This window comes from Cibotium barometz, chromosome 10 (assembly GCF_041138505.1).
Source record: "Cibotium barometz isolate CiBa-2024 chromosome 10, ASM4113850v1, whole genome shotgun sequence".
Taxonomy (NCBI): domain Eukaryota; kingdom Viridiplantae; phylum Streptophyta; class Polypodiopsida; order Cyatheales; family Cibotiaceae; genus Cibotium; species Cibotium barometz.
Window position 1 is genome coordinate 5,241,628 of NC_141055.1, and position 72,089 is coordinate 5,313,716.

The window sequence follows — 72,089 nt, forward strand, 5'->3', positions numbered from 1 at the left end:
TAGTACTATTTTCTTGAAGTGTACTTCAAGGCCACAATTTGTTATGGCAGCAAAACTGAGGGCAAGTTTCTCTTTATTTGAGGTACGTAGAGCACTTCACACATCTTCTTTTCTTCACCTATAAGCTACCACAAATGGGATGGTTCCATACCCTTCGACTAGACATTTAGCATTATTATCGACAATAACATTGATGGATTCCTGTAAAGGTTGCCAGGAACTATACCAGTCCTTTTTGCTAGTCATATGTTGGGATGCCCCACTATCCAAAATCCATGAATAGTTAGCAACTAGAGTAGGCCTAAGCAGAGATGAGCATACCTCTTCTATGGCTATCTAGAGTTCCAACTCAACTTGGGAGTTGTTGGTGGCTGACTCCTTTCCCTTCCATGAAGTCTTCATGGTGCCGTCCTTCTCATCATCCTCTTGCTTCTTTCTATAGTCTTTGAGATGGAAACCCTCCTTGTCATAGTGGTGGCACGCACTAGAAAACTTATTCTTCTTGGACTTCTTCTTCTTGTCTTTAGAAGTAGCCCCACATTTGCCCTTTTCATTGGCCACCATCATGGGTCTTGAACTGGATCTCCTTCTTAAATAGCATAGTACTAAATCCTTTAAAAGAAAGAGGCGGTACTCTAACCTTGGTGCCGTAAACCAAGCCATCATGCTTCGGCGGTAGAATTCGAATGCATCTCCAAGCCAACTCTTCATTGGTCTTCATCATGATTCCCACAATAGCCATCTGGTTTCATAGGTTTTTGATGTAAGAGATAAACTTTTGTAGCCTCTCCTTTAGCAAACTTTTTAGCTAGTTCTCTTGGTTTTGAATCCTGGTCTAATTCTAGGTCTCATATTGATTTCTCAGTATGGTCCAAGCCACAGATGCCTTGTGTTGAATGAGATTAAGAATAGAACCACTTACGCTGGTAACAATGGCACAAAGTGCATTTGCATTGCGCCACTTCTCTGCCCGAAGAAGAGTAGCATCTAGTCGAATCATTCTTGTGTTATCGCCAGGGTGATTCTTGGTTTGTTCTTAGAATGATCTCCAACAACAACAACTCATAGAAATCAAGGAAATCATTGATTTTGAACTTCCAAAGAGTGTAGTTTGTCCCATCTTGGTGAAGGCAGGTGGACAGATGAGCAGCATTGAAATAGCAGTAGCATAAAAAGTAGACATCACTCCAAGCTACTTCTATGCAAAAAGAAAGACTAGACTTTGTGTATTATTGTTGCTAGAGCACCTATAGGTCTAATACCATGTAAGAATATGGCACAATGAAAAAAGTTACAACAAGAGACAGTACACTAGACGATGCAATAGAGAGAATGGAGAGAATTTTAAAATTCTGATTATACTAAACAAGAGATAGGTACAATATGATGGTGTTGTTCACCTGTGTGCTCTAGTGTAGAGATTAGATAGTGATCTATATAAAATATAGATGGAGGGCATATTGAGAGTGTAGGGAATATATTCTCACAACATTGGATACCTTAGCTTGTGCCAACTATGTCCATTTATAGTGCAGGAGGTAGGGTAGTGGACACATCCAAGATGTGGGCGGCTACGCTGCATTGACACGGCACACTGCCTGCATATTCATAACGCATCCCAACCAACCATTGTGCTAATATGAAATTAGTATTCGAGGGAATATTTTAAGGAATATACGACTCACCGCCCACGTATTCATAACGTATCCCAACTGACCATTATCCACTATTGATGAAATTAGTATCCGAGGTAATATTTGAAGGAATATTTCCTATATCTTTTCGTAAACCCTAAACCCTGGACCACCTCAGCTAACGCTTGTATCCCTCATCATCTCCATCAACGGTCACAACAACAACTATGACTACTTCCAACATCTAAGTTGGGATTCCCACTAAAGATATGTGCACCAATGGCCTCTCATAATGGGGGGCCATAAAAATGTGCACCATACATCAATGAAAGATACATGCTAAGAGGCGGGCATTGAACATATACTAACACATCATGTATGCCCAGATGGGATAGTTGGTACCATCTAACTTATCATCAATGGTGGATAGCATGCCAAACAAGTCATTGGTGTTTCCAGACATTTTACATAACAAAAAATGAGCAAACCAAAGTATATCTGACACAAGCAGTAAGCAAGTGACTCATAGTACCTCAAATGTCTACTCAATGCATATGTAAACTCACCAAATCAACAATCTGTGTGCTAGAAGTTATAGACAAAATCGACAGATATGGGGAGGAATCGGTAGGTGTAGAAGGTTGGAAGCTGACGTGGTATTAGCAAGGCAGCAGGTTGGAAGCTGATATGGCGAGAAGTTTAGTAGGTCAGAAGCTAACGTGGCATTAGCAGGTTGGAAGCTAGCGTGAAATCAACAGGTTGGAAGATGAAGATGGGAATCATCAAAATCAACTGATGGATAGACGTTGAACCAGATCTGTCAACGACGAATAGAATCTAAATCGACTATCAGATGGGATCTAAAGTCGGCTGACTGAATCAACTCACGAAAGCTGAAGGTGAAAGACCAAAATCTAGATACCAAATATAGAGTGTTGAAGCTGAAAGCGATTACTGAATGCATAAACCCGGCCAAGAAAGTAAACCTGGCAAATGGAGTAAACCTGGTCAACTGCTGCTGATGCTAATAGCCTGAAGACTAAAAGTTGCCTGGCTAAATTTGAAGCCACCAATCAAATGTTGAATGCTAATGGGTAAAAGCTGAATGCCAAGTGTTGAAAGATGATTGCTGAATGCTCAAGCTGAATGGCTGAAATGTGGAAAGCCTAGAGCCAAATGGTTGAATACGAAAGCCAAAAAGCCAAATGTTAAAGTCAGCAAATGCTTTGATGCAGAATGCCTCAAGTTGAATTGCTGAATAAGGAAAGCCAAACATTAAAACGGTTGAGACTGGGCAAAGCTAACTGAAACAACTGATGTTGCACAAGAAAGGCCGATGCTAAAAGCTAAAAGTTGAAAGCTGAAGGTTCAATTGCAGACATGGCAAAACCGATGGAAGAAACTGAATGGTTGATCAATGATCAACAAGTACTACTAAAACTAAAGCTGAATGTTGAATGTGTAAGTGCTAAAGGCTGAACTATTGATTAGGCCAAGCTGATTGATGCAATTGAATGGCTGAACAAGTAGAATTGGCAGACACAAAAGTCCAATGCCAAATGGAAAGCTGAATGGTTGAATGGACTAAATTGACAGACACAGAAGTCCAATGTCAAAACTAACAACAAAACTCGATAGATACTGATGAAAGTTTCTGAAAGCTTGAGTTGAGTGTAGTGCTAGTGTGTGGGGTTGTCCATAATGTAGTAAGAGAAATAAAGCTAACCAATGTATAGTGGAGGCATAAACCCTAGATCCAAGAGCTATGCGATGGTGAAGATGAAAGGGTGTATGGCAGAAAAATTGAAGAAGGTCACTAATGTACACCTAATTCACTACTTCAGAGACTAATGGTGAGGAGCCATTGGCTCTACAACCAAGCTCAAAAACCAGCTTTGAAAAATGCAATATGAGCCAATGCCAATGAAAGGAAAGGCATCAAGGCTAATGGCACGAAGTCAAGGCAGGGAGTAGGCACAAACGACGATGGCAAGAGCTGACAATCGAATACAGATGCAGGCTACAGAACTAAGACCCTCAACTACCAACGTTGGATGAGGGAGAAGATGCTATGCACACTCACACAGACACACACGCACACACAGTTGAATCAAGCTTAAAGAATGAGAGAGAGAGAGAGAGAGAGAGAGAGAGAGAGAGAGAGAGAGAGAGAGAGAGACCAAAAGTGAAGCTGGAAAGTACTTGATGATAATGATAAAGAATGAATGGATTACAAGAGTACAAATAGCCCTAGCCCTAGGGTTGATGTGACTAACACACGAGTGTGTTCACATGGGAAAAAAACCCTTGCCATCACAAGGGAAAGAGTGCCTGCTGTGTGTAGGGGTGTTCACACTAGGGACTTCTAGGCTAACAACTACACCATGTTTTGTAACAAAAATAGTTTTAGCTTGATCCTCATGAGCAATGGAAATTTAATTATATCTCAAGTATCCATTAAGAAGTTATATGCTTTCTTGCCAGCTATGCATTCAAGAACATGTTCTAAATATGGTAGGGGGTAATGGTCTCTTTTCATAACCACATTTACCTTCTTAAGATCGACACATAGTCTCAATTTTCCATTCTTTTTGGGTACAACCACAATTGGTGAAACTGTTTGAGTGTTCAATCTCATAGATGAATCCACATTCAATAAGCTTGTCTATATCTTCATTAACAATTTTAGTATGCTTAGGATTTATATGATAGGGTCATTTGTTGGACTGGTTTATCATTTGGCACCATGGAGATTGTGTGCTACACAACCTCAGCATGGTAAGTCCATGCAAAGTAATCCCTATCTTCCTTGAGGAGAGTAATGAGTTTTACTTTCTAACTTTGGGTGAGGTCTTTTTCTCTAAAGACTAGTTTAAGTTCTTCCCAAGGTTTAACCAAGTCTACTTCTTTTACTTCAATTGGGCCATCATAGAATCCTCCTACCTCACTTGTTTGTTTTCGTGTGGCATTATTAAATACTAACTTATGGTCCCCAATTGTAAAGGATTTATAGTGCTTCGATGTAGGTCGCAAGTCAGGTGTCGGCTCATAATCTTCTTCAATTCTGCTTTAGTAGTAGTAGTAGCTTCTTCTTCCTTCTCCTTTTGGGCCAAATCTCTATTTTTCTTTCACCTAGCTAAATGACTAAGCTTCAATTCATTAGTGATATCTATTTTAGCTATTAACTCAGTGGGAGGAGGGTGAAAATACATAACCTTTTGTAATTCCCTCCCCCCAATTGTTAATAAACATGTGATGTGCATCAAATGCACCAATATACTACAACCATTAGGGGCAGTTGTCCTTTCTTGTATCCTTTTATGATGATTGGGCTGCATAACGCTTACGTCTCCACCATGTTTTGAGATATTCCTTAGTTTCTTTTTGAGAATGCTCATTCCTTCCTTCAGTGCCAGTTTCATACATTAGGCGAATTTTGGACTCAACTTTGGGCCTTTTTCCTCTAGAGAGAGAAAGGCTTTCGACCAATAGGAAGAGAGCCACCGTAACGAAACTTTTGATAATTAGACGTTTTTCATAAATTCTTTATATGAATATATTGTTATTAAAGAAATACGAAATACATTTGACCACACTTTATAATGTCATTTATTTAATATATATGAAAAATAGTGTTGTCACAGCTCGTTTAATAAATCTCAGCTCATTTAATGAATGGTTTTTAATCTAAAAATTTTCCTCATTCAGCTCATTTAATAAAAGTGTTTTTTCCTCTAAAAATTTGAAATGTTCTCTTCAAAGTTCCTACGTCATTTAATGAATGGATTTCCCTCTAAAAATTTCGCATGTTTTGGAGGTTATCTCTTCTGCCATCTCATCTTCTTCCATCTTCTTACATCTGCTTTTATTTTCTATTTACTTCCTAGGTGTCCCTGCTCCTCTACTAGAGCTATTATAGTATACAACAGTTTTGATATGGATAATCAAAGGTGGATTCCTACCACAAACTCTATTGGTAGTTGGATTATGTTGCAGACTAGGAAGCAAAAAAAAACAAAGAATGAGTTCATCGACACTTACAAAGGCAGAGTTCAAGACTTAAAACTCTCTGACATAAGTAGGAGCATTAAGGAAGTCCTTATACAACATGCCTACATGCACTTAGAATTGCATCTGCAACGTTTGCCTGATGGAATCCCACTCCATAGACCAAACTGTAAGTAAATGTTTTTACATTATGTTTATGTAACGTGTTTCATTTCTATACTTATGCTTCTCTTGTATTCATCTATATAGATATATATATCCTTCAAACTTGGTTAACTGGTAGCCTATAGATAGTATTGTGGGAATCTTTGATGTTTCTCATGCATCTATTGGTGAGAAGCTATACAAAGAAACATCCAGCAGGTCTTTAGCAGAGAAAGGAGTTTTCTTTTATAATGAATTTTACACGGCACCTCATAGTGTTACAGGTTATGGATCTTTGAAAGCATTACCACTGCCTTCATTCGATAGTCCAGAATGGCCCATACCAACAGTAGAAACAAGTGAGTGCTTTAGATTAAAGATACACCAAGACGTGTAGAGGTGTATAAGACCAAATGTAGCAAATCGTCAGGTGAAAATCGTTGTCTTTATGCCATTGCATGTTTTTGTTGACTTCTTTTATGACGAAGAGGTCAAAAAAACATTGTCAATGTTTATCTGTAAATCGAAGAAATGCTTGGATTTCTTAGGTCAAAATTGGGATGTGAAAGAATTAAATGGGGTTACCTACAAAATCCATAGGAAATCTATTATCTGTAAATATATGATTGGCTCCTAGAATTTTATTTTGGCCTTTCATTATATGAGATGGCATTATGTCAATGGAAAACTTGTAGCAATTGATCAGGACTTGGAGGATGACATTGAAAATACATTGATGTTATTAGAGGTATGGTTTGAACATGAGCTCTTAACAATACTCAATATAAGGTCAAAAATCTCACTGCGTTAAGTGAGAACAGACTTGGAAAATGGGATGACCTACAAGTGCCTCATGATTATGTATTCAAGTGCAATGACCATAAGGTATGTTATTCAATCTAACCTCGAAAAAGTATTCATTCCAAAACTACGCCATAATCATTATTACTTATATACATTACTTTGATTTTTGAAAATAGGTACCAAGGAGAAAAGAAAGGACCATCCAATGTAAAGACATTACAAGGGAGCAAGTTTTCGTGATGCAAACGACCATCACATAGAGATAAATGGAGATAAATGTATTTTTGACAGCATATAGTTACATCAATCATGACAACATTTTGTATTTCTTAGAGCAATAGAAACTAAGACAAATATTATACATTTTCTTATTGGATGTTTAAAACATTGATAGCAAGTTCTCATTTTTTCCTACGAAGCGTGCTATTGTGTGTGGGATGATTCTTGTTGTTGGGGCAGTGAGGCTTGTCATTGAGGGGGTTCTTGCTCTTCGGGACGCTCTTGGGTTGGTTGCTCTTCGGGACGCTCTTGGGTTGGTTGCTCTTCCAGATGCTCTTGGGGTAGTTGCTCTTCGGGACGCTCTTGGGGTGGCTGCTCTTAGGGTGGTTGCTCTTCTGTAACCGAAGCTTGTTGTCATTGTTGCAAGGTTGAAGCTTCCGAATTGACGTCTTCAGATTCATCAGATTTTAGAAGCTCGACAACAAACCTGTCGACTTGTATTCGAGGGTACTGCCGTGGCGGTGGTCCTAGTCTCACAGCCATGGTGGAGGGGGGGAAAACGCAACAGGGATATTAAGCGGCCTGCTATGAATGATGATAATAATATGCTCAATGGCCTCTTCCCTAAACAGTCCTAAATCCACATCGAAGTATTCTGATAATTGTGGATTCTACAAAAAGCCAAAAAAGTAGACATGTGCCGTCAAAGAATGAGGAAGGAAAGTAAGATATCATTCTTCAAAAAAAGGAGCATGCCTACATTTTCTGCGGGTAACAAGAAAACTAAGTGTAGCAGCAATTTTGCATTGTAGCACACCCTCCAACCGCAACTATGGCCATCCCGTTGGCTGTAGGACTCGGCATCTCATTGTGTGTTCTAGTAGTGTGTCCTGGATTATGGCCTCGAGAGCAGTTATTAGCTTTCTAACCGATCTACACGAAACAATACTGTTGTCAATACTGAAAGTTCTCTAACTACTTCTCTCTCTCTCTCTCTCTCTCTCTCTCTCTCTCTCTCTCTCTCTCCAACTCGTTACGATATATAAATACTAAATGTATGGACTTACTGTCTCACGGTGCCATGGAATTCTTCACCTGAATTGGCCAAGTAACAAGTCTTGGATTCCATATCGTAAAGGATCAAACTCCAGTGTGAACTACAACATGCAATTAGGAGTATCAAAAGTAACATAAAAAATATATAGTAAATATAGGTCGCAATACTAAGACTATAAATGAGATTGCATGTCACTTACTCTTCATTGTATGCCATTAGAATTATTTGAGCTACATCGAAATTTATCGAACTAAACCACGGACATACATCAACCAATGAAGAATGTTGTGCAGTAAGAACCGAGGAAAGAAGGGAATCTACAATATATACACGATTTTGAACATCGAATGGGAGATTTGATATAACCAAGCTGCATAAGAAAACTACATTATATTAGTTACTTTGGACAAGCAACCCACTTTACAATCACGATGATGAAAAGGACGTAGATGACTATTCCTTATTTCATCTCCAAAGCACACGCCATGCCATTCCGTAAGCAAACGTCCATTCCTTCTCTCCTTGAGAAGCGTACACCAGTTTCCTTTTCATTCCATAAGCGAATGACCATTCCATTCAGGACCCAACTTGGAATGCCCGTTCCCTTCTTCTCCTAAGCAAACATCATTCCTTTCTGAGATTTTGAAGCACACGCTCGTGCCCATCCTGAAGCAAACGTTTGTTCCCTTCTCATTGATAAGCGTACGCCCGTTCCCTTTCCATTTTGAAAGCACACACCCGTTCGTTCCAAAGCGTACGACTGTTCCATTCCCAAAAAAAAACTTCAGAATTCCCTATCTTTGAAACCCAAGAGCCCACCCTCACAAACCTTCAGTCATTACATTATGGAGGGAGATCAAATGTACCCGTGCACTTAGTAGCCCCAACATCACGGGCCAAGGACATGAATCGGATGACAAAGCGACCACCCATACGGTGCTATGATTGTGCGGGATCTCACCGGCTGATTGTCATAACAGGAAGTAAATGGCAAGTACCTCTGTAGGTGCTCCTGCCATGATCCCATTTTGTGTAGGGTGTGGTATTGATCACATGTATAAGGATTGTCCACAAGACTGCAAAACCGATAGAGAGCCGCAACACATGTTGCTGCAAAGGCATCAACTTCACAAAACTTGGGCCAAGCAAGAGCCCCTGAACAAGTACAAGTGACTAGGCACTCAAGGAAGAAGGCCACAAAGATTGGCAAGGGTGAGAGCCAGGTGGTTATCAAAAGTGGTTCAGAAGACAACACAACAACTCACCCATCAACTTCTTCATGTGAAGAGGAATATTCGCTACATGTTGACGCCCGATCTAGGGAACCTATTGACATGCACCAATTACCAAGAAAGCTCAGTGAATATCCTAACCCCATTCAGAAAAAGGAGAAACTTTTGGCAACCCAAGAACTGGTTTGGGAATGCTAAGTGCAAATAAAAGATGACCCTCCTACTACCTACCTTGAGCCGTTCCCATCGGTCTCAAACTTGAGACTGCTATGAAGCTCACGTATATCCTGGACAGCTTCCACAACCACCCCCACAAAGGCTAACAGAAGCAACAGCTTCCACTACAATAGCTACCCCCAATAGGAAAACAAGGTGGCCAAATATTTTAGAAACCTAGGGGATGACCATATCAGGGGAATGATCACAGAACTCCTTGTTCCCATCCCTTACACTCAAAAGATCTTAAGACAGCCAAACCAACCTTCCTTACAAAACAGCCCCCGTTCCAAGAGACATTGCATGTCTCTCTTCCTTCCTCTCTTCTTAGGTCCAAATCCCTATCAGCAATTTAATCCAAAGTAGCCTAAGTCTATGGAATGATATGAAGGATTGGATGGAAGGACACCTCAGGGCAAGCATGGACGAAACTATGGAGCCTGACAGCTCTAATAAATTTGAGGAAGAAGAATTTTGTATACCCCATAAGGTAACTGGGACCCTATAGTTTGAGTAAATAAGCTCGAACAGTACTTCGAAGGTGATGAACTCAATGCAATCTTGCCAATAACAATTGATGGCCTCCAAGTAGGAGCAGGTGTGAGCATTGTTACAAAACAATGCTAGGAAAATGGGGAGCACGTGCCTTGGATGACACCACCTTGTTTGTTAAACTTGTTGGATGGAGCCACAACTAGACCCATTGGTCTACGAAGGGATCTTAAGATTAAGATCCTCAGAACTACCTACTGCCACACCTTCGTGGGGTGGTGATGAATTTTGGATGTCATACACTCTCATACGATTACATCCTTGGCAGACCATTCATGAGAGAGTAAAAAATGATTCATGATTGGATACCGACCATATATACATTTTGCAAAAAGATCTAACATTCAAGATCAATCTACAAACGTGGAAGGTCCACCCCATGAGCGGCAGACCATTTGCAAAGGACTCTATCACAATGAGGCAATCCACTGCAGTCCACTTGTGCCAAACATGCCATAAGACACTTGAAGATGAAAGGGAGAGTGAGGGGTGTGCACCGCTTCCAGAGTCTGAAGACTTTGAGAACTGGATGCATATCCTTGCTACCCTGGACAATTTTTCATGCTCAGTTCACCGTACCTACCCAATTTTTCAACCAAGAACGTGAACAGGCTATTAGAGCAAAGCCATCAAGGGGTACTTGGGCCAGAACAATGTTTCCCAGACGATTCAGACACCCATTGATAGAAGTATGGGGCGGTGGTGGACGCGCATGACCACTTCAATGAGATGTGGCAAAAGGAGTTCCTCACAAAATCTCTCTTTTGATCCACTCTACCATTCCATAGCCACCAGCAAAATCCACCAAACTCAAACTAGACTTAGAAAGCTTTGCCGCTCAATGCACAAGGCACACAACAAGAAGCTAGAACAAGCTGAAAAGGAAGCCAAAAGGTTAGTCGATGAAGAAAGTGTTACAACTGAAGAGACAGACAAGTGCCTAAATATTTCAAGACCTTTGTTTGCCTACTATGAAAGTTGAATCTAGATCAGAGAAGCGATAAAGTCAAATTGGCTAGTGGGAAGATGCTTCTCACTGGCCATGAGATAGATAACATTTAGTTTTCTCATGATGGCCCAAAAACCAAATGTAAGTTCAAAGTCTTAACTCTAGGGTTATATGACGACATTTAGTTTTCTCTGGATGGAATCACAACCAAATGTAGATTCGAAGTCTTACCTCTAGGGTTGTATGACGACATTTTAGGAATGGATTGGTTCACTTAATTAGGCCAACATTCATTGCCACAAAGGGGCCATCACCTTTATGGATATTCATAAAGGGGCCATTGCCTTTATGAATATCCATTACCTTTAAAGATATCCACCAAAACAAGGTGCAACATGAAGGCATCTAGGAGGATGCTTAAGGGTTTGGGAAAGAAGCATGCAATTTACGTTATCAATCTTAATCTAATTGGCAAAAGGAGTCAAATTTTAAAGAGGCTAAGTGGTCAAGTGAATATGTTGATGTATTTCCAAAAGATTTGATAGAAATGCCCTTGGTTCATAAAGTGGATCATGAAATTAGGTTGATAATAGGTGCACAACCTACTGTAAAGAGGGCCTACGAGATGTCTATTCCTGAGGCCATTGAGCTTTAGGAGCAATTGAGGTAGCTCTTAGGCCAGAAGTTTGTCCAACCTAGTGTATCCTCTTGGGGTGCTCTCATGCATTTTTAGAAGAATAATAATGGCACCTTAAGGTTATGTATGGGATTAAATCAATTAACAATTAAAAATTAGTGTTTGATTCCCATGATAGACAAGCTTTTGGATTATCTCTATGGTGCCCAAATGTTCACAAAGATTGACTTAAAGTCTACTAGGTACTATCAGATTAGAGCAAGAAATTCCACCATTCAGCCTTATAAATACTCCTACGACTTTTAATAGGCTAATGCAAGAAATTTTCAGAGAACATTTGGATGATTTTTTTCTTGTGTTCTTTGATGACATATTGGTTTATTCAAAGAATGCTACATTGACCCTAGGAGAAGCGTGTTCGTAGAGTTTTAGAGATCTTGAGAAAGCATATATTCTTTGCTAAGGAGAGCAAGTGCACATTTTTTCACTGATTGTATTGAATATATTTGGGTTTCATTGTCTCAAAAGATGGAGTCTTAGCTAATCCAACCAAAGTGAAAGCTCTTGTGGATTAGCCAGAGATAAAAAAATGTGAAAGATATTTGAGGATTTCTTGGCTTGACAGGTTGGTACCATATATTTATTTAAAAAGATACACTAAGATTTCCTTTCCCCTGGCAACACTTCCAAGAACATTGTGCATTTCAAATAATGACTCCAATGTGTCAGAGTGCCTTTGACAAATTGAAAGTTTCCTTGGTAAATAACCATGTGCTAAAATTGCTAGAGTTTGGCAACCCCTTTAAGGTTATTACTGATGTAAGTGGATTTGCAATTGGAGGAATTATGAGTCCCAAAAATTAAAGCCTCAAGAGGAATTATGCAATCCATGACCTAGAAATTTTAGATGTTACTCATGCATTGAAATTGTGGAGGCACTACTTGCTTGGGTAGAGATTCACTTGAAATTGTGGAGGCACTACTTGCTTGGGTAGAGATTCACTTGAAATTGTGGAGGCACTACCTGCTTGGGTAGAGATTCACTTGGTGATAAACCATGGATATTTACTCAAAAGGATTTCAACATGTGTCAAAGGAGATGGATGCAAACTCTGCAAGAATTTCACTTTGAGATAATGTACATGTTTGGGGGGAAAAATGTGGGATGTCACCCCCTTAGTCAAAAAGCTTCTTTGTTAATGATAACTGGTGATCATGGACCCATTGCTCTATTGAGATAAAAGAGAAGATTGGGAAAGATGTGTTCTTTGCCCTAATTATCACTTTGTTAATGTGCAGGAGAGAAAGAATCCTCAGGAGTTAAGAAAAGTTCAAGGATTCAAGCTCAAGTATAGTTTTTCATATTTCAACAATTGCATGTGTGTCCCTCATGTGGGTGAGATCAGAAAGAGAATCTTGGTTGAGGCTCACAATTGCCTTATTTTGCAAGACATCTTGGTTATGTAAAATCTTTTATAGCAATAAAAAAGAGTTAGTTTTAGTCGAGATTGAAGAGGGATGTACTCAATCATGTTCGTCACACTGCCTTACTTATAAAAAAATCAAGGCTAAAAGAGAAAAAATGGTAGGAAATTTCACAAATGAAGTGGGAATACATCAATATAGATTTTATAATAGGTTTACCATTGGCAAGCTTAGGTTAGTTGACTAAAATTTCTCACCTCATCATCCAGTATGGAATGAACATAGCATTTTTCAATATCCCAAGTGCTTGAAGAATCACCTAGTACACATCACTAATGCATAAAACATCTATAATAGGTGTGCATAAGGAATCATCACATGAGAGTTGTCCCTACCAACATCATCATTGCTAGGGACTATAACCTCATGATCAACATAGACATCATCCCTATGTCCATGATCCACAAAGCTGTCCACTCCACATGGTGTCATCACCCATAACATCATCCTCAAGGTGATCTGTAGGTAGGTAGACCATCATGAACAATAGTGTCATGTATCACAACCAATGAAAATTTCTCATCATAATCATCAGCATCATGCACAATCATATCTACCATTTGAGTTGTCAATACGCCATATGAAATAGCCTCAAGGTCATAGTCATATATCTATTAATCCTTTATCAAAGATTGCTCAAACAATGGATTGCAATGGATCCTCCAATCTGAACTCAAGAATGGATCATACAATGCATTCTCACAAACTTTACAAATGCCACCCAATGCATGGTCATCCAATGCATCATCACATGTGTCACCCACACAAATGGGTTATCATCCGATGATCTTAACTCCTCAATGATCATAACCTCATGATCTCCTGGAATTATATCATGAGCTAAAAATACATCAATGGAAGAACCCATGGATGCTATCCCAACACATTCATTTGTCACTTTTGAATGCATTGACTTATGCCTCTCTAGTCTCTTGTTTTTCCTTGATATAACTGGTATAAAGTATTCACTATCTTTAAGCTTTTAAATCCTTCAAAATATTCCAAACCCTAGGAAGTACTTCCAACTTTCCACCTCCTAAGAGACAACAGGGTCCTAATCAAAACCCGGAGATGGAAAGTTTTAGAATGAAAGGAAGGCCTTTTCCTTGGAATACATTTTTTGGAACTCCTGCTCTTTCTAGGATGCAGAAGGAAGAGCTTCAAAGTAAGAACAGGTGTTTTGGTTATCAAGGTTTTCGGCACTAGCTCAAGGACTTCCCAACTCCTTCTATGTCAATGGGCCAGGGAAGCTAAGGTCCTAGAATGCCGAGACCGACTCCTTCCTATCAATCTAATCAATGTCCCTCTTGCCAAATCAGGGCAACCCTAGAAGAGTGCCAGCTCAGCCTGCAGCCTCAATACAAAGTAGTCTCAGAACCCCCTCCCATAATTGGGGAAGCCAGAGAAAGAGATTTCCACCCCAGACAGCAGCAGCCAGAGCCGCCACAATAGCTGATGTAGTGGAGGAAGAAAGAGGATAGATTTATGCCGCCATTGAACATCAAGGGCAGAATCGTCAGTTCTCAGTCCTTCAGACTCCAGCAAAGTACAAGGGTAAGCACTTTAAGCTTTTGATTGATTCAGGCATTACACATTCTTTTATTTCCCCACGATGCTTGCGTAAGTTAGTCCTAGATCAGAAAACAGGGAAACCTATGCAAGTAGAATTGGCCAGTGGTGGTGGGAAGATTCTTTTCACACACTTGAGATAGACTGTATTCAGTTAATCTAGATAGGAATGTAACAGACTGCCAGTTCAGAGTCTTACCCTTGGGAATCTATGACGGAATCCTTGGAATGGATTGGCTCCATAAGAATCAGGCTGACATTCATTGTCACAATGGAACCATCTCTTTCCTCGACCTTCATGGGAATCAAGTTCAAGGAACTGGAATTTTCGGATCCCCAGTTTTGCAGTTAGCCAAAGCTTCTAAATTGTTGAAGGGACTCATAAAGAAGCAATGTCATTAAAATGAATCCAGTAGACAGAAAATCCAAGGCTAAGGAACCAGAGTGGCTAAGTGAGTACGTTGATATGTTCCGAGAAGAGCTGACTGAGATGCCTTCGACTCGTGAAGTAGATCATGAGATAGAACTAACCCCCGGAGCTCAGCCAATAGCCCAGCGTGCATACAAAATGCCAGTCCCTGAAGCCATAGAACTTAAGGAGTAGTTAAGACAACTAGGATTCATAAGACCTAGTGTTTCACCGTGGGGTACACCCATTCTCTTTCAGAAAAAGAAAGGTGGAAAATTAAGACTATGTATTGATTACAGAGGATTAAATTAGTTGACAATCAAAAATAAATATCATATCCCTAGGATTGATGAACTTTTGGATCGGTTAAGTGGAACCCAAATGTTCACAATGATAGATCTCAAATCTATATATTACTAGATCAGAATTAAGGATCAAGATATCCCCAAGACAGCCATCAATAATCGCTATGGGCATTATGAATTTACAGTCATGTCGTTCGGGCTAACAAATGCCCCAACAACGTTTAATCACCCCTCATGCAGGACATTCTCAGAGAATACTTGGATGAATTTGTTCTTATCTTCTTTGATGACATCCTGGTATACTCTAAGAATGCAGCAAATCATGAAGATCATGTGCGTAAAGTCTTGGAGATCCTAAGGAAGCGGCACCAACTCTTTGCAAAAAAGAGCAAGTGCACGTTCTTTGCTGACCATGTCAAATACTTGGGATTTATAGTATCTAAGGACGGGATTTCTCCTGACCCCATTAAAATCCAAGCAGTCGTGGATTGGCCAGAGCCCAAGACAGTGAAAGAAGTCAAAGGATTCTTAGGATTAACTGGGTGGTATCAAATCTTTATACCCAGGTATGCTCAAATAGCATCCCCTTTTACTAACCTTCTCAAGAAGATTACCCTATTTCATTAGACCACTATGTGTCAGAGTGCTTTTGATAAGCTAAAGATAGCCTTAGTAACCAACCCTGTTCTAAAATTGCCAGATTTTTCCATATCCTTTGAAGTAGTGAGACAGATGCCAGTGGCTTCGCCCTAGGAGGTGCGCTTATGCAGGAAGGTCATGCAGTAGCCTATGAATCCACAAAACTCAAAACGCATGAGAGAAATTATGCTGTCCACCATGACTTGGAATTACTCTCAGTAGTTTATGCTCTAAAGTTGTGGAGACATTATCTCTTGGGACAAAGATTCACCTTGATGACAGATCATCAAAGTCTGAAGTGGATCTTCACCCAAAAGAATCTCAACATGCATCAAAGAAGGTGGATGCAGACCCTGTAGGAATTTGATTTTGAGATTAAGTACCAGCCAGGGAAAGAAAATGTGGTAGCAGATGCGCGTAGTCAAGTGGGAGAGGATGTAAGGTTCCTCCTTAGCCTCTAAAAGATGTATAAGTTCTCCTCTCAGTCCCCTATTTTAGAATGCAAGAAAACATTGTTTTTCCTTTCTTGGCCTAGAGTGTAAGGTTCCCCCCTTCTAAAATAGGGGAAACACTTAAGATAGTCCACTAAGTCTTAACTTGGAGAAAATCTCTACTTGACCAAGTAGAGATTCAAGGATACAATTCATAGGTAAGACTTAGTCCTATCCCACAGAGGGAGCATGATCTTCTAAAAATCAAATCACCCATAGGGTAATTGATCATAAATTTATCTATTACATGGACATTTCTTTATTAGTGAAGATGGGTATGTTACATCCTTCCCTCCTTAAAGAAATCGAGATGTTCTCATCTCGTATGAATTGGGGATAATCCTTTAAGAGTGTAGCTTCATCTTCCCAAGTTGCATCCTCTTCTTCAGGGTAATCTTTCCACTGTACTAGATGTTGTACAAGAGTTCTATTTCGGAGTTACCTTTCCCTAGAATCTATGATGCTACTAGGCTGTAATTCAAGGACTCCTTAAGTAGGGATTACAACTTGTTCATCTCATCAAGAATATGATCGAGACTGGGTACATAAGGTTTTAACAAACTTACATGAAATACATTGTGGACTTTGATATGGGTTGGGAGTTGGAGTTTATAGGCACTTTTACCTAGACACTTGATAAATGTATAGGGAAACCACAATACCTAGGGCTGAGCTTCTTATATTTCCCAAGTGATAGAGAACTTCATTTGGGTCGCACTCGTAGCAGAACTTTGTCTCCTTCCTTGAAGATCCTTTCAGACCTCTTGGTGTCAGCATAATGCTTTTGTCAATCTTGGGCAGCTTTAATATCCTTTTGGATTGCCTTGGTTTGTTCCTCCATCTCTTCAAGCATTTTCCTAGATGCCTCAACTCTTATGGTCAGATCAGAGAAATTTAGAGGAGACAAGCATTCTTGCCCATAGAGTGCTTTGAATGGTGACATTCCTATGCTCTGATGATAAGATGCATTGTAGGCAAATTCTACTAGAGGAAGGTATTGAATCCACCTTCTTGGTTCCCGTCCACAATATGCTCTGAGAATGTCTTCAATTACTTGACTGACTCTCTCAGTTTGGCCATCGGTCTCTGGATGATAAGCTGTGCTAAAGAAAAAATGAGTTCCCAGGGCTTGAAATAAGGACTGCCAGAACTTTGAAGTGAAGTCAAAATCCCGGTCACTTACTATCCTTTTTGGGAGACCATGAAGTTTGAGGACTTCCTTAATGAATATTCGAGCAACATCAAAAGCTTTGAAGGTCTTCTTTGCTGGTATAAGGTGAGCTACTTTGGTAAGTAAGTCCACTACTACCAGAATGGAGTCATATCCTCCTTGAACAGTGGGGAGACTTGTGACAAAATCCATACTAATGCACTCCCACTTCATTTGGGGAATATCCAAGGGTTGAAGTTTCCTAGGCATCTTGACCCTTTCAGCTTTGATCCTTTGGCATGAGAGACATTGCTTCAAGTACCAAAGGACATCATTTTTCAAGCCTACCCAATGAAATCTCCTTCTTACGGCATTTAATGTTTTTGCATAGCTTGGGAGTCCCTGGAGTAGGACTATCATGAGCTTCATGAAGGATTAGTTTCTTTAAAGCAGGATCCTTAGGGATACATAGCCTGTGAGATTGAAGTAGAGGCTTCCTTCATGAGTGGAGTATCCCTTGATTAGATTCTTCTCTTTCTCTGAATTTCCCCCTTCTTCTACTAACTTCATCATCCTTTGATAATCTGGATCATGAGATGAGACTTCTTCCACCTTGACCAATATGGGATTATTTGGCATTGAAATTGCACTTAAGAAAGATTTGCGGTGCATCTGCTACCACATTATCTTTCCCAAGGCAAAATTTGATGTCGAAGTCATATTCTTGTAGAATTTCAATCCATCTCCTTTGCTGCATGTTGAGGTTAGGCTGGGTGAAGATCTACTTCAGACTTTTGTGGTCAGTTATTACAAGCTGGAATTTGCCCCCCAAGAGATAATGTCTCCATAATTTAAGGCAATGAACAACTGCTAAGAGCTCCAAATCATGGGTGGCATAATTTGCTTCATATTGCTTCAGCTTGCAGGAAGTATAAGCGATTGGTCTTCCTTCTTGGCCTAAGACACCACCAACTACTAGACTACTGGCATCAGTAATAACCACTTCAAATTCCATGGTGAAATCAAGAAGTTTCAGGGCTAGGGCAGAAGTAATAATGACCTTGAGCTGATCAAAACTCTTTTGATCAGCTCAAGGTCATTATTACTTTTGCCCTAAGACACCACCAACTGCTAGACTACTGGCATCAGTAATAACCACTTCAAATTCCATGGTGAAATCAAGAAGTTTCAGGACTAGGGCACAAGTAATAATGACCTTGAGCTGATCAAAACTCTTTTGATGGATTGGCAGCCACACTATTTTGCAATCCTTCTTAAGAAGATCCGTCAAAGGTGCAGCTACCAAGGCATAATCTTTGATAAAAATCCTATACCATCCCAAGATTCCCAAAAACCCGCGAACTTCACAAACTAATTTAGGGGGTGGCCACTCCAGAATATCTTTGACCTTGGCAGGGTCTACTGAAATGCCATCTTTGGAGACGATGAACCCAAGATAATTAATTTGATGAGTAAAGAAGGTACATTTGCTCTTCTTGGCATAGAGTTTGTGTCTGCACAACAATTGCAGAACTCTAGGCACATGCTCCTCATGCTCTTCCATTGATTTGGAGTAGATTAAGATGTCATAATAAAAAACAAGCACAAATTCATCCAAGTAAGGACGGAATATATCTTGCATTAGGCGGTTGAAGGTTGCAGGAGCATTGGTTAACTCGAATGACATTACAGTAAACTCATAGTGGCCATAACTGGTATTGAAGGCTGTTTTGGGTATATCTGCTTCCTTGACTTTGATCTGATAGTAACCAGACCTCAAATCTATTTTTGAGAAGACTTTGGCCCCATGAAGCCTATCAAGAAGTTCGTCAATGAATGCGAGGAATAGGATACTTATTCTTGGCAGTGACTTGATTTAGCCCTCGATAATCTATGCAGAGGCGGAGAGTTCCATCCTTCTTTTTTTGGAAAAGAACAGGTGCCCCCCAAGGATAGAGCTCTACTGGGGCGTATGAATCCTTGCTCAATGAGTTGGGAAAGTTGCTCTTTAAGTTCAATGGCTTCAGGAAGGGATATTTTATAGGGCATTTTTGAGACGGGTTGAGCTCCTGAGAAGATGTTTTGCCTTGACTACCCTAGATTTAGGTTTTCCTGTTATCCCCTAGACGGATATTACTTGGCCATGCTCATTTTCAAAAGTGATACTCCACTGGTTACAATGAATGCTAGCTTTGTTTGCAATTAACCAATCCATCCCAAGGATTCCATCATAAATTCTTAATGGTGGCAAGACTCTAAAATGGCCATGAGTTTGCTCATTACCCAGCTCAAAATCAAGGTTTCCTATAGAGTGGCGAGATACTACTTCTTTCCCACTCGCTAACTCTACAGTCATTCTTCTAGCTATTTTTTGACCCAAGTTTAATTTTTGCAAACAACTAGGAGAAAGAAATGAATGGGTACTACCACAATCAATCAAAAGCTGAAGTGGCTTACCGTGATAAGTGGCTGGGGTTTGGATTACACCAAATTGCTTATTCAGACCTTGGTGTTCTACTACCACATGGACGGTGGTGCGCTCTTCTTCAACCATTTCCAAGGTCGGTTCTTCACTTATAATACAGGCGGTCCTAGCAACTACTCCTCCGAGCCTCTACCACGTCCATCGCCTCTTGCACCTTGGTGGATAGGGGTTCCACGGCCTTGATTTCCTCTCCCACCTTGGGGAAATGATGTTGCCATCTTGGGACAGTTGGTCCTAAAGTGTCCCGGCTCATTGCACTCAAAACACAGAGGGCCTTCTGGAAGAAACAGCATAGGAGTGGGGGACAAAAGAGTTGCTTTGTCGCCCTCTGTTGTAGTAGGGGAAATTCTGTTGGGGTTTCTTGTAGGGTTGATCTTTAGGATTTGCCTTAGGGTAAGATCTCTTTTGAGGCTTAGGTTTGTCAGTCCTCATTTCTTTCACAAGGGGCTTTGCTTGTATGAGAGCATCTTGTAATGTGCTTGGCCTCATTGCTTCAAGGCGAGAATCTAAGGGTTCATTCAACCCTTGGCAGAAATGAGCCACTTGCTGGAAAGTAGTCATAGCTAGGGCATACTTCCGAAGAGTGATAAATTTGGAATAGTAGTCCTCAAGAGTTAAGCTGCACTGCCTAAGACTAAAAAACTCATTCATCTTTATGGATTCATGGGATGGGGGAAGATATCTTTCCTTCACGGCCTGCTTGATGTCTTTCCACATTTGAGAATACTCAGTGATTCCCTTGTCATGGCACCACTGTTTCCACCAGAGTTTAGCATCTCCGATGAGGTGAAACCGTGCAAGCATAGACTGATTTGCTACTCTAGTACTGGCGGCGGCGGCAGAGAAATAATCGTCCATCGCTTCAATCAAGACTTCAGCATCCTTCTCAATCTTTGAACCTTCTCCTTTAAAGGAGGGAGGTTGCATTTGCTTGAGCAGGAGCTTCTTCTCCTGGATATCAGTGTAAAGCACATTGGAAAGTGGAGGGTGATCGTCCTAGCCATCATTGTAAAAATAATTTTAAGATTACAAGATTCATACTTACACAACGCTTATTTTGGAGAGTAAAACATTGAAATCATTTTATTTCCAAGATTCATACTTGCACAACGCTTATTTTGGAGAGTAAAACATTGAAATCATTTTATTTCCAAATATTTACAAGGATGAGTTTTATTACAAAGATCTGAGACTAATATAATTAGTCTTATTTGCCATCAAGGGAAATTCCTAAGCTTGACTATGACATAAGGATAGAGCGGTCCACATAGGTGAAATATGGGGGACTCTAAAAACTGATTTGGTAAGGGTGGTAGACTTTGGATTGGGGTAGATCCCAACACAGCTACTCTGTCAACGGGTAAGACTTGCATCACTTGGTCATACACCCAGCGATCCTGAGGTATGCGAATCCCATCTACAGTCATAGAGGTGTCGACCCTGGGGGTACCACGAGACGAACCAAAATAAACGGATCATCTTCAACTTTTCAATCCAACGAATCTGCTTTAGGTCAGTGGTAAGGTTCCCAATTCGATCTGCTTGGATGAAGAAATATCTCAGCCCACGACTCCAGAAATCTCTACCCCATCCTCTTTCAATACGAGAGAAATGAGGGAGAGACGTCTTCTCTAGTATATCTGCACCACGGTGTTACGGAACTCGAAATTTGAGGAGTGACTAGCAGTCTCGAAGATGCATTGGAAAACTAGAAACTTCGAGTAGGCAAGTTCCTCTTCCTACATCATTCAAACATCAATTCAACTTGTTTTTTTTTAAGTAGGATGTTTTTATTAATTAGCATTATGTTAGGTAAAACATTCATTGCAAAACACTTCTTAAATGGCAAATCCTAGGAGCTAAGATCGGCTCAAATACCAATTGTAAGGTTTTTCCCTTCTAAAATAGGGGAAACACTTAAGATAGTCCACTAAGTCTTAACTTGGAGAAAATCTCCTATTCATCAACACCTTGACCAAGTAAAGATTCAAGGATATGATTCATAGGTAAGACCTAGTCCTATCCCACATAGGGGGAGCGTGATCTTCTAAAAATCAAATTACCCATAGGATAATTGATCATAAATTTATCTATTACATGGACATTTCTTTATTAGTAAAGATGGGTGTGTTACATAGAGAGAGAAAATATTCTAGAGAGAGATAATATGGTTTTGAGATATTTTGAGATATTAAGTCATCCCTTTTATTTAAGATGAATTCCCTTGAAACGGAAGTTTAAAAAGAGTTTTCTAATATACATTAGAAATTAATTGAATATGTGCATTAGACACCTTAGCCTAAGGGTATCCATTTTTAAAAAATTATGGATTAAGGTCGAAAGAGTGTTCTAAAGGACCAATGGGTTTAATCCAAGTGTTGGAATAAGAAAAATACAAGAATAAAAGAAAATCCACCAAAAATGAGTAAATTCTCACATAAGATGAAGAGTTGACTAGTACATGCACTTAATAATAAAAAAATAAGGATTGATTAATTAAAAATAGAATTTTGACATCTCAGGAGGGTGAGTGGAGCTCATGAAGGAGGCACCTAGAATCTCATCATTTTTTACAAATTTTTAATTAAAAAATGAGATATTTTATCTCTCCTCTCTCCTCTCTCCTCTTTCAGACTAGATCAAAAAAGTGGGCCTAACTGGTCCAAATTGGATCAAACTGAAGTTGGAAGCCTCTAGATCCCAGTTGGACTTGGTTGGTTGGTGGCCTCCCTCTCCTATAAAGAGAACCCCATTCCTTTGTATTTTCATCTTAGTGTATTTACATGCTAGTGTAATTTTTAATTTAGTAAATCCATTATCCCTCTACCTTGCCTCTCCATTGTGAAGCTTTGGAGCTTCACTAATCCTCTTCTTCTCTTGGAGATTACCCTCTTCTTCTTAGTGGCTAAGCTTCTTCTTTGAGGGATTCACATCTCCCTAAAGAATCAAGCCAAAAACCAAGGGTTAGCCTAAAACAATGATGTTTTACTCTCTTCTTGAATGGTAATCTTCTTCCCAACCTCTCTACATGCTTGGGAAGCATTCTAGTCCATGGTTTCTTCTTAAAACCATTCTCTTATTGATTTATGTTGTTTAAATGAATTAATGTCAATCTTTTATGCTTAAATGTATTGTTTTGATTTTATAATCTCTCTTTTTGTAAGAATACTCACCTTTATGGTTAAATCCTTCTTAGAAGGATAAGCTTTAATACTAATCTCATTTTCTTACCCAAAACTCTAGGCCTTCATATTTATTCATTTTAAGATGACGAGAGCCTATGCTAACATTCTTATAATTATATTCATAAGAAAGTTATATTTGGGTTTTTTTTTTAAACAAGATGCTTAGATGCAATTATCCTTATAATTATGCTTAGGTTTATGCATAAAGAATTTTTATATTAAAAGAGGAAGTCTCACCATATTTTTATGTAATTATGTTTATGCATAATTTTAAGAATGCAAAAAGATAAATTTTCATGATATTCTATGCATAAAACATTTTAAATGCTAAAAGACGGATTTTGTCACATTTTTTAATATACATTTTTAGTATGTATGCATAAATGTCTAAATGGTAAAAAGAGGAGTTTTTGTCATATTTTAAAATAGCTATATTCATGGTATGTACATACATGGGTATTTTTATTTTATCAAAAGAGGAATTTTCATCGTATCTTTTTAAATAAGAATATGCATAATTAATTTTGGTATTAAAAAGAGAATGTTTGATCATATTTCTATGTAGATAATTATGGCATGTTCATGACTAGGTCCAAATGGAGAAAAGAATATTTAAGTATATTTTTATGTGAATATTTTAACAAAATGATGTATGCATATTTATTAAAGGATCATTTAGAAAAAGAAATATCCTTTTTAAATTCCATTATTCATGAATAGAATTATTCATAGTTCTATTATGTCCAAGGAAGAATGAATTTTCATATTTTTGGATGTTTACGATTAGAAATTATAGTTATCTTATTAGATAAATGGAAAAATATCTTAGGAATAAATTCAAGTAATTATGTGCTAGACCATGACCGCGTGAGAAAGGTGGGTCAGTAAGATGCCTGCCCATCTCTTGAATCATAAATTAAACCAAGACTTGTGACCATTCCCAATCCTTCAGTGTACAAAGAAGGGATAACTGTCTGATTTAGAGAATTTCTCCTAAGACCTGGAATCATCTAGAAATAAGTTAGAAACTCATTTGTAATTGATGGATGGATCATCGAGATACGAGATTCGTGATTTTCATTAAGAAAGTCTAGGTTTTGAAAAAAGGGTCTTGTGAAACCAACACCAAAAATGTTTCTCGTAAAATGGCTTTTTGTGAGAGGAAATCAAACTCAATGGGAAAATCTTACTTGCATAGAAACTCTGTTTTTGTAAAAGACTGTCTTACGCCAGAATGTTGGAGAAAGCATTTGGCTTATTATTTAATCTAAGGAGAGTTTATGTTGCAATAGTTGGCAGGGAGTCATCGAAGGACGTCTCTCGCGGGCAAAGCCTGCCAAGGTCTTGACCAGCCTTGGTACGGTTAAAAATGGTCCGCTTCCGGTATGATGGGCAAGGGCTGACGAAACGGTCCCTGAGTGAAGTGCTACGACACCTAAGGAGGATCCTAGAGGGTTCTGACCAGGTGATGCACGCACTTGGTAGCTGCTATAGGACACCCATGCGTATGTCGAGGGAGATCTTCATGGATTGGTGAGAAATTTATTTAAGTGAACTGGAAACTATGAAATTGGATCTCGTTGGTTGACTAGTCTTCAATGGAGAGTCCGGATGACACTTGTTTGTAAAAACCATGGAACTGGGATATTGAGGATTATGATGGAAACACTATGGTTCTATTCCAATTTTGTCTTGAAGATAGTTGAATCTGAGAAAAGGCAATTTCATATTGGGTGCGTAAGTGGTGTGTCTATTTTATATTTTTGCATGATTGCCGGCTAGGGGGCCTGGGAACTCTTTTCCATAGTACCCGGGACAAAACACAACCTAATTTTTATAAAGAGGGATCCCACCAATACAGTGGTTGGGCGATTGGGGGCTAACCCATGGGCCGGTTGGGGTTAGGCTGGATCAGTGGATTCCTACAATAAATTTCAGTTATGTTTAAGTTACGATAGTTGAAGTAGGTCACAGGGTGATTCTTGTTCTATGGGAAAGAATCAACGGATGTGCCTCACCTCAGGGAAAAAAATGATGATCTCTATGAACCAAGTGCATGTCCCTCCTTGATTCAGCCATGTGACTGCGGGTTTGGTCAGAATGCAAAGGATAGTTAAGGCTCTTGACCCCGTTAGATAAATTCTCGTTAGAAGATTTTCCTAGAGGAAAGTTTTTTCGGTGTCTCGGTTTTGGAAGAACCGCCGGACTAGTCCCTTTTTCCCGGATATTAGTGGGCGAGGCCCCGAGTGGGAAGCTCTACCCTGCACAAGAGGTTGCTACTTCCTCTTCTAGCACTCCGGAGATCGACACGCAGAGAGGGTAGGGGGTCTCAGAGTAGGGTAGTTGTTATGTGGATAGAGGGTCAGATGGGTAATTTCAAAAAATACACGACCTAAATCAAGCCTTTTGAGCATTAATTGACCACATGCTCATGTACATACCTTCATTTATATATGGTCTACATGCATAACAAATTTGGTATAGTTCTAACTTGGGGATGTATGTCAAAATGCTTGTTTACTGGTTCCAAACACCTAGTGGGCTGTATGAGGCAATTATGGATTTTCTTGATTTGGATGGCTATGCCAAACCAACCAAATGGAGTCAATAATTTGAACACTCCAATATGTGAGTAGTGCAACTTGGGGGAAGTATGCACGTATCAAATCTTGAATCCGTTTAGATATTACAACCATCATGCTGTCAGAGATCTTTTTGCAAAAGTTAGCTTCTCTACTAATTTTAGAAACATGCCTGGTACAAATTCAGCCTTCTGGGTAGCATCAGTGCAGATAGCCTTTTGCATGTGAGCTATTCATCCATGGGACTAACATTGTACCAAATCTTATTTTAAACAACTGGCAAAAAATAGCTAGGTATCTAGTCCCTCAAGGGGTATACTAGGATAATATCATGCAAGGACATCCTATGAGTCCATAATAGCATGCTTACAAAGTTCTACTCCATTTTGACAACTAAAAGTTTATAAAAGATATCGAAAACTATAGTTAGGATACTAGATACATTCCAGGCTAGGGTGGTTCAAAACTCGCCTGGAAAAAGGGCCCTACAAAAGTAAATTTCAATCATACACTAGAACAAAAACTTCATAAGTCTAGCTCTAGGTACACCAAACCGTGTTTGCATAACTTAGATCACTCATTCTGACAACTAAGGTTTTCACTAGTTCAAGATCTTATCAAAATTTACAATTCCACCTAGCCTAATAAAGTTCTTTAGTGGTCCAATGGTCATGTGCATTTACACAGTCCTAGAATAGGGTGAAAATCTTAGGCTTATCAAATTTTGAGATAATCAGACAACCTTAAGTTGTTCAATTTAGTCCTACACTCAATTTTTAAATACATTTTGGTGAATTTGTATAGGGCAAGGCTATGAGATTTTTCAAAAAACACACCTAATGCAAACAAGGGCACAAACTTATGCAAATCAAGGTTTATGATATTTACATTATTCATATGATAGTTCAATCTTATTAAAGCATGGGTAAAACAGAACATCCGAGGTGTTTGTTTCGAGCACTGGGAATTGGGTAATTGGCGGTGCAGGGCATAAACTTATGCAAATCAAGGTTTATGATCTTTACATTCTTCATATTCTAGTTCAAGCATGTTAAAGCATGTTAAAGCATGGGTAAAGAAGAAGCTCCAAGGTGTTTGTTCCGAGCACTAGAACTAGGTAGTTGGCGCATGGCAACAAACCCTCACATTTTAGAAAAATGCTTGGCAAAATAGGAGGAAATCCACACTCAAATCAGGTGCCCTTTTAAAAATAAATAGCCCTCAACCATGTCTACATGCATCCCAAACCCTAGGTCAAACACAAAACTGAAACTAGGTGTTTTGGGTAAGCTGAACCAAAATTTTACAAAATTGTGAAGCTTCTAGTGTTCTTCAGAAACATGCCTAGGAAAAACAGGGCTCCATTAATGCGGAATCTAGACTAGCTCATGGATAATCTTTAATAATGCGGTAGCCTAGAAGCCTATCAATCCTCAAATGAATAATTAGAGGTATGTGCTGCCCTTGGTAGCCCCAAGAGTGGGGGGAGTTTTTTAAAAGAAAAACTAGAAATTTAGAACTCCACCTGACCATGATTGAGTCTTCCTTTGGTCCAATCGGGGCAAGATTGTGCATAGCCCTCTGTTTAGGTCCACACAAACCAACAATCACATATGAAATCATTTTAACTTGTTCAAGTAGGTTAAAGGGCTTTTCTAATGCCCTGGAACATCAAGATGTAGGCACACTAGGCCCAAGCACTTCTTCAAAAACATGCCTTGTGTAACAAAGGATCCCATGCATTAAATCAAGCCATATATGGTATATGCAAGGTCAACTCTGACAATAAGCACACAAAACACTAGGTCCAATTGCCATGTGCAAATATATATTCAGCTCTCTTGAATAGGGTTCCAGAAGCATGTGTGTAGGTATCTCTCTTTTAGAAAAACACTTGTGCTAGTAAGGGGGGCTTCCTCAAGTTTGACTCCAAAATCCTTGGGTATGTTTTATTGACACTAAAACCTAGCTACTTGTGAAGTATTATGTCAAACTGGAAAGCCTAGCTATGTGCCGCCCTAAAGAGCCCCACTACTGGTGCACAAACAAATTTTGGGATAAAAAGCCAATTTACACTTTCACTAACCCAAACTAGGCCTTACCCTTGTTTGATGATAGAAAAAATAAAAATAAGTATACTTAGTAGTAGGAATTCATACATGTTAAATCTCAAGAAACTCTGGCAACTATAACTTGCTTTTTTTAGTCAATCTAGGTTTAAACAACCATTATAGCAAAAAAGCTCAAACAAGCTCGAACACCTCACTCAAACTAGTTACAACGAAGGTCAAAATGGATTCCAAAGGAGGTAGGCCTTGGTACCAAGACTATTTGGTGTATGGTCTACTCACCTATCATTCCATTTCATCGGACCACTAGAAGCAATTCATCCATGCAGCTGAAGTAGGCAAACGAATGATACGCACATGACAAAGAGCTATATACGAGGGTAAATATTGCTAATTTGAGGGTCCTATGCTTATCTGATAAACGGTAATATTTGGTAAGAATGTTTACCTCATCATCATGAAGTAGCACACCCCAAATCTCATTCCAATCTGGCATCTAAAGCATACATGCTATTTTTAATAGACAACCAAATTATGCATGTTTTTAGGGTTAAATGCTCTAATTAATTATTTTATATACTGAATCATGATCCAAATCGATGTGTGTGAGTTGGGATATATTTTTGTTGTTTAAAAGCTATTTTGGGATATATTTTTTACTTTTTGAGAAAATATATTTTTTGCATAAAAAATCATATGATGCTTAAAAGGGGTTATATTATTATTATAATCCCCCTTAGAGAGCAAGAGAAAAATAATTTTCATCTCCATATTGCATCTCCCATGTTTTCCCTTTGGCAACCCTACACACCCAAAGAGGCTAGTGTCTGTTTACACTTGTTGTTTCATTGCTTTTTCATCAAAAAGCAACCACAAAAGACCAAAAGGAAAAATTATTTGCTCTAGAGAATCCTAGATCTCCATTGTTACATTATAACAATAAACATAGGATTTAAATAACTTATTGGTAGGCCTCAAACCTAAAAATTGCATTCCAACAACAAACACATGCTTCAAACAGCTTATTAGTAGGCTTTAAAAAAGTTGCTGTTTTTTTAAATGTTTTTTTGTGATTTTTTCTATTTTTCTTACCAAAATGCATAATATGGAGGGTTTAATTCACTTAGGGATTACATCCAATCCCTAATGAAGCTTTGCCATACCTTTGTGCAATTTCATACATGATTTGTGCCATATTTCACAAAATCTTCATGTTTTTCTACAAATCTACACTCTTTTTGGGTCATGTGATTAAGAATAATTCATCATTAAATAAGATATTTAATCTTCATGTTTTTCTACAAATCTACACTCTTTTGGGTCATTTGATTAAGTATAATTCATCATTAAATAAGATATTCAATATTTTAAAAATATGATTCTATGTGCACTCTATCTTTAATTCTTTTTAATCTATTTACCATTTTTTAATTAAAATTTTATCCAAAATGTTGGGGAGATTCTACCAAAATTTTGTAGAATTTCCTCACCCTTGCAAATATGCTTAATTTTAAAATCTCATTATCATAGAAATTTAGAATACAATAATATTTCATATGATGGTTCAGCTGTCCACTATGGACAAGCATGCTAAAACTTGTCCCCAACCAGATATCCATAAACAGTTATTTTTTGAAAAAGCAAAGCTGCTGATTGCCTATTTTTTGACTGAGCCTATGATAGGAGACCTAATGGAGCCCAAAATTGGTCCATTAGTGCATCTTGACTTGCCAAACATGCCTACAAAAACTCAGCCTATTCCACATGACATAGATCGAGATATTTCAAAAAATGTCTTTTTGCACTAGTGACGCAGATCCCATGCATAACCTAGCATGTAAGGTATTTGGCCAAGGTAAATGCATTTATATGACCATTTCCATTATCCTATTACACTTATCAAAGGAATTGGACTTTGAATAATGCACACAATGTAGGGCTTCCCTTAAGAGCGAGTCCTTAGACATGGTCTAAATTTTTGACTCCCAAACACTGAATTTATGGATTTGACTAAGTTAGATTGAGAATTGGACTATGATCTAGCTACAGAAGTTTCTCAATTTGATGTGCTCTTCAAGTTGGTGTACTTAAATTCTAGTTTTTTTGCTCGCTATTTTTAGTATATCTCAACTTTTGGGAAAAATTTCACCCTGAAAAATGTTAGTTTATGCTATTTGAGCTTATCTTCTGCAGCACCAAACTTGTCAAACCTTTAAGATTTTGTTCCTTATCAATTTGGACTATCACTCTACTCTGTTATACCTACTCTTTCCTAGTTCATTACTCTTTCCATACCACTCGTAAGAGTCTGCAAGGCAGGGGGAGGGGTATCCTGTGGGTACTTTGTGGATGCTTCAACCTTCAGGATTTTAAATCACTTCAATAAGTGAAGGTAAAGGGCTATCGAAACTTACCACAAAAGAGGGATCATATTTTTTATCATACCCTGACCAAATCCTAAGTAAAAATAGGGAAAGTTATAGAATACACAAACACACTTGTCTTATCTTTTCACAACACTATATGCATTGACATGGTCTAAACAATAGCCTTAGAGTGTAGATAAAATGTCAATCAAAACTCAGGTAAGCATGACCGGATCGAAAGGGAAAGCCAAAAAAACAACAGCTAGAAGTCCTAACAGAGGAACTAAATATAGATGATGATGGGTGGGAAATCACTCAAAATCCTAGCTTGGAGATGCAGGAAAACATGGGGAAGGGATCAAGGTGCAGAATGATATATGGGCCAAAAGAGGATTGTGGGTCTTTGTTTACCATGTACCGGCTTGGTATTCCATCTTTCAAGAGCTAGGAGTAATGGACAAGTTGCAAGTCTAGAAGTCCTACAGACGAGTTGAATATAGGCAATCACTCAAAATCCTAGCTTGGAGATGCATGAAAACATGGGGAAGGGATCGAGGTACATAATGACATATGGGCCAAAAGAGGATCGTGGTCTATTTACTATGCACTGGCTTGGTATTGCATCTTCCAAGAGCTAGGAGTGATTGGATAGGTTGCAAGCTATATTAGAAATTTAGAAGAAATGGTAGCCTTAGTGTTATGACCCACTCAGAATCCTCAATATATCCACATTTTGACCTTAAAAATGAATACAAAAATGGTAGAGTTGGTGGTGTTATAACAAAGGTAGAACTCTCTAGCAAGCTAGTGGGTAGTAGAAGCATTTGGACTACCAGCTAACTTGAAGCATGTCAAGTACGTGGTAAAGGGAGTGAACATTCACAACCATGTCAAAAGCAAGAAAGTAAGTAATGCAAGGATTCTATTTAAACTCTCTAGCAAGCTAGGGGGAAGAAATGTTTGGACTACCAATTGACTTGAAGCATGTCAAGTACATGGTGAAGGGAATGAACATTCACAACCATGTCAAAAGCAAGAAAGTAAGCAATGCAGAGATTCTATTTGAATACATTTTGGTCGAAGGCCTGTAGAATGCTAGCAGGGCCTTAAATTTTCTCACTCAAGTGAAATACTTAGATAGACATATCAGGATTTCACCTACGCACTTCTACTTATTGTTCATGGAGTGAAAGAATATTAGGCTTATGCCTTGCACAAAGCTCTCATGCCTACTTTAGGGAAGAAAAAAGAACAGTGTCTAACCATTATTTAATACATCAAATGATCACCTATGGAGCCAAGAAGCTACTGACTGGAAAAGAGGCGATTCCAAATCCTACTTCCAAATCCTACAATTGATCCTAAAATTCAAAACCCTGAAAAGCAACAAACACTCAAAGATGATTCAAGGAGCATGATTGCAAGTAGTGCTATGTCGTCTCTCTTGCCCCTACCCTTGGAGGCACTTAGCTAGAGCTATCAAGAGCTCAAGGATGATGCAATGAGCCAGATTGCAACTAGCGCTATGTTGTCTCTTCCTCTAACCTTGGAGGCACTTAGCTAGAGTCATAAGAGCTCAAGGCCATGCTAATTGTTGCACAAAAACTAGACCCGATGAATGATACTGATAATCTTCCACTAGAAGAGATTCTAGTCAACATGCAAAAGTGCACAAGAACCCAAGGCAATGAAACTAGTTTATGTGCAAGTGTAATTGTTGCACAAAAACTAGACCCGATGAATGATACTGACAATGTTCCACTAAAAGCGATTGTGGTTAACATGCAAAAGGGCACAAGAACCCAAGGCAACCATAAGCACATAGATGCAGAACCATCCAACAGGCCAACCAAAAAAGAAGCAAAGAATTGAAGAAAAAAATATCCTGAAGTCAATCAGGCTAAGAAACAGGTCATGTCAGGCTTTAAAGCGAAGGAACTTGAATAGTTTGACAACCAAGGTGACATGATTATTCAACTCTCTGAGTTCTTGGAACACTAAGCTAGAGTTTTCTATAAATAGAAGGCTATCGATGAGAAGGAGAAAATTCTTTAGCACTAGTGGGAATAAATTTAGAGGCTTGAAGCCGAGGTAAAAGAACGTGAGTAACAAGAAGAACTTATCGTTGCACTTTTATCTAAGGTAGAGGAAGAAAGAACATTGGTAGAAAAATGGGCAATTAGATGTTAAGTGGCGCAAGTAGGTCTAGATAAAACTAAGTTGAAAGTAGCAAAATATGTTAAAATGCTGCATGAGTTGAAGGAGAAGCAAGGCAGATTAAAAAAACGCAAACAAAAACTGAAAAATATAAAAATAGGTAGGTTAGCATTCTTGAAGCCCAATGCAATGAAGCTAGAAACCAACTTCACATGCCAAATGGATATTTCAAAATAGCTTTAGGATTACCAAGAAGAGCATAAGAAAATTGTAGCCAGAGTGCAAGAAGAATTTGATCATAATTGAATCATAGGTATGAGGAATCTTAGAACGAGTGTGAAATCTTGAAAGATAGGGCCACAAAATTGAAAACTATAGTGAAAAAGTAATCACAAACAACTATGTTCAGCCCAATCTTGGAAGAACAAGAAGATGCAGGTGTTGATCCCATTTTGGATTAACAAAAATGCTCCTCCATTTGAGGACATTTTGGATTAACAAAAATGCTCCTCCATTTGAGGACATTAATAAGTGTTATTTAAAGGCACTATAAAGGTTGTGCATTATGAGATAATGGCCAGCCAAGGCCAAGGCTTTAGTTAGTAAGTTTTGGGCACCCAAGTATGAATAAGGGCCACTTGTATATAAGGCAATTTCTCATAATGGAAACACACAATCCCCCTTAGTGCTATGAGAGCTCTTGTCTTGTCTTGTGTATGAGAGAGAGAGAGAGAGAGAGAGAGAGAGAGAGAGAGAGAGAGAGAGAGAGAGTACTATTGTGCATGTGCCTCTTCTATGCTTGTGTATGGGAGAGTGAGAGGACGATTGCTTGCATTGTGGTGTGAGCGACTCCATGGTGACAGAGTGGAGGTGGAGACTGGAGGATTGGAGCTTCCAAAAGCGAGCTTGGAGAGCCTCAAGGGACATGAGATCCAAGTATTGGTAGGTACCCCACGATGGTTGTTGTCTATTACTTCTTCCAGTTGTGAATGTGTGGAGTTCTCTTGGAAGTTGCAGTACGCCATAACATTTTTGGCACCGTTGTTGCTGCTAGGGAAACAACCATTGTCTTCTTAGAGCTCTAGCTCCCATTATGCAAGATTCACTATTGCCTTTGCATTCAAAAGGTACATTGTGAAAAACTACGTAGATAAGGTTTGTGTGGAAAAGAAGAAATTAGAGTAGTTATGGAAATTTGTGTGTGTGGGAGTGTGGTTGAGTACTTGGTATTACCTAATGGAAGGCTACACTTGGATTTTCTTTCGATTTTGTTACAAATTTTGTTATCGTGAGATAGTAGTAGTAACACTCGTTTTTTTGTTTTTTCCAAAAAAAACATGAAAATCACAAAAACAAGGAGCCATTGGTTGTGTGGGTGACTTGCATTACATTCTTTTTGCTAGGCACAACCTTTGTGGATATTTTGGGCAAGAAAATTGTACTCCAAATCAATCAAAACATCACTCTGTGACTTGACTATCAAAATTGTGAAAGTGCAGGACAGCAATGTGAAACACATTTCACGACATGACACACCACCGCCATTAGCACTGAAAATTTTGGGATTGCCTTACTAAAGTTAGTGCATCTTATCTTGACATGACTGACACAAGAAAACAAAAAATTCTTCTCTCGTGAAAGTGCAGCAAAATAGTTCACAGTGTGAATTGCATTTCAACGACATGATGAAACACCATCTGCTATTTCACAACATGTGCTATTTCACAGAGACTTGCTATTTCACGAGTAAAGGATTGTCAAACCAAAGGTAAGAGAGGGTCACACTTGCATTATAGGGGTCTCCCTGACTCGAATTAATGTGATTCTAAACCAAAAATTAAAAGTGTGAATCACAAGTTGTTCACAGGGCGTGAAACACGTTTCACAACGTGAAACGCGGTTTGCTATTTCACGACGTGAAACATCAGTCCAACAGAAACCCAAGCTTAATGATTGGAGTAGTGAGTTAGCCTATTGAATTATATTCTCATGCACTTCAAGTCAGGGAAACTTATTGGAGACGAACTTACTCTCGACGATGATAGACAGAGCGTCAAATGCGAATTTTGAGCTTAAAAATGCAAGAGCTCGATACGTGAAGATTGATGGTAGAACAGAAGGAGATTGGTAATTTGAATATGTTACGGCCACATGGTAAGGAAATAAAAACATCTAGAGAAGCCATGGATAACATGGGGATGGGAATGACAGAAGAAGGAAGAATACCAGCCCTAGAACCCATAAATGAGGAGTGCAAGGCTGAGGAAGACCTTGGATTTCCCAAAGAAGTGAACAATCTATCTAGGGCATCTATCGGAGGAGAGAATCGACTCTACATAAGAGAGGAGATAGATGAAATGATGATCAATAATCCCACTTTCTTGCAAAGCATGGAACTCTTAATTCAACAAAGGTGGGCTGAGGCCACTAATAATGAACTCATTGCTCTCCTAAAAGAGTTCAAGGATTGTTTTACTTGGAAATATATAGAAATGAAGGGTGTACCACCCGAGGTGGTTCAACAAATCATGGAAGGATCGAGACTATCTGGGCAAAAATCGTATCGATTGAATCCTAAATATGCAGCTATTGTAAAGGAGGAAATTGATAAAGTCATAACTGTGGATTTCATCTATGAGATTGAGCACACAGATCGTAATCGTGCCGAAAAAGAATAGGAAGCTATGAGTTTTTGTTGATCTCAAAAAGGTCAATGCAGCTACCAAGGAGGACGACTACCCACTACCATATACAGAGCATGCGTTAGAACGGGTAGCAGGGAAGCCTGCAGCTTCTTAGGTGGGTTTTTAGGCTACAATCAAGTATCCATTGCACCAGAAGACCAACACAAGAAGACCTTCAATATGATGTGGGGGACTTATGCTTATAAGGTTATGCCTTTTGGCCTCACTAATGCACCAGCAAAACTTTCCAATGATTGATGTGCACGGCCTTCAAGGACTACTTGCAAAGGTGGCTTGAGGTATTCATTGACAATCTTTGTGCACATTCACGATGGTTAAAACATTTGGCTTGAAGAAGGTGTTTGAGAGGTGTTAATTATATCGCATATCCTTAAACCCTTTAAAGTGTCAATTTTGGGTCAAACATGGTGTTATCTTAGGGCACATTGTCTCCAAGAATGGTATTTCCACTGATGAGGGTAAGGTGAAGTTGATCCTGGAATTACCCCCACCAACAAACTACAAGGGTGTGCAACGGTTTATGGGACGTGTTGGGTATTATCGACGACGATTCATCATATTCTGTGCTGAAATTGCCAGGCCATTATACAGACTACTCATCATCTTTGAATGGACTGAATAATGCCAAGAAGCATATAACAAGTTGAAGAAAGCACTGGCACGTGCAACAATTTTGAGACCAACAACTAGGACCTCGTATCCCATGTTCACATTGATGCATCAAATTTTTCCATAGGATGTATATTGGCACAACCTGGGGAATTCAAATTGGATAACCCAGTTTGCTTTGCCCAGACAACAACTCAATGATACAGAAATAAACTACACCACAATGAGCATGAAGGGTTGGCCATGGTTTATGCTATTAAGAAATACAGACATTATTTGTTGGCCAACAAAGTTATATTCTTTGTTGGCCAACAAATTTATATTCTTTGTTGATCATTAGGCCTTATTATATCTAGTGAATAAGCCATGCACCACGGGGAGAATCACATGATGTTTGCTTTTACTCTTGGAATTCAACTTTACGATCGCACGGTGAGAAAAGAACCACAACATGTTTTGGTAGACCATACATGTCTAGAATTCCAAAAACGGAGATGATGACCTCCCAGATGCATGTCTGTTCAAAATTGATACGGTGCCTAAGTGGAGCAAGGAAATATCTAAGTACCTAGCTCATGGGTTTCCACAAGATTGGCCCTTAAGAAACAAGGATAAGATGTGTCTACTCATTAAGCTTGCCGCACCATATCAATTGATTTTGCAGGGGAACTATACAAGCTGAACAAAGATGATATCCTTGGGAGGTGTGTGCAAGAAGATGAGTTTGTCACGGTGTTAGAAGAGGCACACTCGAGAATAGCCGGAGGACATTTTGATGGAGAAGTTACTGCTCACAAAGTACTTCAAGCAAGGCTATGGTGGCCTACGTTATTTTCGGAGACACTATAGAATTTGTGAAAAGATGTGAGGAATGTCAACGATTTGCTATCCCGCAATAGAAGGATAGAATGCCACTTACCCCTATAATTGTGAGACAACCCTTTTAGAAATGAGGTATTGATTTTGTTGGACCCATTAGTACAACAGCTCATTCGTCACTCACAAGCTCGTTAATTTCACCCAGTGGGCAGAGGCAAGAGCCTCTAAAAAAGTTGATGCTCGAACTACGGCCAAGTTCTTGTATGAACAAATCATTTCCAGATTTGGTTGTGCACTAGAATTAGTCACAGAGTGACCGGGGTTCGTGTTTCATCAATGAGGTGATTGAACATTTACTCAGGAGATTCCTTGTAATCTATCAAAAATCATCACCTTATTATCCATAGGCAAATGGCCAAGGTGAGAGTACTAGCAATATTTTATGTGCTATCTTGACCACCAAGACCTTAGAAGCCAGTCAAACGGATTGGGAACACAAGCTAACTATAGCACTGTGGGCCTATCATACGTCGTATAAGGTAGCGATGGGATACACTCCCTTTTGTCTAATGGTATTGATGCGGTAATGCCTATGGAATTCTTAGTTCCGAGTCTACGTATTGTAATATAAGAAAGGCTTACAAAAAATGCGTTAGTCGAGAGGTTGATTGACTTAGAAAAACTTGATGAAACCATGCTTATTACATTGCATGGAATTATGGTCGAGAAATTATGGAGAAAACATTGTTTGACCATAACCTAAAACACAAAGAATTAGAAACAGGGGACCTTGTCCTCATGGATGGTGTTGGAGGCACCAAGAAATAGAAATTGAAATACAGAGGGTTCGGACCTTTTAGAGTGTCCAAAATCACCCCTCAAGGATCGGGGTCTGAATTGAAACCATTGATGGGGTAGAAATGGAGGGATATATCAATGGAAGCAAGCTCAAAAAATATTATGGACCTCTGACCCAGGAAATGCTTGAACAAGAGTATATTCTAAGACAAGAAAGAGCTAGTCAAAGAAAAAATCAAATATGCTCAAGAGGAAGCCAAGGCAATTGAAGCCAAAGAAAAACAGAACTCCAAGAAGGGAGAACGCTACATGTAAACATGGCTTCACTCACCTTGCTTGAAGAGGATGACTTGGATATTGAGCTGGCATGCCTCAGTGTAAATGTCTCTATAAAGGGTAGTCACACAAAGAGCATTGCATTGATTGTTGATACGGGATCAACTCATAACTTGATTTATGGGTAGCTCTAAAAACAAACCCCACCCAGAGGCAACTAGTGCACAAGTTCGCAGTGTAAATTTATCACTTAGGCAAAACAATGGGACTTTTTAATGTTAACATCTCCATCGGAAATAATCCCTTGGTTGGAAAGGTATTTGTTATGTCTGTAGGAACCATGGTAGAGGAGATGATTCTTGGACAATCCTAGATTTGCGCTAGCACAACTGTAACATCCACCAATGGGAAAAACATACAACAACTCAATGATGGCAATGACACCATGACCATCCCATTATGGAGTTCATTGAATAAGGGAAAGCAAGCAATCACATGCGACATGGAGCCGCCAATGCCAAGCAAAGTGAAAGAATCAACAGAACAGATGCTCACCTCAAACCAGCATTGCCATTCAAGAGAACCACAGAAAAGGTAGACTGTATCCAGTCGGACAACAGTGGGTTCCCAAATCCCAGCTTAAATCCCAAGGATACTATTATAGTAACAAAACCTCATGGGTATCAGGGAAAATACACAAAGCTATAAGCAAGAGCCAAGGGGATCAAACCAGGGAGAGAAAGCAGTAACCCAAGCACGCCCAAACACAAATTGACATTCAAAAGCTATAAGCAAGAGCCAAGGGGATCAAACCAGGGAGAGAAAGCAGTATCCCAAGCACGCCCGAACACAAATTGACATTCAAAAAAGAGGTGGGTAAGAAAAGACTTACTAGCAACGCAGGGCTAATATCAAGGAAATTCAAAAGTATGGGTACCAAAAACCAACACAAGATCCAGAGTGGTTTACCTCCACCATAACAAATGGGAGCCATGGACACAAGCAAAATCTAGGCCCAAATATATCAAGTGTCAAGGCAGCACCAAAATTGATTTGGAGGAAGAAATCCATTCACCCAAGTAAACAAGGGAGTGCAACAACTCCAGCGTCACCCCAAAAGGAGATTAGGAAGAGCCAAGTGAAGCCACATGCACAAGAAACACAATAGATTCATGAAGATTCAGTAGATGTATTTCTCTACTTGATGGAAGGAAACCTAAGAAGTTCTCACTCAAAACTAAGATGTCTATAACAATGCTTGCCCACAATTTCCAAAGTATCAACATGGTTTCCCTGGAAATAAGATAGAAGGAGGGTGATAAAGAGTACCCAAATCCAAGCCATAACTTTCAATTTAAATGGGTACAAGGTAATGGGTTATGCATCTCACATCATAAAATGTTCAACCCATTTGATGCCATGAAACAAGTTCATGCGTTTCACATTTTTAGTTCTCCTCCTCTCAATGCATATTATCTGATTTTGGAATGTTTGAGCATACAGGACTCCCTAGGGTATCAACAAGAGCATGCATCAAGGAGACAAGAGGTTTTCATGTTGTGAACGCTCCAGGCTGTTTTACGTCGTGAAACACTTCAAGATATTTCATGTCGTGAAATGGTCAAAAAGCTCCCACGAATCAGTTTCAAACATGTGGCATGCCCACTAAAGATGGTCGCACCAGTGTTGACAACCAGAACATAAATACATCATCTTTCCTCTTTCATGCATTTTCATCACCGGAAAAACCAGAGGGAATTGTACCAAGAGAAATTCTCGATAGAGAACTATTTAGTTTACTTTCTAATTTCTATCTAAACCCCAATTCTGGAAAATGGGAGGACACTCGAAATAGTCAACAGAATACTCCACTTGATTTTACGATAATATGACACCGAGGTTGTCACGCCTCTGTATATACATACCTCTCCAAGGAAACGTTTTCATGAAGAATCTTGAAATTCCTACTTTTGAATGTGAAACTGGTAATCATCACACCTTTTGTCCTATTAGTCGTGTAGCTTGGTTAAAGATAGAAGATAGTTTTTTTCATGTGCAAATGCAATTCATTATCCGAACGTCATCAAATCTTCTTCGAGAGGTTCTTCTCCGTCTGATTGCAGTCATCGTCTATGCTTTGTCCTACCAGCACTTCGCCATATTCGTATTTCAGGTAGGAGCTCTAATCCTTACTGTGTGATTGCTTTAATTGTTGTTGGTGCTTATGCATTATGCTTGCACACATAGTCATTGAATGTCACTCATGCATTTATGCTTGCACATAGTCACATATGCTGCCATTCATGTCCCTTTTAGTCTTTTGTCTTTCCTTGCATTGTTTTAGGTTGCTATTTCATGACATCAAATCCCCATCTGCATTTTCATGAAAATACATAATTGTCATGCATCCACCTCCTAATGATAGATACACTCACTAACACACCTCACAAAACTTAGAGCCATGAAATATACTCTGCCATTTCATGAAAATCCATCTCACGAATTAACATTGCACAACTTAACCAATTCACAGGTTAACATTTCACAAGTTAACATTTCATAGGTTAACATTTCATGACTTAACATTTCACGGGTTAACACTTCACGAATTAACATTTCACAACTTAACAATTCATTAATCAACCACTCCACGAATTAACATTTCACGAGTTAACAATTCATTAATTAACCACTCCACGAATTAAAATTCACGAGTTAACAATTCATGAGTTAACCAATTCATTAATTAACCACTTCACACCTACCAACACTTTCATGTAGTGAAATGCAATCTGCAATTTCACATCGTGAACTACACTATGTTGTTTCACAACATAAACTAATTCACGTAGTTACCCTACTAATTCACCACATCATTCCATTATTGTTGTTGCTCACCTTACTAACACTCTTTCCATCAAACATCACCGATTAATGCACCACTCACACATAAGCTCCTACTAGTCAACAACAATTGATGCTCTATTGTTAACATTACAGATGGCTACCACCAAGGATTTCGGCCCAGAGTATGAAGGAACCCTGACTTGTAACTTAAGCCAGCACCACAGGATCACTGGTGGCTGAAAAGAAAAAGAGAGGACCACGAGGCAACAAATTGACTTATCTGGGGCCTTATGCCAAGGATCTCAATGGGGCCATGCTCCAAGAAGCCATCCAGACATAACAAGGCAAGATTCTATTTCAATACCATAGCCCAGAGTGCTTGAAGATACTTGAAGATACAGACGTCCCAATATAAGCTAGAAAAGGTTAGGCTGGGAAAGATGGCCAAAGCACTACCCTGCAAATTCAACCAATCCTTATGTGTAGAATTTTTAAAGTCTTAAGCTTCCCGTTCTTCTTCGGGACAATGACTATGGGTGTAGCCATTCTACTCTGTGGATCAGATAGATGAACCCCACTCTTAACGGCTTATTTATCTCCTCTTTGACCTGGTTGGCGTAGCTAGGGCTTATTCTATACTACTCTGCCTCATAGGAATTGCATCCTCCTTCAAATTGACCTTATGTTGATAAAGACAAAAATACCAAAAGGGGAACAATCACAAAGCTAGATGGCTCCACAACACCTGTACACATCTCCGAAGGAATGATACAAGAGGCGCTTCAACTGCCACCATCCATTCCCTCACATCTTCATCACATTGATCAGATGCCGATGGTGGAACACATGTTGAAGAAGCTTTCCTACAACTCAAATGGTGCTGAATATGAGAACATTAGGAAAGAGGTAGATGAAAGAGCCTGTAGGGCCATGTCCATGATCATGCAGGTAAAGCAGGTGAATAGGTATTCCAAGATACCTCTTCATAGAATCACAACGGTGCATGAAGAAAAGGAAGAGGATTGGGCCTGGTTTATACATAAAGAAATGGAGCACTACCTCAAGTCCCACCAGTCAAAGGTGTGCAACCCTTACCTTCTCACCAAAATACTTAGCCATCATGCAGGCAACATCCCACTACCCCAAGGACCTCAGGAACACGAAACATCACAATCCCAGACACAACAAGAGGTCATTGCGGATCTGGCACACCTCACATCAGATTTACAGCAAGGACAAGCTATCCGTAAAGATATCAAAGATATCCTAAAGGAAATAACCAAAGGAGTCAAGGAGGGTAAGAAGCCGCACAAACCCAAAAAGATGAGAGGCAGTATGCAACAGGTGGAAATGGAGACCAAGCGCCTGGAAATGGAGGTTGCCAACAAGGACATTATACCAACCCCCGTCTAGTGGACTTTGGAATACAACAAAGTCTCTCACAGTGCCAGAGTACAGCTTTCAGTACCAGTGCTCCCCGCACCAACACAAAGAGTAGACCCACTATAATCAAAAGGCGGCTCACTCCTTTACAATTCCACGAGAGGCAAAGCAACGAGATTGCCATGTTTTCTATAACTTGCCTCAGTTCTCGCCATCAACATTTCAGGATATTACCAGTCAACGAAATTAGATGCTGACATGGATACGAGCATGGCGCAGAATACTAGATCCCGACATAGTGGCTATTGTCAAATTTTTGAAGTTAAAAAGGAAAATTATAATGCATATGAGGCAAGGCAGTTATTCTTCGACATATACAGAGGCCCGGATGAACACGGAATGATCCATTATTATGATCGCCTTATAGGTGTCTACCAGGATACATGCATGTCACATTCAAAGACATGGTAGACACCGTGTTCTGGGCATAATACTCAGCATTCCAAAGAACCCTCAAAAATCTTCAATCACATCATAACTTCTACTGACATGAGTTCGACAACCAGGTCTTTCAACCTAGATAAAGGTTCTGAGGACAGAACCTACATCAGGTAGGGGGGTGTTAATCCCATTTTGGATTAACAAAGATGCTCCTCCATTTGAAAATATTAATAAGTGTTATGTAAAGGCACTATAAATGTTGTACATTATGAGAAACTAGCTAGCCAAGGCTCTAGTTAGTAAGTTTTGGGCCCAAGTATGAATAAGAGCCAGTTGTATATAAGGCAATTTCTCATAATGGAAACACACAAAATCCCCCTTTGTGCTATGAGAGATCTTGTCTTGTCTTCGCTTCATAATCACCGGTGGAACCCACTAACCAACTATTCAAGGAAGGTGCTACTATTATTGATAGCATTTTAGCTCTTATTAGCATAGAAGATCTCCTAGAACAAATGCCAAACAAGTTATATCTAGAGTTCATTAAAGAAGGTAACCCATGGTTGACACCCAAGCTATTCTTTAATGCTCTCATGCAGATTGCCACTTTTGATCCCAATGACCCAAGGATAGGAGTCCCAACACCTACTCCATAAATGAGCACAAATGATAGCCCTTAAGCCCTACTTATCTTATACACCATACTGGTATGAAAGAATATGTTAGATTACATAAATGGAAGGGGGTTGGATTTATGGGAACCATTAACTAAGGGTACATCCCTTAGGAGCCCTCACTTAGCTGACTTATGTGATGTACAATCTATTGCCTTCCTTATAGTATTCACATTTGACAGCATCAAGGGTACAGAAGTGAAAGACATCGACCACATTTACTGAGGACAAGTATGACATTTATCGAGAATGATAACAGTGATGATACATGTCAGACACACGTGCGGAGGAGTATGATACACGTGCAAAAGAGCATGTCAACGGTGACATATGTCACAGCAACATGTGTGAAGATTCAAGAAGGATGTGGGGTCGTACTCATTAAATAGATGATGATTACAACCAATCCATTTTTGACACCTATCATCAACACGTGTGGGTCTGCCATCATGCATGTCTACCACATGTACAGACCATTAGTTTCTGTGGATAAAGCTAACCCACATTCATTATTTGTTGCTTCTTGCTCTCCTGTAATTTTTCTTGAAGTTGTGACCGGCACGTTGCCTCTTGCTCTCGTAAAGTCAATTTTGTTGCTTGCTTCTTGCTCTCCCAGTGAATTTCGCGGTATGTTTTCAAAGATTTTCGCGTTTCAATTTGGTCAAAATTGTATAATTATTTTATAAATATTCCATCAAATCACTACAACGTGAAGGCAAATCTCAGTAAGAATTCTCCCACGCATATCACATTGTAGTGATTTTGCCTAAAATTGTAATTTTCTTGCATATATTTCTTCAAATCACTACAACATGAGAAGAGGTCTCAGTGCTGCGAACTCTCTCACGCATATCACGTTATAGTGATTTTGCCTAAAATCGTAATTTTCTTGCATATATTTCTTCAAATCACGACAACACGAGAAGAGGTCTCAGTGCTGCAAACTCTCTCACGCATATCACGTTATAGTGATTTGTCCTACTATAATTCTTGTTTTGCTTTTTCAAAGATTTCTGCATTTAGATTTTTAAGAAATTTATTTATTTCTTACAAATATTTCATCAAATCACTACAACGCGAAGAGGGATCTCGGTGAGAACTCTCCCACCCATATCGCGTTGTAGTGATTTTGCTTACCATCATCATTTGCTTTGAAATATTGCATCAAATCACTATAATGTGAAGAGAGGCCTCGATAGGAATTCTCCCACACATATCGCGTTGTAGTGATTTTGGCATATTTTTCTTAGCATTTTCATTTTCTCACTAATATTTCATCAAATCAATATAACGCGAATAGAGATCTCAATGAGAGTTTTTCCACCCTTATCGTGTTATACTGATCTTGCCTAATCCTTTATTATCTTACATAGAACTTTCATCGTCGTGACATATTTCCTAGCTTGTAGATGGATCCTTTCGGGATTGAGGTGGAGTTTGATGCTGGCATTCAAGAAACCCCAGATGAAAAGTTGTTCGACTTCCTTTATAAAGTTCGACAGCATCATCGCCATCTTGAAATCTCACACATATTTAATTTCAATTTTCCCATCGAAGATATGAACGTTTCTATATGTTCGTATCTTGAGGAGAAAGAATGGCAATTTCAGCAGATCACTTCAAATGGTACAGTCATGTTTGATGACGTTCAGTACGTGCACGTGAAAGATATTGAGCCTAAGACAAAAGTTAAATAGGGATGTTTTAAAGGTGCCAGATGATAAGAAGAAGACACACAACAAGTGCCCCATTCACAATCGCAAGTGTCGTCTCGTCACCTACCACTATGGATTTATCTGCTACCTACATGTGCTGCTTAAGGATGAAAAAGTTACAAATGAAGAAATTGAGGAGAAGGCAGAGGAACCTCCAAGAGTAGAAGATGGATTTCAAGAGATTGTGGAGGAGATAAACTTGGCTGCTGCTTGTTGCAGAGAGGGACTTAAGTGAGCAGTTGGATATTGACACGCTCAGAAGAGAAGACAGATTAGTGGGTTACAGGTGACGAGCAGGCTTCTACAATAGAGGAAGCAGGGGACATTCCAACCCCACTCCTCCTCCCCACATTTCCTATTGGTGACAATGAATATTTGTTAACTACAGATATTCAAGCTATGTTTGACATAAGGAAAGACTACTGTCTAGCCATCATTGCACAGAATCTTGAGGAAGGTGAAGATTTTGTCGATCCAAATTTGGATAAATATCTCTTATTGGATTCAAATGTCAAGGACAATGAGTTCCATTCTGCTACCGACACATTATATGATGTACAAGGATGCAATTCACTATGAAGCCAACCTTCCCACTGAAGAGGAATTTCAGGCTATTCAGCAAAGACTTAATATTTCACACATGGGAAGGGAAGGGGCGTCCTCGCCGACGGTCCAGGACACCAACTCAACAATCGATATATGGACAGATGATTTACTTGTTAATGAACGAAAATCAGAAGGTGTGTTTACTTGTTAATGACTTTTTATCGTGCGCTAAGTAGCTTATTCTATTTGTTGTGTTGGCTCATCGACAACATTGTTTTGCAGCTGATTGTGTTGGAGGATGAGTTTCTCGGGCGCAGAGCAGGCAAACGTGTGTGGGAGGACTCGGAATGGACTCAGCACTGGTGGGAGAGTACATAAACTGATTGAATTTTCCACAATTCATTATATTCCATTAAAAAATCTTGAAAGACAATGCAGAATTTCCTTTGTTTGTAATCAAGACATTATCCAGATACCTTGGGGCATATCCCGTCAGGTGGAATGCAGACAAAGTCATGCTTTTTAAGAAGCAGTTAGTGTTGCGAATCTTTGGGCAGGGCCCTGGAGTCTATGCACTAAGGAGTAAATATTAATTAGTCTATACTGCTTATGGATTGGCATGTGGGGTTAAGGATTCCAATATGCTAAGTGATTATGCCAAAATGGAGCTTCTCTCAGTTTCTCTTAGATTCACAAAACCGAGGGTTCCTCCAATTTTACAGTTACAGGATGTTGCAGAGCCATCTTCAAAAGGGGCAAGGCTTCATGCACCTGAGGATGTTAGTGAGCAGGTTAAGGAGTAGTAGTATATTCCTATCTCTTGTAATAATATTATCTCGTTTGTAATGTCATGACACTTTTGCATATGATCATTTCTGAATTTAAAATGTTAATCATGGATCTATGGGTATCCAAATCTTTCCATTTCTTTGTTTTGTGCCTCGCCATTCTGCATCCTTAATACTTGCATTAGATCTCCTCCATATATCTTGTTTTCTTTCTTTATTCACAAGTTTCACTCTGCTTGATTAATTTCGGATGCTTTGAACTGCTGCTTCTTTTTTGCTTTGAACTGCCACTTCTTTTTTGCTTTGTGTACAAGCTTCTTATATGTCCCACTGATGTAATTCCTCTAAACTGTTAGCTTTTTCTAGCTCCTCCACCATGTCTTGTATAATTGGAATACCCGGAGCGTGCTTATAATGTGTTTTCTCCATTCCCTGGGTTGACCATATTGATAAACTACCATACTTCTTTACAAACCAAGGGATATGATTGTATATAATATGCTGCAAGAGAATAAAAGAATACATTAATTAGTATATTTTTTAATATACAATTTAAAAACCAATTCAATGCATAATCAATCTAATACCATATAGTGGGTGATGTGTTGATCCATCCATGCATCAATCATTGATCTCTTGAACTCATCTACCACTGTTTGAAATATCTCATGGTTCTTCTTTGTCTACACTTTCTTGTCACAGAACTTAAACATAGTGTCTAAAGATTTCCACACCTTGGCTTTCCGTGTTCTTGCTTGACCATTGTTTGCATGGTCTACTACTGCATTGTGAACACACTTCCATCTGTTGTATTTTACGATCTGCACTGATCGTCTTCTTCTACGACCTTCTGGTGCTGGTTCAGATAGAAACCTTCTTGCTTTAACACTCGCAATGGAAGGTTTCTTAGGTACATTCTTCCCATCCTTAGACCTTTTTTCATCTTGTTCAATTTTTGCATGTCCACTATGCAAACCAATGTCTGATAGAACTTTCTCTAGTACTTTGATGGATGTAACCTTTGTTGTATTGGACTGTAGAGTCCATGCAAAACATATGTATAAAAATAAGAGTTTTTCAATGATTCTGCAAAGAGCATGCATTGTACAAATGTGGACACTTGATAATGGAATATCGAGAATTGGCTTGAAGTTTGGGTCTTTCAAAAGTGCATATCCGGTGCCTTCTTCCAATACCTCTTATCAAACACCTTTGCACTACACATGCAATTTGAATTGGCACCCTTTGACACATTGTGCATACATTTCAGAGTTTTAAGATCACCCACCATATGCCACTCCACCTTATATTGTCCCATGCCTTCCACATCCAAGATTTTGCCATTTCTCTCGCTGATGATCTCGGGTATCGATGTCTTATGAAAGACCCAATATAGAACATAAAAATTCTCTGATTCTACCTGCAATACATAAGAAACATAGGAATGCAACACCCATCAGTGTTTTTTATATGTAATTCTTTTTTCACAAACATATCCGATTCTAATAAATTTTACCTCAAAGGATCCCAAAGACAATATATTGTTTTCAGATTGAACACTAAACCATCTAGGATCATCTTTTAGAATAGATGTATCAAGTGCCCTGTTCATCAGTGTGATGGTAACCCTTTCTAACTTTCTCTCCTTCACAATTTGACACTCATCAAGCTTTAGCACAAATTTGAGGACACCATCACATTCTTCAGGAGTAACTTCAAACAATTGAACAACATATGATTGTAAGGCCTCCAAGTCCTAGAAAATAGTATTGTATCTATTGTAGACCACATCTCCTATTGGTGCAGCATAGGTGTCTTCAATATGAAATGGGGTTCCCACAGTGCTTGCAGTATCTCTTCATTTATTTGTTTACCAAAGAAGGATTTGGCAATGATGATCCTTTCATACTAGAATCCTTGATCTTTTCCTGTAAAGTCTTATAAATGGTTAAGTACCCTCTATGTGATATACCAGCCTCATCAAGGGATGTCTTGTGGATTGAGTTGATTCTCTTTGAAAAAGTCTTCTATTTGCTTTTCTCTGCGACCTTCTTATATTTCTTCTCGTTTATCAGTGCTTCTGCATACTGGCGATCTAAAAGAAGACTTAAATATACGCTAGAAGGTTTTATCGTTGATTCTTTATTAAGGTGCAATAATGATCTAATATCATATTGAAATGCAAAAATTGATATACATGAACATATGCAATAATGATTGTCAAATTCTCACACATCACTTCTCATCATCCCACATCATTCCAACACATCACTTCTCATCACTACATATCATTCCACACGTCCCACACATCACTTCTCATCATCCACATCATTCCACGCATCCCACACACCACTTCTCATCACTCCACTTCATTCCACACACATCACTTCACATCATTCCACACATCACTTCTCATTACTCCACATCAACTAAGTTAAAAGTACAGCTACTCTACTTTTTATAGTGACAGAACTTTCTAAGTCTCGGCCATTACTTGACTCAATTAAGGGTAACTTTTTTCCCGACTCAATTCAATTAAGTTTAAATTTCGTTCTCTTTTGGACCCTCGGTCCTTTCAAGAATTCTAGATTCCTTTCTCATCGAATCTAAGAATAAATCGGTCACAAGTATTTACATTTCATCCAACTAAGCATGTTTCCGGTCTTTTTCCGATAAATCATTTTCCCGTTCAGAATGTACCCAAGATTTTATTTTTTGAGAATCTAGACGTATACTTCATAATTCCAAAAGTTTAATGTGTTCATGATTCCTCTTTCTAATTAAAATTTATCCATGCTTTCTCGATGCATTCTTATGAATATTTTCACATTCTTTTCTCTATTTTTCCAAAATAAAATATCATGAAAATCTCTCTTTTAGCATAAAATATTTATGCACACCTACTAATCTATTTTTATCTAAATGAATTATATTCATAATCATTTCCATAATTTTGATAAATTCAATGAATCTAAAAAATTTGTGCATAACCTTCTTTATTCTTCTGACAAATGAATAATGCTCAAAACTCCACTTTTAGCATAAAATTTATTATCCGTAAATTTATTTCCGAATGATAAAAATTATTCCATAGTTCTCCCACATTTTTCGTAAAATGAGAATACTCAAAGTTTCTCTTTTAGCATAAGATTTAATTTATAAATAAACTTTCATTTTCTAATGATAAAATTTTACCATAATTTTTTCGTATTTTCTATGAATTGAAAATGTTCAAAAATACACTTTTAACATAAAAATTAGTTTATGCATGAACCTTCATTTTCTAATGATAAAATTTTACCATAACTTTCTCACATTTTCTATGAATTGCGAATGGTTAAAATTTCACTTTTAATATAAGATTAGTTTATGCATAAACCTAAGCTTAAACATAAATATTAATTCATCATAAATCAAAAAAAGCATGGTTTTAAGAGGAAACCTATAAAATAAAATGCTTCCCAAGCATGAGAGAGGTTAGGAAGAAGATTAACATCAAAAAGAGAGCATAAACTTCATTGATTAGGTTTACCCTTGGTTTGCTTGATTCTTTGCCTTGTAAAAGTTATGTAGCCCTCAAAGGAAGAGGCTTGGCCACCAAGAAAAAAGGACAATCTTCAAGAAAAGAAGAGGTTTAGTGAAGCACCAAAGCTTCACAATGGAAGGCCAATGAAAAGGGAAGAGAAAAAATACACTAAATTAAAAATTACACTAGCATAAAATTACTCTAAGATAAAAATACAAAGGAATAGAGGTCTATTTATAGATGAGGAAGGCCACCAACCAAGTCCAACTGGGATCTAGAGGCTTCCAGGTTTAATTTGATCCAATTTGGATAAATTTTAGACCAATTTGGATAAATTTTAGACCAATTAAGCCCACTTTTTTGATCTAGTTTGAAAGAAGAGAAAGGAGAGGAGAGACGAGAGATAAAAAATCTCATTTTTTTATTAAAAATTTAGAGTAATGACGGAGATTCTAGGTGTCTCCTTCATGAGCTCTACTCACCCTCCTGAGGTGTCAAAATTCTATTTTTTTACTAATAAATCCTCATTTTTTACTATTAAGTGCCTGTACTAGTCAACCCTTCATCTTATACGAGAATTTACTCATTTTTGGTGGATTTTCTTTTATTCTTACATTTTTCTTATTCCAACACTTGGATTAACCCCATTGGCCCTTTAGAACACTCTTTAGACCTTAATCCATAATTTTTTGAAATGGACACCCTTAAGCTAAGGTATATAATGCACATATTCAATTAATTTCTAATGCATATTAGAAAACTCTTTTTAAACTTCTGTTTTACGAAAATTCATCTTAGATAAAAAAAAGATAACTTTATAACCAAAAATATCTCAAAACTGTATTATCTCTCTCTAGAATATTTTCTCTCTAGGCCAAAAACAAGAAAAAACAATGTTTTCTTGCATTCTGAAATAGGAGATGATTACAGGGGACTGAGAAGAGAACTTATACATCTTTTAGGGGCTGAGAAGGAACCTTATAATGATAATATTTTGCAACGAGGAGTAATACGATGAGCATTGGACTTCTCCTTGGGCTATGCCATCAGAGACATTAAAACCAATAAGCTATAGGACACATTGAACTTAAACAACACTTCGATGCATTGTGGTTTATCTATGGTAGTTTTTTTTTCAAGAGAGAATATATTTATATGAATAAGATTTAGTTACAGAAAGTGAAAATATCGCTTGTGGGAAAGCAACACATGTAGAAGTCATTGTAACTGAAGCTTAGCGCTATCTAGAAGCTTTGAGCCGTAGGGTCCTATTAGATTCCTCAGTTCAATTAAAAAAAGGTCAAGTTTTCACTCTGGGCGTTGCATTGTTAGTACTCTATGTAGTTGGAAGGGTAATGAAGAGAATAAGTAACAAAGACCGACCAACTTACAACCAAACCCCCACCCGTTTACTCGTGGAGGACTTAAGTTGCACAATTGCCTTGTCATATTGGAGGCACTGATCGCACTCCTTGTGAACCCATTGACCAAAAAGGGATGGCAAGAGAGGTGTCTGAGTATAACAATGGCAAAATACACACTCTACCAACATATTCGCTAGAGTCCAAGTATATCTCTCTTCTGCGTAGTGTGTCCAACAGCTAGCTAGTGTGTTTAACTTACCTTGACTTTCTTTTGAATGATGCAAGAGGTTAGCAATTCATGTGAATAATTACAAGTGGCCTACCCTTTAATGCAATGCTCTAAAATATATATTTTTTTCGACTAATGTCAAGATTTATAACTAAAATGTACAAATTTCAATCCTTAAAATTAAAGGCAATATTGAATTCCAACCGAGAAAAGAACACTCAAACCGGGTTATGAGAGTAAAAATACGCTACTATGTATAAAAATTTCAACCAGAAAAGTGAATTCTATTGAGTGGTGAAGGCCAAGGTATTCTTAACTTTTAAGGCCTTCAATTTTGTAAATTTTGGCAAGGCTGCAAATTTTAGGCCTTCTGGTGCTGCAGAGCTTTGAGGAAGATGCATTGGAAATTGGAATGAGCGTAGAATTTATTAACTCCTTACATTTAAGACGACCACTGCCTTGCATAACCGAACTTACACAACTTGCAACTTACCAGGATTAGAAACACATTAAAAATCGATTAAAATCTTAAAGGACAAAAGAGCAGAGTACTTTTGGTACAACCAAGCAACGAAGGTAATCTTTTCCAAGTATTGTACCTTGGGAGCTGTAAAATCAACCAAACAACGAAGGGAAATCTTTGCCAAGTATTGTATCTAAGGAGCTGTAAAATTAACCATACAAAAGCTTAAATATGTAAACCTTCACAGGACAGAAAAAAGGTTACGTTTGAACCAAGAGCCTGCATGAACCCAAGAATCTTGCCTGAGCTTGTAGCACAAGACAACTGTCTGTTGTTGATGAATCATGGCATAACAAAATGGAGAAGAAATGTGGAGAGAGACACAGAGAGCGAGAGTGCAAAATCTGAGCGAAGGTGAACTATCTCTCTCTCTCTCTCTCTCTCTCTCTCTCTCTCTGTCTCTGTCTCTGTGTGTGTAAAGCTAAATCTGAGCAGAGGAGATTCTGTCCGTCCGAACTATACCGGAATGAAGGATTACAGCTATTTTGGGGCAAAACTTAGCCACAAAGAGGATTAGGGATCATCATACCATGTGCAGAAAGAGTTAGGGGGAAAGAGAGGAGACAGCGTATGCAGAAAAAGTAACAGAGATTCCTGCTGTTAAAGATAAAGATTCACGAAGCACGGGGAGGGAGGGCACCTTGAGGAACTGGCGCTGGCGATGGAGTTGGCCCTGCTGCTGCTGCTGCTGCAAACTGAGGAGAACCCCCAAACTCTGCTCTTGGAAAATGGAACGGGTAGGGGAAACCTCGAGGGGGGTAGAAGCCATGGCTGTTGATGCCACTGTTGGGGCTCGGGGGGAAGAAGAAGCCTCCGGAGGCGTTCTGCAGAGGGCTCTGGCCAAAAGAAGGCGATCTAAATGACACAGAGCCATACCCGGAGCCTGAAGGGGGGGCAGCAGGAGGAGGGGGGGTCCGAAACCCCAAACCTAATCCGGCCATGGCAGAAGCTCTGTGAGCTTCGTTTGCACCAGGGAAAGAAGTAGAAAAGGGGGCCGAAGTGGAAACAGACGCCGGAGCAGGAGCAGCAGCAGAAGTAGGGAAAGGAGTTCCATCGTTTTGTGCTGCGGAGGTCGCAGCAGCAGAGTTCGCCATAACTTCTGCAGCCTCGTCTCTGCTGGTCTTCTTCATCTTGGGAGCCACATCGTTGTCTCTGTTCAGAGGTAAGGACATGCCAGGGCCGAACACAACCCCTCGGAACACTGTATCAGAGTCCCCAACTCTAACTGTGACAAGGTAGCCTGCATCAAAGGAGCCATCCACAACGCCAAGGACAGGTTGCCCTACTTTGACAGTGGGGGCAGTGTCTTCTTTTTCGGGAGAAGCGCCTCCTCCTCCATCGCCGTGCAAAACCCTAGCCGATGATGACCCCTGCTGCCTCTTCCTCCTGCTGGAAACAGACACAGGCCTTGTGAAGGCCTTCTTCCTCTTCTGCTTCACCCCTGCAAGGTCGCTCACCTCGCCCGGCAACAGCAGCATTCTCTCTGCTTTCCTTGGCCTCCCTCTTTTCTTCTTCGGAGGAGAAGATGCAGCAGCTGTTTCACCATAGCTCTGCTCCATAGCTTTACGCTTACAAGTACTCTGCTAGGCTGTGGAGAGAAGGCGATATTTTTCTTCCCCTGCAAGCCGGTTCAGGATCTCTCAAGCGTACCCTCTCTGTGTCCTATGCTCCGTTATAGCTCCTTTTTGCAAACCTTTGCTCCATATGGGGCTTAAGGTTGCAGCCTCTGTGTAGTTTTGGTGCTTGTGCAAGGAATGAAGAGAGATGCGTGGCTGGCCCTCCTTCTTAAAAGTCTGTTTTAGGGTATTTCAAGCATCTGATGACGTCTGTGCATATCTTCAATAGTCTTGTTAAGATTTTTGTCAAGCATCTGATGAAAAGCCTCTGTGCACATCAAAGCTTTTGACCACATTTCAAAGCAGCAATTCTGCAAGGATGGAAACAGAAGAGCTTCTGTGCAGAAACTTTTGCAGAGATGAAGAGACAAAGAGAGAGAAGCTTCTTCTGTTCATGGTTGCTCAGAAACAATTCTGCAGAGATAAAGAAAGAGAAGCCTTTCCGAGCAGCAATTTTGCGGAGATGAAGAGCGAGAAGCTTTTATCCATGGTCCCAGCAGGGATGAAGGGGCGGAAAAGCTCAATTTTATGAGGTAACGTTATAATGAGGGCTAGGGTTTTGTAAAGCCTGTGAGCGAGCCTTTGTGGTAGCGACCTCTGTGCAAAGCTGTTGATGGAAGAGAGGAATAGAAGAGAGAGAGCGAGAGAGCCTTGTAGCCTATTCAAGCACGTAAAAAGCTAGAGAGAGTAGGTGAAATTTGTGCACACGAGTCAGTGACACGACTGATGAGTGATGATGATGATGAGGGCTCTCGAGCTTTGAAAATTGGCTCTCACGGCTTACCTGCGCGGAGTACCATTCTAAATGTAAATGGATTTCAACTTCGCTTAAATTGAATTGATGTGGGGCTCGATCCAATGGAGACAAAGCTGACAATGTGTCCGCCCGACTTTTGACACTCGACATGCCACGATGTAATGCCTTCACGTTTTGGTAACGATAATTAGGGGTTCACGTTAAAATTGACGAGAGGCTTGATCTTCCTGTTCATGCCCTCTTTTTTGCCAAGTACTTGCAAAATTTTTATGAGAAAGTAATTTTAGAGTGGTAGTAGGTACTATATGAATTTAATGGTTATCTATTAATAAGGAGAGAATATATATTCCTGAGTTAAAACATCTATAAGCTTCGTAGTCTAGATGCTAAAAAAATAAGGTGCTTCTAAACGTGCACGCTTGTGTCTACATCTATTAGTTAAAAAATATGGATTATGAGTCCCCATGCTGGTGTAATGCACTCACGATACTTGTCACTTCCCACCCCATTAAAAGCCTTGTTGCATTACAAAGGGGAGATGCTCTTTCGTGCAATGCTCAATGTGTGTGTGTGTGTGTGTGTGTGTGTGTGTGTGTGTGTGTGAGAGAGAGAGAGAGAGAGAGAGAGAGAGAGAGAGAGAATCAGGTAAGTCCAGATTTTGTGCATGGAACATGGTCACCAATGATGTTTGTGTTGATTCTTAAGTCAAGTGCAGGGGGCTCAGCTCTAAGTGCAACAAATTCTTCCACCTAATTCATTCAACTCACTTTTCAAGGCAGTAATTACCCTAAGCAATCTTTAATGCACCACTTTCAAGCAAACAATGCCATTTGCATTGAACCAATCAAAAGCGTGAGAACATGCTCCTTCCAATTGATGCTTATTTCACGTGAACAATCTCTAAATGGTTTTTGAGTTGTAGCATGTGTAATACTTGTAGTGCACATAAAGCCATGGCTATAGCTATAGGCACTAGTGGATTGTATCTTTTCACTACCATTTCCAAGGCGACTCAGAGGCGTTTTTAAGAACATGTCCAAGCCTCTACCATAATGATCCACATCATACTCATTTATCTATGAATTTCATTGCTTTATATGTACAAAAATGTACATGTTAATGCTTTAAAAACTCGATTCGTCTTTGGACAAACCAGCATGCTTCTAAGATTGGCATAGGGTATGGCCTTTATCCCACATGCAAAAGAGAAGAGGAAGTAGTAGCCCACCTTTTCATTAACTGTGAATGCATGCGCTCAGATCTGAAAGTTTCTCTATTTTTTTAGACAAGAGGATTATTGGATCTGAAGAAGAAAACATGCTTGGCCCCCACTATCTTGTTGCTTGACAGTCAAAGAATTACCGATACACGGGAAGCAGACCAATCCTACATATGATGCAAGGAGGCAATTGAGGATGTTGCCTCCTCCTTAACTAAAGAGAGAAGCTATTGTTACTGACTTAGATGCTCAGGATGAAGAGCTTGCAGAATACATCTACCAACGAACCAAGGATGTAGAGATCATCGATAAATAATGAAGCCTTTTGTTTTCTATTTATTTAAATTTTGAAGTTAAGCTTCTTCGTTTCTTATCTTCTATTTTCTTAATATAATTCCACTCTTTTTTTAAAAACACCAGTGGTTCTTCATTTCCACGGCCAAGCTAACTTGATTGTAGGGAGCAATAGCTGCAACTTGGTCGCGCTTTCATAATTGGGCTAAAATTAGTCGAGCTACAAATTGTACCTATGCTCCACATCTCTTTTAATGACAACAATGGACCATGGGAATGAAAATCATATAGGTGTATTTAATGCAAAAAGTGATCATTTTAAGCTTCCATGGCCAAGTTAACTTGCCTGTGGGAAAGGGCCCAAAAATTCAAAGATCTCAATTGAAATTTAGCTTTATCTTCATTTTCAAGGGACCAAAATTGTTGAATTTAATTGTAAACCTGATATTTTCTTTTTTTTAGTATTAAGCGCAATTGCTTTTGAATAGCATCTTTGTTTTAATTGGTTAGAAAAAACATCTTTTTTGTGACTTGGTACATGTGTAAGAGGGGTCCCCTCCTGTAGGACCACCTAATGCTAATAATAGAGGGCAATAAATGATAGGTGTACACTTTTTCTTTTGCATTGCCATCACCTATTTGTCATCTCTCTATCTCCCACTTCTAACTTCCAAGAGTAACTTATTATGTGGGGAAAATCTTTGTATCATGGGCTCTTCGTATCCTTTCCTTGTACCATCATTCCCTTTTCCATCTTTCCTGATTCATTTCCTCTCCATGATATATATGTATATGACTAGACCTCCACTGCATTGAATCTCACACAACTTCTAATAAGACTCCCATCCCCATCATCTATCAAGTCCACTAAAAGTTGCTTCCCATTACTTAAGAGAATCAAAATAGTGATTATCTCATCTCTAGTCAATCCTTCACCTTTTCCACCATTCGTTGGTGGTAATCCCACTATGTCAAGTGTTACTTTCTAGACTTGGCTAACTATGTCGCAATTAGATTTTTGTGCATCAAAGCTGAAATTGTAATTTATTGATCATAAATTGATCCTTTGTGCTACCAAAGAGTAGCACGTTTGCGTAATTTATAACTAGTAAAATTGCATATTCTTTGAAAGTATGTCATTCTTGATGCAATAAAATTCATGGGGCAGAGTTTTCCTAGATTGTAAATGGCTTTGTTATGATATCGCATGAAACTACATGTGGTGCACCAAAATACACCGTGGGAAACCATTTTAATTTTAGGCCCATAATGCCTTTGTAAATGGTAGGTCTAAGCAATCACATGTGTTTTCTTAGAGAAAAACATGTGAATGTATATTGTAGGTAATTAAGAAGATATTTCCAACCACCTTTTTGTCTCCATCCATCTCTCTCTCTCTCTCTCTCTCTCTCTCTCTCTCTCTCTCTCTCTCTCCCAAAAAAGAAACAAACGTCTTGTTTCCCATTAGAAATCATTTATGGTTTTTCCGTCTCCACTTTCCCATTGAATCTCACACAACTTCATACCCATCATCTATCAAATCCATTAAAAGTTGCTTCCCATTACTTAAGAGAATCAAAATAGTGATTATCACATCTCTAGTCAAACCTTCACCTTTTTTGGTAATCCCATTGTCAAGTTTTACTTTCTAGAATTGGATACCTATTTTGCAATCAGATTTCTTGCATCAAAGGTAAAATTGTAATTTTTACTGACCAAAAATTGATCCTTTGTGCTACCAAAGTAGTAGCACATTTGTGTATTTTATAGCTAGCAAAACTACATCTTATTTTGTAAGTTTGCCATTCTTGATGTAATAAGATTTTCATGGGGCAAAGTTTGCCTAGATTATGAATAGATTTGTTATGATATCGCAAGAAACTCCATGCGGTGCACCAAATTAAGCTCTGTGTAGGCCATTAATCTCTATTGTTGGCCTACCTTTGTAACAGGTAGGTCTAACCAATCAAGTACATTTTCTTAGAGAGGAAAACTCTAAAAAAATGTGAAAATTTAATGAATATCATAGATAATTAAGGTAATATTTAGGACCACCTTTTTGTCTCCCCTTACATCCATCTCTCTCTTTCTCTCCTCCAAAAAAAGGTCTCGTTTCTTATTAGTACTTATTTATGATTTTTCCTCAGTGCTATGTATAAAGTATTGTTTACCAACCCTTGTAGCATTGTGTAGAGCTTGCTGGCCTGTTTTCCCCATGTTTGTTAGTATTTATTTATGATTTGACTCATGATATGTATCAAGTCTATTGCTTACCAAGCCTTGTAGAATTGGCATTGTAGAGGTTGCCAACTATTTTCCCCAAGTTTATCATGTTACCAAATTTTTTTAGATACAAAGGTATATTGGTTCTTACAATCTCAAGGGTCAAAATTGATGCCCTTTGAAATGTATTAGAGCTCTTCTTGGGTGGTTCCACTTTTGCGAAGTGTTGTTTAGAGATCTCATGCTTTGCTAAGGGTAATCTCTTTGTGTGAAAAAGGGGCACAATCAAGTTTTCTATTCAAAACTTGGACTTACAAATTATGTAAACAATGAGGATTATAGTGCTAATTGAATGCATGATAACATATCACAACACAATTAATTACACTATGTTTAGAGACTTTTCTCATGCTTTGCTAAGGGTAGTCTCATTGGTGTGAAAAGGGGCACAATCAAGTTTTCTATATAAAACTTGGACTTGCAAATTGTGCAAACAATGAGGATAATTGTACTAATTGAATGCATGATAGCATATCACAACATAATTAATTACACTATGTAAACAAATCTTAGTAGTGTGATGTGAGGGATCCAAAGCCATTAACATATCTTAATTCTCCTTTTTCCATGATGATCCATAGTTTATAGGTTCTCTACACACTTGGATGCAATTAAGGAAATTGAGTTATAAATGGGAAAGATTACTTAGTTATGATCACGCAAAGTAAATATCTTTCTCTTTTGTTGTGCTAAAGAACTGTGAATAGTGCCTGACTAGTTGAACCATTCTAGAGCTATAAGCCACTTTATGTCTCAAGATTAGGAAAGAAGGGTTAGGTCCATCAAGTTGTCCATATTTGGCTTCTTACTTACTCAATGAAGGTGCTTTGACTTTAGAGCAATCTTGGCAATAGGAAAGGGAGGGTTTATAAAGCTAGGTGACTCAAGAATTATATAGAAATATTCCATTTCCTCATTCTTTTTTCTAGATTAACAAGTCAATGAATTAAGAACTTATTTACTTTTCTTAAAACACCATTTTTCTAACACATTCAACAACATTATCGTTTTAATTTATGCACATTAGCTTTATGCCTCATCCTTCTACATCCATGTACCATCAGAAAGAGGTCACAACATTATACATCTTTTCTTTTTCAACAATGTCCCACCAAAAGAGCTAAGTTAACATGGCATCCACTAACCCATTATTAGCCTTCAATTGAATTTCATTATTGTCCTTCAATGATGACTTATGGGTTTAGTGGGGCTAAAGATTATGGGCTCAGACCTAATTAAAAATCTTTTAAAAACTAGGCTTTATGAATATAGACTTGATGGTGTTAAAAATATAAAGAAGGCTTGTGTCTAGCATCTTGAGGAGCTTGTATGAAGAAATTCATGTAAGCTACCGTAGTGGATAAAGTCTATAGTCTTATGTCAAACTTCAAATGATACTTTGTAAATTACAACAAAAATCTCTATTGTCCTAGATATGTCTTATTGTTTGTGGTACGATCTATTATCAATAGCCAATGCTTTGTAATGGTTTTTTATAAGAATAACTATCATATTATCCTCAATTTCTCGATATATCTTATTGTTTATGGTACGATCTATTATCAATAGCCAAAACTTTGTAATGGTTTTTTGTAAGAATAACTATCACGTTTTCCTCAATTTCTCTTATTATTTGTGGTTTACAATTTGTGGTACCATGTATTAAATAATCGAAGCTTTGTACAATCTATTATCAATAGTAAGAGATTTGTAATGGTTTTTTATAAGAATAACTACAATTTATCATCAGTAGTAAAATTTATTAGAATAATTGGAGTCTTAGTGGTGTGAAAGGTTATGAAGTCTTAGTGTGAACACATTAGGTATGAAGAACCGCCTCTTATTAAGAGATTAAAGATAAAGGCACCCTAGTGCCTATAAAAGCAAGGCTTTGGGTTGTATTTCATTCTTGCCAAAGTAATGAGTATCACTTGAGTTCTTGAAACCTTGCTTCCTTATGTCTGTTGCATCTCTTCCATAGCTATGTCTATGCTTCCACACACCATGGCTTGATCTCTTCATCTCTCCTTTCACTCTCACTCACTCCCTCCTGGACCTAGCCACAATCGCCATGCTTTATCTTCTCCCCTTTTGTGTTTTTAGGGTTTTTTATTTTTTAGGGTTTTTGTGTTTTTAAGGTTTTTATGTTTTCAACCTTCCATGAGAATTTGTGCATTTTTCTCTTCATGAGCCACCCCCTTCGCATGCTATGTTTTTTTCTCCCTTCACATGCTACCTACATTTTTAGGACCTATTACCCGCCATATGATGTCCTACTACATACTTGCGTTTTAGCTTCTCTCTACATGACATGTACACCCCTTTCTATGCGTTTTAGCTTCTCTCTACTTGCCATGTACACCCCTTTCTATGTGTTTTAGCTTCTCTCTACTTGAGCACCCCTTTCTCTCTACTTGCCATGTAGCACCCCTTTCTGTTTTCTTGGTTGGCTGACCAGCCTTCACGAGCTATGTTTATCTCCTCCTATAGGAGCTCACATCTTCCATGCATTTTCAGAATGGATTCTCACACGCATCCCATACAACCGCCTTATATGCTACGTTTTCTCACCCATATAGCCTCCTCTTCTTAGCCTTCTATCAGCCTATGCAAAGGTAACATGTGTGTTTTCATTAGCAATTTCTTCCCCTACTTCATTAACATGTGCATTAACTGTCAGATGACTCTATAGTAAGATGTTAAATGGATCAATCTTTCTTTTAGTGTTTTGCTTCCATTAAGGAGGGGGCAGGGGTTGCACCAAAAGGTGCTTCAACCTATGATGCTAAGACCACCACAAGGTCTAAATCCTATGCTTCTTTCATGGAACTATTGGATCTTTCAACATTGATGCATGTCTCAAGGCATATGTGTTTGGCATCGACACTTATTTCTTCATCCACAACATATCCATTTCCGGGTGTTCTACCCTAGCCCATGAGCCTAAAAGGATGGCCCAAGCATCTATTGCCTAGAAACGGCGCTGCAAAAGGATCTTCATTAGCATCGAGGGGGGGGGAGGATTGTTCCTCAACTTCTAGATCATGACAGTGAAGGGTTCTCTACTCAGGTTGTCCCTAAAATTTGAATATTTTGGATATCTTTTTGGAATTGTTGTAAAACCTTAATGCTATAAAATGCAAAGATATTTTCTCATCCGAGTTAGGAATCCCGAGGGGTGACTAAGCATTGATCTCATAAGCTGATTGAGGGAATAGCATGGCATGGGAGGTGCACATGGCTAGGTCTCCTCTCTCTACAATAATGTGTGAAGTTGCAGGCTAGTGCTTCTTTTACATTTGGGTCTCATTACCTTTCCTCCGTGGGGGGTGTTTGGAATCATGGGAGTCTTAGTGGTGTGAAAGGTTATTAAGTCTTGGTGTGAATACATTAGGTGTGAATCACCTCTTATTAAGATATTAAATATAAGGGCACCCTAGTGCCTATAAAAGCAAGGTCTTGATGGGTTGTATTTCAGTCTTGCCAAAGTAATGAGTAACACTTAAGTTCTTGTAATACTACTTCCTTACATCTATTGCATCTCTCTCTCTCTCTCTCTCTCTCTCTCTCTCTCTCTCTCTCTCTCTCTCTCTCTCTCTCTTCCATATCCATGTCTATGCTTCCACACACCATGGCTTGAACTCTCCATGTCTATGCTTCCACACACCATGGCTTGAACTCTCCACCCCTCCTTCCACTCTCACTCACTCCCTTCTGGACCTGTCCATGTTTCCAACAAAATCTTTGTAATGGTTTTTTATAAAAATAACTCCCATATGAATTTAGGAGCCAAGCACCACCCTTCTTCATCAATGAGAGTTATTATAAGAGGTGTGATACTTATTTGGTTTAGTTGGGAATGCCTAGCTAGACCATGTGTGCGCCATGCTACTTAGCGCTTTTCTCATAAAGATTACAATGCTTATAGTGGCTTTTCATGACACTTATTGCTAACTCTTTTAGTGGTAGAGAGCGCTTTGTTAATCCCAAAATGGGGTAAACATCACCCCTACCTAATGCAGGGTCCGTCCTTGGAAACCTATAAAGGGTTGAATACCCTATCACCTAGCTTGTGCTAGTAGTGATTTATCTAGGATTGTAGCTTCCTAAGGTTACACTTAAAATATGGATGTGCAGTCCAAAGACAACGACGATAGACCTCTTTAGTTGGTCATGTGTTTACATCGAAGCATAAATTTTTGGGTCATAATTCTCCACTCCTTCATTTCTTATACCATAGCTAGCTTCATAAATTGGTATGCTCCTATAATGTTGGATCAAGTATTCTTTGCTAGGCTTTGATCTAATAAAAGATGTTATCTCTATGAGTTTACTGAATCAAACGTTACGAAACTTATAACATATATGTGAGTCTCTCCTATTCTCTTCCACCAACGCCACTGGAGTGAAACTTATTCTCATTGCCATGTAGGTTTTTGCCATGTAGGTTGCACTCCAAAATCCTACAACTTTAGGTTATCATATGTGTCTCTATTTTGTATATCCTCAACTTGTCTTGATAGGGTTTTAGCATCATCATTTTTGTAGCTTTAGACGATCATGTATGTGACTAATCATAGCTATAGTAGGTTTTGTAATTGGCGGTTGGATAGCTTGGTGCTTTTTGCTACATTTTTCTACAAGGTGACCTCCCCTACCATTGGCATCAGCTCCTCCCACTTGGGCATTAGTGTTCAGCATGGGTAAGGTGTATTTGGGGGTTTGCGGTGTATGCCTTTGGGTAGATCTTTGTTGTGGGGCCGAAACGTGGTGTGTTGTTTAGTAGATGACATGATGGATCTTCGCCAGTGATTCTACAACTCGACTACATGTACCTAGTCCGAGTTCTGGCATACTTATCTTGCTAGCTCACCTACTGAGCATGTTCACATTATGGACTGCTTATACATAGTACTCTAGTACTTATGTTGGGGTTTTCACGTATTTTTATGGATTTCTTTTGAGAGTGAGAAGAAGAATAATATTTCAGCCTTCATCTTTGTGTGTGTGTGTGTGTGTTCTGCTCTCTTTCCTCCCCCAATCTTTTCAGTTACCATTGGGGTCAGCCTTAGCAATCATGAGGGCAATATATCATCCCATTCTTCTTCTTCCTTCTCTTCTTCCACTTTTGATGACTTTAGTGGTGAAGTGGATTAGTCTCCTTTCTCTTTATGCACCTTTTCTTAGCTTTTTCCCGTGCTATCTTTGCTAGGCTTTCCTTTGTTTAGGTTCCCCTCCATGGTAGCCTTTGAAGCTTTCTCATCAAACTTCATGGGGCTAGCAAGCTCATCTTCTTGTGTTGGTGGAAGAGGTGTCCCTATAATGTGACTAAAAACTTTTGTGAGAAAGTATGGGTTCACTATGGTACTCTCTCTTTAATATGGGTTCACTATGGTACTCTCTCTTTAATATGGGTTCACTATGGTACTATCTCTTATGGGCTTGGAGGTATGTGTTCATCTCCTTCTTGTAGATATAATATACCCAATCATCTGTCAGGTTCAATGTACCTTCTACAGCTTGTGGAAGTCAATACGGTTATATCATTAGCTTCACTTGCATAATCATGGAGAGAGCCCTACATGACTTTTCATCCACTTGTTCCTTGATTTTGTTGTATTCCACCCCTTTGTTATTGCACTTGACCTCCATCAACATTTATTCAAATGGAAGGCGAAAGATCCCTGCCGACTCAGGGGCCTTTTCGATAGTTCCTAGCTCATAGTCCCTGGAATTATAATCACATAAGAAAATCTAGATGGACTCTCTGTTGAAAATCAGCAAGATCAACCAACAGATCCATATAAAAGAGCCATGGACTCATCCATGAAGACCATCAAGGCCAATCAACCAGATCCATGCCCGTGTTTAAAAAATAACTCAAACTCATTGTTCCATTTTCTTCCTCGATGTACGCGTGGGTATCTTCGACCCAAAGCCCAAGCACCATATGGTCAGCACCCTCTAGGCTCCTTCTTCGCAGGTCACCTAGCGCTTCACTGATAGGCCGCTTCCTTGATCCCTCATCCACCGTACTACTGGAAGCTCACCATTTTAATCGAACCGAGACTGGTCAAGACCTCGGCCGACCTTGTGACGCGAGACGTCCTCCATGCTCAATTTAATGTAATTATTCCTATTTTAATGCATCTTTCACATTTATGTAGGGAAAATTTCTAGGTTTGGTCAACATCAGAAGGAAACAGGTGTGGCAAATGTGCCGCCGTGGCCTGTTAAGCGAATGGACATTTGCTTCTCTCAAAACAGCCCAATAGAGTGTAGTTTCACCTGGTTTTTGCCTCAATCCCCTACTGATTCAGGTGTTTTTCCACTATTTTTTTGTTTTTTTGTTTCAATAAGGAGCTAGATCTAATCTCTAGCTATCTATTGGTGCCTACAATGCATGATTAAAACTAAAAAATTTGAGATTAATTAGTTAATTAAGCTAGAATGAAAACTGAAAGGAAAAAAACACAAAAAAATAAGATTTTACATGAATGTTAAGGGCAATGTGAGAGCACTCACTTGCTTCTCCCGCTCTCAGTGAAGAATTGAACACTCCAATGCTTGATTAACCTCCAATTCTCTAGGTAATCATGTTAAAACCCCATAGATCTCTCTAGCTAATCACTATGCATAAACATACATAATCCATGCATATACTCATCCACCCAACTACCCCCGAGCCCAAGGGTGCACACATCAACATAATGAAGAACCACATACCTAACCTTGGTGTCCCATACCACCAGGAGGTATACCTTCAATCTAGTAGCACGTAGCTCTAGCATGAAATGGCAAGAGAGTAGATACTATGCTCTACACAACAGAACCTCCCTTGAGAGTGCCCCATGCTCCTATTATATAGGAGACTCAAGTAACTTGACTCTCCATTTCCATGTGTTACCCTTGGTTGCCAGACCCTAACCTTAACCCAAGGTTATTTCTAACACTTGCCCCACTAGAGCATGTTCCCATGCTCCCACGCTCACATGCCTAGGGCCTCCTAGTATATGCACATAATATAATGTGCACATAACATACTTCCCCTCTCTCAAAACATTGCACTCTTGCAATGAAAAGAAAGAAAGCTATGTTGAACATTCTCAACTGACTCCCAAGTCAAATCCTCGATTTCCCTATCTTTCTACTTAATTTTAACCTCAAGGATTAAGCGATTACAAAGTTTCCTTTCCCTAAAGTCAAGTACCTTTTCAGGTTCATGTGGAACATAGGATAAATCCTCGACGTGAGGAGTAACTGTGTTATCCTCACCTCCCAGCTTCTCTTTCAGCCTGCTAACATGAAAGACTGAATAAACTCTGACATGTGGAGGTAGTTTTAGCTCATACGCAACCATGCCAATCCGATGTATAACTCGGAATGGACCACAATATCTAGGAGATAAGTTTAAGCACTTTCTTGTTGACAAAGTCTGAGAATCTTTAGGAACTTTCAAATAAACCAACGCTCCTGGCTCAAAAGACCGAGGTGAGCATCCCCTATAAGCATAAAATCGTGCTCTATCCTCAGCACTCCTCATAGAATCCTGAGCTTGGTTTAACATTTCTTGCATATCACACAAGACATCCCTTGATGCATCAAGCTCAATGTCCTTAAGACGGACATCAACAGGTGCCCTAGGTTGATACCCATGCGTAAGCATGAACGTGCTTAACCAGTAGCCATATGCTTATGAATGTCATAGGCAAATTCCATCATTGGACGATACTTTTCCCAACTCGATGGTTTTCTAGAGATATACGTACGAAGCATATCCTCTAAAATCTGATTCACATGCTCTGTTTGCCCATCAGACTGTGGGTGATCAAAGGAACTCATACTCAAAGTAGTCTCTAATTTCTTGAAAACTTCTTGCCAAAAATGAGGCGTGAACTTAGAGTCTCGATCACTCACAATATTAGAAGGTAGACCATACTATCTAAACAGCTACTCAACAAATTGGTAAGCCAATTTTGATGCTTTGACTATTGTCTTTGTGAGTAAAAACCTAGCCATCTTTTTCAATATATCCATGACTACCCAAATGGCATCGTGACCCCTGCTGGTACATGGAAGTAAACCATGGAAATACTTTTCCACTTTCGAGACGGAATATCCAAAGGATGTAAAAACCCAGTAGATTTAAGGCGTTCAGCCTTGTTTATTTGACATTGATGACAACGAACCACACAACTCTAAATAAAGTCTTTCATTTTTTGCCAATAAAATGTCCTAACCAAAGCCAAGGTACATTGTATGCGAGGATCTCTTGCCAATGGTGCATCATGGCACTCAAAGAGGATCCTGAGTCTAATTTTTGGCACATCCGACATGCAAACCTTATCATTTCGGAATAAGAGCATTCCGAAAAAAATTGGTTAGCACTTCCTTGATTCACCAGGTTTTGATCTACCTCTCAGAGTTGGACCCTAATTTTGCCAAATTCCAATACTTTCCAAAGAAAATATCTCTATTGCATTTTTGTTATGGGAATATATTTTAAGCCCTCTTAAAAATATTATTCTACCCTCTTAGATGATCGGGGACGCTCAAGCGTCATGCCCAATTATGTTAATATCATGGGCGATACAATTATAAATATTAATACGTTTGGTGGATATTGACGTATGCTTGGGGTCTCCAATGTTTGTTCCAGTTGGGTCGTATGTAGGGATGATTCCCAGGTTACTTACGCCTGGCAAACATGTGTGTGATGATGGTTTGTATGCTTATGGAATATTTATTTCACTAATTTATTGTTGGTTATTTTATAAGTGAATAGGATTCCAAGGATCGAAGAGAAGTCACACAAATTTATTACTTGGCACACCATTTTTGTAAGCAAGCTTTGTATATACATGTGCTAGCTTGTGCACATTTTGATTTATTTTGAAAAAGCCATAGTTTATCAAGCATAGACTTGATCTTTAATATTTGGTGAAGCGTGATATGCTTTAAACCCAAGCCACCTCAATTTATGGGCACTCTATTTTTGGAGATAAGAGAGTGCCGTGCAAGAAAAGCACCTTTTTTGTATTTTTGGAGGCTATGCCCTAAATTGGAATAAAGTATCTTGTAAATACTCATGTGTGGGAAGAATTAGGCCATACACACATGAGGGGGGGGATGATTGCACCCAATCTTAGAGTCGAATCTTTGTGAGCTAAGTATTTTATTTGTTTTTGAATATTTTGGTCATGAAGCATGTGATGTTTGATGAATTGTTTGAATTTAAATCAATTCTTGCAAATTTATTTAAATTTTATCTCCCTAGAAATTTAGATCCATGATTAGTGGGATCAAAGCTAGACCTAGGGAGAAGGGGATAAGAATTGAGTGGTAAATAGCTAAATTCAAAGGTTTTAGAAGGATTTCTTATATTAACCAAAGGTTAAGAGGGTGGTAAATCACTTTCAAAAAACTATGAAACCACTTTATATTTGAAAAATGGTTTTGCTAGATTCTTAACCTCATCTTAATCTGTTTGTATGGATGAAATCTATAATTGAGAGCAAATCCGGCTTAGCTTTTGGATTGCTAAACCACTGCTGGAGGGAGAAATCTATAATGGATGTGTGTGTATCTCCATAAGTCAATTTATGAGAATATATAGTCTAGAAGATTTTAGAAAAAAGAGACTTAGTTAATTAAATTCTTTTTTCTTCCTTCCCTTTTCTATCCACGGCGACCGGACGGGCTTTTACCTCCAAGGAAAAAAAAATCTCTTCAATTTAGCCGCGTTGGGCAACGCTGCGTGAATCATTCTAGGAAGGAGGGGGCTGAGCTGCGCAGGTTAATCAACCCAAGCTTTGCTAAGCTTTTTAATAATAAAGCTTTATATAACAAGCTTTAAATATATATATATATATATATATATATATATATATATATATATATATATATATATATATATATATATATATATATAATCCCATCTACTCTTTTTAGCGCAACCGTGCGGCCAAATTCAAGAGAGAAACTCCATAGTTTCTCTTAAAGAAGCAAGTTTTTGGAATTAAACTTGCTAATAGGCTTTAAAAATCTATAAAGCCTATCCTCATCACTTCAAGAGAGAACATTTCAAGAGAACTCATCACTCATATGATACAGACCCAAATTTTTTTAAAATTTGGACTAAGCTTAGAGACAACAATTGGAACACTATTGGTGATTACTCATGCCATGATGGTTATCTTTTCTTCCAAAAAAGATTGTGTATTACACAACCTTTCAAACAATTCATATTGGAAGAAATGCATCAACCACCATACATTAGTCATCGAGGTGTTTCAGCTACCTTACAATTAGTATTAAGGGAATTCTTTTGGCCTCATCTCAAACAAGATATTATAAAATTTGTGGTTGAATGTTTTGTTTGTCAAAAAATTAAAAGCTACAAAGGTAAAACCCAAGGACTTCTTACCCCCTACCAATTCCTAATGATACTTGGGATCAAATATCCATGGACTTCATCACAGTTTGCCTATTGCATCGAGTCATTAACGATATAATTTGGATAATAATTGACCATTTGAGTAAGCAAGCATACTTCTTACCTTGTAAGAAAACTTTGACTTCTCAAAACAAACCGCAAAAAATATATTTATCAAACAAATCTTTGTACATCACGGCTTGCCAAAAGTCATTGTTTTTCTGACAGAGATTCAAGATTTTGTAGTAATTTTTAGATCACATTATTCTCCAACTTAGGCACTAAAGTAGATTTCTCACAACAGCTTTCCATCTGAAAACAAATGGACAAAATGAGGTTACTAATAACACTATCTTAGATCTACTCAGAGCCTATGTTGCCCAACAACCTAACTCATGAGATAAGTACATTCATCTTCTCCAATTTGCTTACAATAATACTCCTCATTCAGCCTACTAGTCGAGCACCTTTCGAAACTGTGTATGGAAAACTTTTACCTATTTTGGCAACTAGACTTTCTCAAAAAATCAAAGCTGTTGATCAATTCACTATTGATTTTACGACCATTCTGAATGACGTAAAACATTCCATTTCTCATGCTCAAGAAAAGTATGTTAAGCAAGAAAATCATAAATGTAAAGCTATATCTTTTGAACTTGGGAATATGTTTTAAGCCTCTTAAAAATATTATTCTATCCTCTTAGATAATTTGGGAACGCTTGGATTATCTTTGCATCATGCCAAATTATGTTAATATCATGGGTGATACCATTATAAATATTAATACGTTTGGTGGATATTGACGTATGCTTGGGGTTTCCAACGTTTGTTCCAATTGGTTTGTTATGTAGGGGTGATTCTCGGGTTACTTATGCCTGGCAAACATGTGTGTGATGATGGTTTGTATGCTTATGGAATATTTATTTCACCAATTTATTGTTGGCTATTTTATAGGTGAAGAGAATTCCTTGGCACACCATTTTTGTAACAAGCTTTGTATATACATGTGCTAGCTTGTGCACATTTTGAATTATTTTGAAAAAGCCATAGTTTATCAAGCATAGACTTTATCTTTAATATTTGGTAAAGGGTGATATGCTTTAAACCCAAACCTCAATTTATGGGCACTCTATTTTTTTAAGATAAGAGAGTGTCGTGCAAGAAAAGTACCCTTTTGTATTTTTGGAGGCTATGGCCTAAATTGGAATAAAGCATTTCGTAAATACTCATGTGGGAAAAATTAGGCCATACACACATGAGGGGGGGGGGATGATTGCACCCAATCTTGGAGCCGAATCTTTGTGAGCTAAGTATTTTATTTGTTTTTGAATATTTTGGTCATGATCATGTGATGTTTGATGAATTGTTTGAATTTAAATCAATTCTTGAAAATTTATTTGAATTCTATCTCCCTAGAAATTTAGATCCATGTCAATTTTTCCCTGAGTGAATCGTACAAGTCAGAAGTAATTTTCGTGAAAAGCTAAGTTCATTAACTTCACCAATTTGACTCAACACATCAGCAATGCGATTCAAGCTACCTTTCCTGTATTTAATCAAAAATCAAATTCCTGCATCAACTCAGCCCATTTGGCCTTTCTTTCAAGTCCGGTTGATAAATTTTTTTTTTGCAAAGACTGATGATCTGTTAAGACGATAAACTGAGACCCATAGAGACACTATGTCCATGCCTTTAAAGCATAAATTATCACATACAACTCTTTCTCCTGAACTGGGTACCTAGTTTGTGCATCGTTGAGTTTCTTACTCTCGAAGGCCACAGGCTTCCCATCCTGGAACAAATCTGCGCCTACCGCAAAATCACTAGCATCGGCCTCAACAATGTAAGGCCTACTAGGATCGATCAAGGCTAACACAGGAGCATCTCGAACTTTATTTTTCAAAGTATCGAAAGTTCCGTGTAGCTTCTCATTCCACTCAATCGGAGAATTAAACTTCTTATTTTTACCCTTAAGAATGTTGGTAAAAGGCACTGTCAACTTCGAATAATCCTTGACAGATTTTTGAAGAAACACCACGAAACAACCTAAGAAAGATCTTAATTGCTTGACCGTATGCAAAACTGGCCATTCCAAAACCTTTTAGATACAATCCAAATCTATACTTAAGCCATCTCAAGAGATCTTATGACCCAAGTATAACAATTCCTTCTTGAAGAAATCACACTTAGATAATTTACAATATAGTTTCTCCTTCCTGAGCTTTCGTAGAACCTCTCTAAGATGATCCTGATGCTCAACCAAAGTTTTACTGTGTATCAAAATTTCATCTAAGAAAACCACCATGCATTTTCCTAACATATCCCAAAATAAATCATTCTCATCATATGTTGAAAAGCCGCTAGTGCACTAGTGAGACCAAAGGTTAACACTAAAAATTCGTAATGGCCCTAACGTGTCCTAAAAGAAATTTTAGGAACATCTTCCTCTGTAATACAGATCAGATGATAACCAGTTCACAAATCAAGCTTTGTGAAATACTTGGCTCCTCACAACCTATCAATAAGATCATCTGATCTTGGCAATGGGTATTTATTTTTAATTTATAACCTTGTTAAGATGTTTGTAATCAATACACATCCACCAAGTTCCATGATCTTTTTTCTTAACCAGGAGAACCGATGCACCCCAAGGAGACTTACTTGGTCTAATCTGACCCATCGTCAAGTATTCAGCTAGTTGCTTGGCTACCTCGTCTGCCTTAGTCTGGCTAAGCCGATATACAGAGGAATACTAACAGGTATTGCACCCGGTACTAGCTCAATTTTATGGTCCACCTCTCATTTAGGAGGTATTCCATGAGGACATCATAAGGAAATACATCCTAAAATTTGCTTTTAATGGAATTTAACACTTTACTTTCCCAAACATCTAAAGAAATAGTGTTGACATCAAAATGAACACTTTAAGACACTGGATCCATAACCAACTGAAAAATTTCATAGTTAAAAGGGTTTTCCATTAACTCAAGCTCATTAATGAAAGTCTCCTTGGGTACAACAACATTTCTCTTATAACAACATTTCTCTTAAGAGTAACAAGGTTTCCATTGTGACATAAAGACATCCAATGTTTGACCCAGCCAACAGAAAAATCTTTATTTTTTTGATGAAGCCATTCCATCCCTAAAATGATGTCTACATGACCCAAGCTCATGACATGAAAATTGAGTCTTTCTGATAAGTACAGCTGGATGTCTAGTGGTAGCTTTGATACCTTCTTGTCCCCAGAATTGGACTTGTCCTCCAGCCATTCTGACCTTGTACATGTGATCATTATTAATGGTTTCCAGCTTCATCCTCTGTGTACCACAATGTTGTCAATAAAATTGTGAGTACTATCGGGATCAAACAATATATAAACCTGATATTCATTTATTGTTCCATAAATATGAAATAATTCATTTGGACCAAAAACGTCTTTACTAAAAGTACAATCTGGACATTGGCTTCCTTCAAGATGCGTAATATTGACTTCAAAAAATTTACCTTAAAGTTATGTAATCTTCACAGATTTCTTTGGTATAAACTTCTTTGGTGCCGCCTTTTGCCTAGACGCGATGCCGAAGGTGTTGCAGCTCCATTCAAAGGACATAATTTCTTCTTGTGTATCCCTATTCTTTTCATTTGAAATATCTGAGCTTATCCCTACTCGTAAATTTTGGCTTCTTACTGGCGTTGTCAGAATTTTTTGGTTTTGGTGTAAAAATCATCTTCCTTTTTTGTCCACTCTTTGAAAAAGTGAACATGGATTTATTCTCATTAGACAATGGTTTTGAAGTGCTGGCACCGACCATTGTCTTATGAAAAACCTGAGCTGCATGAATAGCATCCTCAGTCATTCTGACTTTGCACTTTTTTACCTCATACCTAATAGTC

The 72,089-nt window shown here is 38.6% G+C and overlaps 1 protein-coding gene across 1 annotated transcript; it reads right to left on the reverse strand.

Annotated features, from left to right (window-relative positions):
- Positions 1 to 51,560: 51,560 nt before the first annotated feature.
- Positions 51,561 to 53,972, reverse strand: LOC147634466 (uncharacterized). Its single transcript, XM_086803547.1, has one exon. It carries the CDS (start codon positions 53,144 to 53,146, stop codon positions 52,202 to 52,204), a length of 945 nt encoding a protein of 314 aa, XP_086659673.1. The 5' UTR covers positions 53,147 to 53,972; the 3' UTR covers positions 51,561 to 52,201.
- Positions 53,973 to 72,089: the final 18,117 nt, after the last annotated feature.

Coding starts and splice junctions, on each gene's coding strand:
- LOC147634466 (XM_086803547.1), bottom strand. CDS start 53,146: ATGGAGCAGAGCTATGGTGAAACAGCTGCTGCATCTTCTCCTCCGAAG.